We start from the raw sequence: 70,023 nt of genomic DNA, 5'->3' as shown, positions 1-70,023 counted from the left end.
TTTAATTTGGTGGTTGGGGCCTAATACCTCTGTTTGCCGAACCCTGGTGTTGTCCTCAACTGAATAAATCTGAGCTTCAACCTTCTGGCTCTCATTAAGTGTTTTTTTTTTTTAAATTTGGTGGTTGGGGCCTAATACCTCTGTTTGCCGCTCCCTGGTGTTGTCCTCAACTGTATAAATCTGAGCTTCAACCTTCTGGCTCTCATTAAGTGTTTTTTTTTTTTTAAATTTGGTGGTTGGGGCCTAATACCTCTGTTTGCCGTTCCCTGGTGTTGTCCTCAACTGAATAAAGCTGAGCTTCAGTCTTTAGGCTTTCGGCCTATAGTATCAGATATTAAACTGCATTTGGCCTTCAACTTTGGTTACGGCCTACTAACAGTGTCTGCCGCTCACTGGTGTTGTCCTAAACTGTATAAAGCTGAGCTTCAGCCTTCTGGCTCTCATTAAGTGCTTTTTTTAAAAAATTTGGTGGTTGGGGCCTAATACCTCTGTTTTCCGCTCCCTGGTATTGTCCTCAACTGAATAAAGCTGAGCTTCAGCCTTCTGGCTCTCATTAAGTGCTTTTTTTAAAAAAATTGGTGGTTGGGGCCTAATACCTCTGTTTGCCGATCCCTGGTGTTGTCCTCAACTGAATAAAGCTGAGCTTCAGCCTTCTGGCACTCATTAAGTGCTTTTTTAAAAAAAATTGGTGGTTGGGGCCTAATACCTCTGTTTGCCGATCCCTGGTGTTGTCCTCAACTGAATAAATCTGAGCTTCAACCTTTTGGCTCTCATTCAGTGTTTTTTTAAAAAAAATTGGTGGTTGGGGCCTAATACCGCTGTTTGCCGTTCCCTGGTATTGTCCTCAACTGAATAAAGCTGAGCTTCAGTCTTTAGGCTTTCGGCCTATAGTATCAGATATTAAACTGCATTTGGCCTTCAACTTTGGTTACGGCCTACTAACAGTGTCTGACGCTCCCTGGTGTTGACCTCAACTGTATAAAGCTGAGCTTCAACCTTCTGGCTCTCATTAAGTGTTTTTTTTTTTAAATTTGGTGGTTGGGGCCTAATACCTCTGTTTTCCGCTCCCTGGTGTTGTCCTCAACTGAATAAATCTGAGCTTCAACCTTCTGGCTCTCATTAAGTGTTTTTTTTTTTAAATTTGGTGGTTGGGGCCTAATACCTCTGTTTTCCGCTCCATGGTATTGTCCTCAACTGAATAAAGCTGAGCTTCAGCCTTCTGGCTCTCATTAAGTGCTTTTTTAAAAAAAATTGGTGGTTGGGGCCTAATACCTCTGTTTGCCGCTCCCTGGTGTTGTCCTCAACTGAATAAATCTGAGCTTCAACCTTCTGGCTCTCATTAAGTGCTTTTTTAAAGAAAATTGGTGGTTGGGGCCTAATACCTCTGTTTGCCGCTCCCTGGTGTTGTCCTCAACTAAATAAAGCTGAGCTTCAACCTTCTGGCTCTCATTAAGTGCTTTTTTAAAAAAATTTGGTGGTTGGGGCCTAATACCTCTGTTTTCCGCTCCCTGGTATTGTCCTCAACTGAATAAAGCTGAGCTTCAGCCTTCTGGCTCTCGTTAAGTGCTTTTTTAAAAAAAAATTGATGGTTGGGGCCTAATACCTCTGTTTGCCGATCCCTGGTGTTGTCCTCAACTGAATAAATCTGAGCTTCAACCTTCTGGCTCTCATTAAGTGTTTTTTTTTTTTTAATTTGGTAATTGGGGCCTAATACCTCTGTTTGCCGCTCCCTGGTGTTGTCCTCAACTGAATAAAGCTGAGCTTCAGTCTTTAGGCTTTCGGCCTATAGTATCAGATATTAAACTGCATTTGGCCTTCAACTTTGGTTACGGCCTACTAACAGTGTCTACCGCTCCCTGGTGTTGACCTCAACTGTATAAAGCTGAGCTTCAGCCTTCTGGCTCTCATTAAGTGCTTTTTTTTAAAAAAATTGGTGGTTGGGGCCTAATACCTCTGTTTGCCGATCCCTGGTGTTGTCCTCAACTGAATAAATGTGAGCTTCAACCTTCTGGCTCTCATTAAGTGTTTTTTTTTTTTAAATTTGGTGGTTGGGGCCTAATACCTCTGTTTGCCGATCTCTGGTGTTGTCCTTAACTGAATAAATCTGAGCTTCAACCTTCTGGCTCTCATTAAGTGTTTTTTTTTTTTTAATTTGGTGGTTGGGGCCTAATACCTCTGTTTGCCGCTCCCTGGTGTTGTCCTCAACTGTATGAATCTGAGCTTCAACCTTCTGGCTCTCATTAAGTGCTTTTTTTAAAAAAATTGGTGGTTGGGGCCTAATACCTCTGTTTGCCGTTCCCTGGTGTTGTCCTCAACTGAATAAAGCTGAGCTTCAGTCTTTAGGCTTTCGGCCTATAGTATCAGATATTAAACTGCATTTGGCCTTCAACTTTGGTTAAGGCCTACTAACAGTGTCTGCCGCTCCCTGGTGTTGTCCTCAACTGTATAAAGCTGAGCTTCAGCCTTCTGGCTCTCATTAAGTGCTTTTTTAAAAAAAAATTGGTGGTTGGGGCCTAATACCTCTGTTTGCCGCTCCCTGGTGTTGTCCTCAACTGAATAAATCTGACCTTCAACCTTCAGGCTCTCATTAAGTGCTTTTTTTTAAAAAAATTGGTGGTTGGGGCCTAATACCTCTGTTTGACGCTCCCTGGTGTTGTCCTCAACTGAATAAATCTGAGCTTCAACCTTCTGGCTCTCATTAAGTGTTTTTTTTTTTTTAAATTTGGTGGTTGGGGCCTAATACCTCTGTTTGCCGCTCCCTGGTGTTGTCCTCAACTGAATAAATCTGACCTTCAACCTTCAGGCTCTCATTAAGCGCTTTTTTTAAAAAAAATTGGTGGTTGGGGCCTAATACCTCTGTTTGCCGCTCCCTGGTGTTGTCTTCAACTGAATAAATCTGAGCTTCAACCTTCCGGCTCTCATTAAGTGCTTTTTTTTAAAAAAATTGGTGGTTGGGGCCTAATACCTCTGTTTGCCGTTCCCTGGTGTTGTCCTCAACTGAATAAAGCTGAGCTTCAGTCTTTAGGCTTTCGGCCTATAGTATCAGATATTAAACTGCATTTGGCCTTCAACTTTGGTTACGGCCTACTAACAGTGTCTGCTGCTCCCTGGTGTTGTCCTCAACTGTATAAAGCTGAGCTTCAGCCTTCTGGCTCTCATTAAGTGCTTTTTTAAAAAAAAATTGGTGGTTGGGGCCTAATACCTCTGTTTGCCGATCCCTGGTGTTGTCCTCAACTGAATAAATCTGAGCTTCAACCTTCTGGCTCTTATTAAGTGTTTTTTTTTTTAAATTTGGTGGTTGGGGCCTAATACCTCTGTTTGCCGCTCCCTGGTGTTGTCCTCAACTGAATAAATCTGAGCTTCAACCTTCCGGCTCTCATTAAGTGCTTTTTTTTTTTAATTTGGTGGTTGGGGCCTAATACCTCTGTTTGCCACTCCCTGGTGTTGTCCTCAACTGAATAAATCTGAGCTTCAACCTTCTGGCTCTCATTAAGTGCTCTTTTTAAAAAAATTGGTGGTTGGGGCCTAATACATCTGTTTTGCGCTCCCTGGTATTGTCCTCAACTGAATAAATCTGAGCTTCAACCTTCTGGCTCTCATTAAGTGTTTTTTTTTTAATTTGGTGGTTGGGGCCTAATACCTCTGTTTGCCGCTCCCTGGTGTTGTCCTCAACTGAATAAATCTGAGCTTCAACCTTCTGGCTCTCATTAAGTGCTTTTTTTAAGAAAATTGGTGGTTGGGGCCTAATACCTCTGTTTGCCGCTCCCTGGTGTTGTCCTCAACTGAATAAATCTGAGCTTCAACCTTCTGGCTCTCATTAAGTGCTTTTTTTAAAAAATTTGGTGGTTGGGGCCTAATACCTCTGTTTTCCGCTCCCTGGTATGGTCCTCAACTGAATAAAGCTGAGCTTCAGCCTTCTGGCTCTCATTAAGTGCTTTTTTAAAAAAAATTGGTGGTTGGGGCCTAATACCTCTGTTTGCCGATCCCTGGTGTTGTCCTCAACTGAATAAAGCTGAGCTTCAGCCTTCTGGCTCTCATTAAGTGCTTTTTTAAAAAAAATTGGTGGTTGGGGCCTAATACCTCTGTTTGCCGATCCCTGGTGTTGTCCTCAACTGAATAAATCTGAGCTTCAACCTTCTGGCTCTCATTAAGTGTTTTTTTTTTTTAAATTTGGTGGTTGGGGCCTAATACCTCTGTTTGCCGATCCCTGGTGTTGTCCTCAACTGAATAAATCTGAGCTTCAACCTTCTGGCTCTCATTAAGTGTTTTTTTTTTTTATTTGGTGGTTGGGGCCTAATACCTCTGTTTGCCGCTCCCTGGTGTTGTCCTCAACTGAATAAAGCTGAGCTTCAACCTTCTGGCTCTCATTAAGTGCTTTTTTTAAAAAAATTGGTGGTTGGGGCCTAATACCTCTGTTTGCCGCTCCCTGGTGTTGTCCTCAACTGAATAAATCTGAGCTTCAACCTTCTGGCTCTTATTAAGTGCTTTTTTAAAAAAATTTGGTGGTTGGGGCCTAATACCTCTGTTTTCCGCTCCCTGGTATGGTCCTCAACTGAATAAAGCTGAGCTTCAGCCTTCTGGCTCTCATTAAAGGGAACCTGTCACCCCCAAAATGGCTGGTGAGGTAAGCTCACCGGCATCAGGGGCTTATCTACAGCATTCTGTAATGCTGTAGATAAGCCCCCAATGTTACCTGAAAGAGGAGAAAAAGACGTTAGATTATACTCACCCAGGGGCGGTCCCGCTCTGGTCCGCGTCCGATGGGTGTCTCCGGTCCGCTCCGGCGCCTCCCATCTTCATTCCATGGCGTCCTCTTCGGGTCTTTACGCCGCGGCTCCGGCGCAGGCGTACTTTGTCTGCCCTGTTGAGGGCAGAGCAAAGTACTGCAGTGCGCAGGCGCCGGAAAGGTCAGAGAGGCCTGGCGCCTGCGCAATGCAGTACTTTGCTCTGCCCTCAATAGGGCAGACAAAGTACGCCTGCGCCGGAGCCGCGGCGCGAAGACCCGAAGAGGACGTCATGGAACGAAGATGGGAGGCGCCGGAGCGGACCGGAGACACCCATCGGACGCGGACCAGAGCGGGACCCCCCCGGGTGAGTATAATCTAACGTCTTTTTCTCCTCTTTCAGGTAACATCGGCGGCTTATCTACAGCATTACAGAATGCTGTAGATAAGCCCCTGATGCCGGTGAGCTTACCTCACCAGCCATTTTGGGGGTGACAGGTGCCCTTTAAGTGCTTTTTTAAAAAAAATTGGTGGTTGGGGCCTAATACCTCTGTTTGCCGATCCCTGGTGTTGTCCTCAACTGAATAAAGCTGAGCTTCAGCCTTCTGGCTCTCATTAAGTGCTTTTTAAAAAAAAATTGGTGGTTGGGGCCTAATACCTCTGTTTGCCGATCCCTGGTGTTGTCCTCAACTGAATAAATCTGAGCTTCAACCTTCTGGCTCTCATTAAGTGTTTTTTTTTTTTAAATTTGGTGGTTGGGGCCTAATACCTCTGTTTGCCGCTCCCTGGTGTTGTCCTCAACTGAATAAATCTGAGCTTCAACCTTCTGGCTCTCATTAAGTGCTTTTTTTAAAAAAAATTGGTGGTTGGGGCCTAATACCTCTGTTTGCCGTTCCCTGGTGTTGTCCTCAACTGAATAAAGCTGAGCTTCAGTCTTTAGGCTTTCGGCCTATAGTATCAGATATTAAACTGCATTTGGCCTTCAACTTTGGTTACGGCCTACTAACAGTGTCTGCCTCTCCCTGGTGTTGACCTCAACTGTATAAAGCTGAGCTTCAACCTTCTGGCTCTCATTAAGTGCTTTTTTTAAAAAAATTGGTGGTTGGGGCCTAATACCTCTGTTTGCCGATCCCTGGTGTTGTCCTCAACTGAATAAATCTGAGCTTCAACCTTCTGGCTCTTATTAAGTGTTTTTTTTTTTTAAATTTGGTGGTTGGGGCCTAATACCTCTGTTTGCCGCTCCCTGGTGTTGTCCTCAACTGAATAAATCTGAGCTTCAACCTTCCGGCTCTCATTAAGTGCTTTTTTTTTTAATTTGGTGGTTGGGGCCTAATACCTCTGTTTGCCACTCCCTGGTGTTGTCCTCAACTGAATAAATCTGAGCTTCAACCTTCTGGCTCTCATTAAGTGCTCTTTTTAAAAAAATTGGTGGTTGGGGCCTAATACATCTGTTTTGCGCTCCCTGGTATTGTCCTCAACTGAATAAATCTGAGCTTCAACCTTCTGGCTCTCATTAAGTGTTTTTTTTTTTAATTTGGTGGTTGGGGCCTAATACCTCTGTTTGCCGCTCCCTGGTGTTGTCCTCAACTGAATAAATCTGAGCTTCAACCTTCTGGCTCTCATTAAGTGCTTTTTTTAAGAAAATTGGTGGTTGGGGCCTAATACCTCTGTTTGCCGCTCCCTGGTGTTGTCCTCAACTGAATAAAGCTGAGCTTCAACCTTCTGGCTCTCATTAAGTGCTTTTTTTAAAAAATTTGGTGGTTGGGGCCTAATACCTCTGTTTTCCACTCCCTGGTATGGTCCTCAACTGAATAAAGCTGAGCTTCAGCCTTCTGGCTCTCATTAAGTGCTTTTTTAAAAGAAAATTGGTGGTTGGGGCCTAATACCTCTGTTTGCCGATCCCTGGTGTTGTCCTCAACTGAATAAAGCTGAGCTTCAGCCTTCTGGCTCTCATTAAGTGCTTTTTTAAAAAAAATTGGTGGTTGGGGCCTAATACCTCTGTTTGCCGATCCCTGGTGTTGTCCTCAACTGAATAAATCTGAGCTTCAACCTTCTGGCTCTCATTAAGTGTTTTTTTTTTTAAAATTTGGTGGTTGGGGCCTAATACCTCTGTTTGCCGATCCCTGGTGTTGTCCTCAACTGAATAAATCTGAGCTTCAACCTTCTGGCTCTCATTAAGTGTTTTTTTTTTTAATTTGGTGGTTGGGGCCTAATACCTCTGTTTGCCGCTCCCTGGTGTTGTCCTCAACTGAATAAAGCTGAGCTTCAACCTTCTGGCTCTCATTAAGTGCTTTTTTAAAAAAAATTGGTGGTTGGGGCCTAATACCTCTGTTTGCCGCTCCCTGGTGTTGTCCTCAACTGAATAAATCTGAGCTTCAACCTTCTGGCTCTCATTAAGTGCTTTTTTAAAAAAATTTGGTGGTTGGGGCCTAATACCTCTGTTTTCCGCTCCCTGGTATGGTCCTCAACTGAATAAAGCTGAGCTTCAGCCTTCTGGCTCTCATTAAAGGGAACCTGTCACCCCCAAAATGGCTGGTGAGGTAAGCTCACCGGCATCAGGGGCTTATCTACAGCATTCTGTAATGCTGTAGATAAGCCCCCAATGTTACCTGAAAGAGGAGAAAAAGACGTTAGATTATACTCACCCAGGGGCGGTCCCGCTCTGGTCCGCGTCCGATGGGTGTCTCCAGTCCGCTCCGGCGCCTCCCATCTTCATTCCATGGCGTCCTCTTCGGGTCTTTACGCCGCGGCTCCGGCGCAGGCGTACTTTGTCTGCCCTGTTGAGGGCAGAGCAAAGTACTGCAGTGCGCAGGCGCCGGAAAGGTCAGAGAGGCCCGGCGCCTGCGCAATGCAGTACTTTGCTCTGCCCTCAATAGGGCAGACAAAGTACGCCTGCGCCGGAGCCGCGGCGCGAAGACCCGAAGAGGACGTCATGGAACGAAGATGGGAGGCGCCGGAGCGGACCGGAGACACCCATCGGACGCGGACCAGAGCGGGACCCCCCCGGGTGAGTATAATCTAACGTCTTTTTCTCCTCTTTCAGGTAACATCGGCGGCTTTTCTACAGCATTACAGAATGCTGTAGATAAGCCCCTGATGCCGGTGAGCTTACCTCACCAGCCATTTTGGGGGTGACAGGTGCCCTTTAAGTGCTTTTTTAAAAAAAATTGGTGGTTGGGGCCTAATACCTCTGTTTGCCGATCCCTGGTGTTGTCCTCAACTGAATAAAGCTGAGCTTCAGCCTTCTGGCTCTCATTAAGTGCTTTTTTTAAAAAAATTGGTGGTTGGGGCCTAATACCTCTGTTTGCCGATCCCTGGTGTTGTCCTCAACTGAATAAATCTGAGCTTCAACCTTCTGGCTCTCATTAAGTGGTTTTTTTTTTTAAATTTGGGGGTTGGGGCCTAATACCTCTGTTTGCCGCTCCCTGGTGTTGTCCTCAACTGAATAAATCTGAGCTTCAACCTTCTGGCTCTCATTAAGTGCTTTTTTTTAAAAAAAATTGGTGGTTGGGGCCTAATACCTCTGTTTGCCGTTCCCTGGTGTTGTCCTCAACTGAATAAAGCTGAGCTTCAGTCTTTAGGCTTTCGGCCTATAGTATCAGATATTAAACTGCAATTGGCCTTCAACTTTGGTTACGGCCTACTAACAGTGTCTGCCTCTCCCTGGTGTTGACCTCAACTGTATAAAGCTGAGCTTCAACCTTCTGGCTCTCATTAAGTGCTTTTTTAAAAAAAATTGGTGGTTGGGGCCTAATACCTCTGTTTGCCGCTCCCTGGTGTTGTCCTCAACTGAATAAATCTGAGCTTCAACCTTCTGGCTCTCATTAAGTGTTTTTTTTATTTTTATTTGGTGGTTGGGGCCTAATACCACTGTTTTCCGCTCCCTGGTATTGTCCTCAACTGAATAAAGCTGAGCTTCAGCCCTCTGGCTCTCATTAAGTGCTTTTTATAAAAAAATTGGTAATTGGGGCCTAATACCTCTGTTTGCCGATCCCTGGTGTTGTCCTCAACTGAATAAATCTGAGCTTCAACCTTCTGTCTCTCATAAAGTTTTTTTTTTTTTTAAATTTGGTGGTTGGGGCCTAATACCTCTGTTTGCCGCTCCCTGGTGTTGTCCTCAACTGAATAAATCTGAGCTTCAACCTTCTGGCTCTCATTAAGTGTTTTTTTTTTTTAATTTGGTGGTTAGGGCCTAATACCTCTGTTTGCCACTCCCTGGTGTTGTCCTCAACTGAATAAATCTGAGCTTCAACCTTCTGGCTCTCATTAAGTGCTTTTTAAAAAAAAATTGGTGGTTGGGGCCTAATACCGCTGTTTGCCGTTCCCTGGTATTGTCCTCAACTGAACAAAGCTGAGCTTCAACCTTCTGGCTCTCATTAAGTGTTTTTTTTTTTTTTAATTTGGTGGTTGGGGCCTAATACCTCTGTTTGCCGCTCCCTGGTGTTGTCTTCAACTGAATAAATCTGAGCTTCAACCTTCTGGCTCTCATTAAGTGCTTTTTTTAAGAAAATTGGTGGTTGGGGCCTAATACCTCTGTTTGCCGCTCCCTGGTGTTGTCCTCAACTGAATAAAGCTGAGCTTCAACCTTCTGGCTCTCAATAAGTGCTTTTTTAAAAAAAAATTGGTGGTTGGGGCCTAATACCTCTGTTTGCCGCTCCCTGGTGTTGTCCTCAACTGAATAAATCTGAGCTTCAACCTTCTGGCTCTCATTAAGTGCTTTTTTTTTTTAATTTGGTGGTTGGGGCCTAATACCTCTGTTTGCCGCTCCCTGGTGTTGTCTTCAACTGAATAAATCTGAGCTTCAACCTTCTGGCTCTCATTAAGTGCTTTTTTTAAAAAAAATTGGTGGTTGGGGCCTAATACCGCTGTTTGCCGTTCCCTGGTATTGTCCTCAACTGAATAAAGCTGAGCTTCAGTCTTTAGGCTTTCGGCCTATAGTATCAGATATTAAACTGCATTTGGCCTTCAACTTTGGTTACGGCCTACTAACAGTGTCTGCCACTCCCTGGTGTTGTCCTCAACTGTATAAAGCTGAGCTTCAACCTTCTGGCTCTCATTAAGTGCTTTTTTAAAAAAAATTGGTGGTTGGGGCCTAATACCTCTGTTTGCCGCTCCCTGGTGTTGTCCTCAACTGAATAAATCTGAGCTTCAACCTTCCGGCTCTCATTAAGTGCTTTTTTTTTTAATTTGGTGGTTGGGGCCTAATACCTCTGTTTGCCACTCCCTGGTGTTGTCCTCAACTGAATAAATCTGAGCTTCAACCTTCTGGCTCTCATTAAGTGCTTTTTTAAAAAAAATTGGTGGTTGGAGCCTAATACCTCTGTTTGCCGTTCCCTGGTGTTGTCCTCAACTGAATAAAGCTGAGCTTCAGTCTTTAGGCTTTCGGCCTATAGTATCAGATATTAAACTGCATTTGGCCTTCAACTTTAGTTACGGCCTACTAACAGTGTCTGCCGCTCCCTGGTGTTGTCCTCAATTGTATAAAGCTGAGCTTCAGCCTTCTGGCTCTCATTAAATGCTTTTTTAAAAAAAATTGGTGATTGGGGCCTAATACCTCTGTTTGCCGATCCCTGGTTTTGTCCTCAACTGAATAAATCTGAGCTTCAACCTTCTGGCTCTCATTAAGTGCTTTTTTTAAGAAAATTGGTGGTTGGGGCCTAATACCTCTGTTTGCCGCTCCCTGGTGTTGTCCTCAACTGAATAAAGCTGAGCTTCAACCTTCTGGCTCTCAATAAGTGCTTTTTTTTTTAAATTTAATGGTTGGGGCCTAATACCTCTGTTTGCCGCTCCCTGGTGTTGTATTCAACTGAATAAATCTGAGCTTCAACCTTCTGGCTCTCATTAAGTGCTTTTTTTAAGAAAATTGGTGGTTGGGGCCTAATACCTCTGTTTGCCGCTCCCTGGTGTTGTCCTCAACTGAATAAAGCTGAGCTTCAACCTTCTGGCTCTCATTAAGTGCGTTTTTAAAAAAAATTGGTGGTTGGGGCCTAATACCTCTGTTTGCCGCTCCCTGGTGTTGTCCTCAACTGAATAAATCTGAGCTTCAACCTTCTGGCTCTCATTAAGTGCTTTTTTAAAAAAAATTGGTAGTTGGGGCCTAATACCTCTGTTTTCCGCTCCCTGGTATTGTCCTCAACTGAATAAAGCTGAGCTTCAGCCTTCTGGCTCTCATTAAGTGCTTTTTTTAAAAAAATTGGTGGTTGGGGCCTAATACCTCTGTTTGCCGATCCCTGGTGTTGTCCTCAACTGAATAAAGCTGAGCTTCAGCCTTCTGGCTCTCATTAAGTGCTTTTTTAAAAAAAATTGGTGGTTGGGGCCTAATACCTCTGTTTGCCGATCCCTGGTGTTGTCCTCAACTGAATAAATCTGAGCTTCAACCTTCTGGCTCTCATTAAGTGCTTTTTTAAAAAAAATTGGTGGTTGGGGCCTAATACCGCTGTTTGCCGTTCCCTGGTATTGTCCTCAACTGAATAAAGCTGAGCTTCAACCTTCTGGCTCTCATTAAGTGTTTTTTTTTTTAAATTTGGTGGTTGGGGCCTAATACCTCTGTTTGCCGATCCCTGGTGTTGTCCTCAACTGAATAAATCTGAGCTTCAACCTTCTGGCTCTCATTAAGTGTTTTTTTTTTTAAATTTGGTGGTTGGGGCCTAATACCTCTGTTTTCCGCTCCCTGGTATTGTCCTCAACTGAATAAAGCTGAGCTTCAGCCTTCTGGCTCTCAATAAGTGCTTTTTAAAAAAAAATTGGTGGTTGGGGCTTAATACCTCTGTTTGCCGCTCCCTGGTGTTGTCCTCAACTGAATAAATCTGAGCTTCAACCTTCTGGCTCTCATTAAGTGCTTTTTTAAAGAAAATTGGTGGTTGGGGCCTAATACCTCTGTTTGCCGCTCCCTGGTGTTGTCCTCAACTAAATAAAGCTGAGCTTCAACCTTCTGGCTCTCATTAAGTGCTTTTTTAAAAAAATTTGGTGGTTGGGGCCTAATACCTCTGTTTTCCGCTCCCTGGTATTGTCCTCAACTGAATAAATCTGAGCTTCAACCTTCTGGCTCTCATTAAGTGTTTTTTTTTTTTTAATTTGGTGGTTGGGGCCTAATACCTCTGTTTGCCGCTCCCTGGTGTTGTCCTCAACTGTATAAATCTGAGCTTCAACCTTCTGGCTCTCATTAAGTGTTTTTTTTTTTTTTAAATTTGGTGGTTGGGGCCTAATACCTCTGTTTGCCGTTCCCTGGTGTTGTCCTCAACTGAATAAAGCTGAGCTTCAGTCTTTAGGCTTTCGGCCTATAGCATCAGATATTAAACTGCATTTGGCCTTCAACTTTGGTTACGGCCTACTAACAGTGTCTGCCGCTCACTGGTGTTGTCCTCAACTGTATAAAGCTGAGCTTCAGCCTTCTGGCTCTCAGTAAGTGCTTTTTTTTTTTAAATTGGTGGTTGGGGCCTAATACCTCTGTTTGCCGCTCCCTGGTGTTGTCTTCAACTGAATAAATCTGAGCTTCAACCTTCTGGCTCTCATTAAGTGCTTTTTTTTTAAAAATTGGTGGTTGGGGCCTAATACCTCTGTTTGCCGATCCCTGGTGTTGTCCTCAACTGAATAAAGCTGAGCTTCAGCCTTCTGGCTCTCATTAAGTGCTTTTTTAAAAAAAATTGGTGGTTGGGGCCTAATACCTCTGTTTGCCGATCCCTGGTGTTGTCCTCAACTGAATAAATCTGAGCTTCAACCTTCTGGCTCTCATTAAGTGCTTCTTTAAGAAAATTGGTGGTTGGGGCCTAATACCTCTGTTTGCCGCTCCCTGGTGTTGTCCTCAACTGAATAAAGCTGAGCTTCAACCTTCTGGCTCTCATTAAGTGCGTTTTTTAAAAAAATTGGTGGTTGGGGCCTAATACCTCTGTTTGCCGCTCCCTGGTGTTGTCCTCAACTGAATAAATCTGAGCTTCAACCTTCTGGCTCTCATTAAGTGCTTTTTTTAAAAAAAATTTGGTGGTTGGGGCCTAATACCTCTGTTTTCCGCTCCCTGGTATTGTCCTCAACTGAATAAAGCTGAGCTTCAGCCTTCTGGCTCTCATTAAGTGCTTTTTTTTAAAAAATTGGTGGTTGGGGCCTAATACCTCTGTTTGCCGATCCCTGGTGTTGTCCTCAACTGAATAAATCTGAGCTTCAACCTTCTGGCTCTCATTAAGTGCTTTTTTAAAAAAAATTGGTGGTTGGGGCCTAATACCGCTGTTTGCCGTTCCCTGGTATTGTCCTCAACTGAATAAAGCTGAGCTTCAACCTTCTGGCTCTCATTAAGTGTTTTTTTTTTTTAATTTGGTGGTTGGGGCCTAATACCTCTGTTTGCCGATCCCTGGTGTTGTCCTCAACTGAATAAATCTGAGCTTCAACCTTCTGGCTCTCATTAAGTGCTTTTTTAAAAAAAAATTGGTGGTTGGGGCCTAATACCTCTGTTTGCCGTTCCCTGGTGTTGTCCTCAACTGAATAAAGCTCAGCTTCAGTCTTTAGGCTTTCGGCCTATAGTATCAGATATTAAACTGCATTTGGCCTTCAACTTTGGTTACGGCCTACTAACAGTGTCTGACGCTGCCTGGTGTTGACCTCAACTGTATAAAGCTGAGCTTCAACCTTCTGGCTCTCATTAAGTGCTTTTTTTAAAAAATTTGGTGGTTGGGGCCTAATACCTCTGTTTGCCGCTCCCTGGTGTTGTCCTCAACTGAATAAATCTGAGCTTCAACCTTCTGGCTCTCATTAAGTGTTTTTTTTTTTTTAAATTTGGTGGTTGGGGCCTAATACCTCTGTTTGCCGCTCCCTGGTGTTGTCCTCAACTGAATAAATCTGAGCTTCAACCTTCTGGCTCTCATTAAGTGCTTTTTTTAAAAAAAAATTGGTGGTTGGGGCCTAATACCTCTGTTTGCCGTTCCCTGGTGTTGTCCTCAACTGAATAAAGCTGAGCTTCAGTCTTTAGGCTTTCGGCCTATAGTATCAGATATTAAACTGCATTTGGCCTTCAACTTTGGTTACGGCCTACTAACAGTGTCTGACGCTGCCTGGTGTTGACCTCAACTGTATAAAGCTGAGCTTCAACCTTCTGGCTCTCATTAAGTGCTTTTTTTAAAAAATTTGGTGGTTGGGGCCTAATACCTCTGTTTGCCGCTCCCTGGTGTTGTCCTCAACTGAATAAATCTGAGCTTCAACCTTCTGGCTCTCATTAAGTGTTTTTTTTTTTAAATTTGGTTGTTGGGGCCTAATACCTCTGTTTTCCGCTCCCTGGTATTGTCCTCAACTGAATAAAGCTGAGCTTCAGCCTTCTGGCTCTCATTAAGTGCTTTTTAAAAAAAAAATTGGTGGTTGGGGCCTAATACCTCTGTTTGCCGCTCCCTGGTGTTGTCCTCAACTGAATAAATCTGAGCTTCAACCTTCTGGCTCTCATTAAGTGCTTTTTTTTTAAAATTTGGTGGTTGGGGCCTAATACCTCTGTTTGCCGCTCCCTGGTGTTGTCCTCAACTGTATACATCTGAGCTTCAACCTTCTGGCTCTCATTAAGTGCTTTTTTTTAAAAAATTGGTGGTTGGGGCCTAATACCTCTGTTTGCCGTTCCCTGGTGTTGTCCTCAACTGAATAAAGCTGAGCTTCAGTCTTTAGGCTTTCGGCCTATAGTATCAGATATTAAACTGCATTTGGCCTTCAACTTTGGTTACGGCCTACTAACAGTGTCTGCCGCTCCCTGGTGTTGTCCTCAACTGTATAAAGCTGAGCTTCAGCCTTCTGGCTCTCATTAAGTGCTTTTTTAAAAAAAATTGGTGGTTGGGGCCTAATACCACTGTTTGCCGATCCCTGGTGTTGTCCTCAACTGAATAAATCTGAGCTTCAACCTTCTGGCTCTCATTAAGTGTTTTTTTTTTTTAAATTTGGTGGTTGGGGCCTAATACCTCTGTTTGCCGCTCCCTGGTGTTTTCCTCAACTGAATAAATCTGACCTTCAACCTTCCGGCTCTCATTAAGTGCTTTTTGAAAAAAAAATTGGTGGTTGGGGCCTAATACCTCTGTTTTCCGCTCCCTGGTGTTGTCCTCAACTGAATAAATCTGAGCTTCAACCTTCTGGCTCTCATTAAGTGTTTTTTTTTTTTAATTTGGTGGTTGGGGCCTAATACCTCTGTTTGCCACTCCCTGGTGTTGTCCTCAACTGAATAAATCTGAGCTTCGACCTTCTGGCTCTCATTAAGTGTTTTTTTTTTTTAAATTTGGTGGTTGGGGCCTAATACCTCTGTTTGCCGCTCCCTGGTGTTGTCCTCAACTGTATAAATCTGAGCTTCAACCTTCTGGCTCTCATTAAGTGTTTTTTTTTTTTTAAATTTGGTGGTTGGGGCCTAATACCTCTGTTTGCCGTTCCCTGGTGTTGTCCTCAACTGAATAAAGCTGAGTTTCAGTCTTTAGGCTTTCGGCCTATAGTATCAGATATTAAACTGCATTTGGCCTTCAACTTTGGTTACGGCCTACTAACAGTGTCTGCCGCTCACTGGTGTTGTCCTCAACTGAATAAATCTGAGCTTCAACCTTCTGGCTCTCATTAAGTGTTTTTTTTTTTAAATTTGGTGGTTGGGGCCTAATACCTCTGTTTGCCGCTCCCTGGTGTTGTCTTCAACTGAATAAATCTGAGCTTCAACCTTCCGGCTCTCATTAAGTGCTTTTTTAAAAAAAAATTGGTGGTTGGGGCCTAATACCTCTGTTTGCCGTTCCCTGGTGTTGTCCTCAACTGAATAAAGCTGAGCTTCAGTCTTTAGGCTTTCGGCCTATAGTATCAGATATTAAACTGCATTTGGCCTTCAACTTTGGTTACGGCCTACTAACAGTGTCTGCCGCTCCCTGGTGTTGTCCTCAACTGTATAAAGCTGAGCTTCAACCTTCTGGCTCTCATTAAGTGCTTTTTTTAAAAAAATTGGTGGTTGGGGCCTAATACCTCTGTTTGCCGCTCCCTGGTATTGTCCTCAACTGAATAAAGCTGAGCTTCAGCCTTCTGGCTCTCATTAAGTGCTTTTTTTTAAAAAATTGGTGGTTGGGGCCTAATTCCTCTGTTTGCCGATCCCTGGTGTTGTCCTCAACTGAATAAAGCTGAGCTTCAGCCTTCTGGCTCTCATTAAGTGCTTTTTTTTAAAAAAATTGGTGGTTGGGGCCTAATACCTCTGTTTGCCGATCCCTGGTGTTGTCCTCAACTGAATAAATCTGAGCTTCAACCTTCCGGCTCTCATTAAGTGCTTTTTTTTTTTAATTTGGTGGTTGGGGCCTAATACCTCTGTTTGCCACTCCCTGGTGTTGTCCTCAACTGAATAAATCTGAGCTTCAACCTTCTGGCTCTCATTAAGTGCTTTTTTTTTTTAATTTGGTGGTTGGGGCCTAATACCTCTGTTTGCCACTCCCTGGTGTTGTCCTCAACTGAATAAATCTGAGCTTCAACCTTCTGGCTCTCATTAAGTGCTTTTTTAAAACAAATTGGTGGTTGGGGCCTAATACCTCTGTTTGCCGATCCCTGGTGTTGTCCTCAACTGAATAAATCTGAGCTTCAACCTTCTGGCTCTCATTAAGTGCTTTTTTTAAGAAAATTGGTGGTTGGGGCCTAATACCTCTGTTTGCCGCTCACTGGTGTTGTCCTCAACTGAATAAAGCTGAGCTTCAACCTTCTGGCTCTCATTAAGTGCTTTTTTTTTTTTAAATTTGGTGGTTGGGGCCTAATACCTCTGTTTGCCGTTCCCTGGTGTTGTCCTCAACTGAATAAAGCTGAGCTTCAGTCTTTAGGCTTTCGGCCTATAGCATCAGATATTAAACTGCATTTGGCCTTCAACTTTGGTTACGGCCTACTAACAGTGTCTGCCGCTCACTGGTGTTGTCCTCAACTGTATAAAGCTGAGCTTCAGCCTTCTGGCTCTCAGTAAGTGCTTTTTTTTTTTAAATTGGTGGTTGGGGCCTAATACCTCTGTTTGCCGCTCCCTGGTGTTGTCTTCAACTGAATAAATCTGAGCTTCAACCTTCTGGCTCTCATTAAGTGCTTTTTTTTAAAAAATTGGTGGTTGGGGCCTAATACCTCTGTTTGCCGATCCCTGGTGTTGTCCTCAACTGAATAAAGCTGAGCTTCAGCCTTCTGGCTCTCATTAAGTGCTTTTTTAAAAAAAATTGGTGGTTGGGGCCTAATACCTCTGTTTGCCGATCCCTGGTGTTGTCCTCAACTGAATAAATCTGAGCTTCAACCTTCTGGCTCTCATTAAGTGCTTCTTTAAGAAAATTGGTGGTTGGGGCCTAATACCTCTGTTTGCCGCTCCCTGGTGTTGTCCTCAACTGAATAAAGCTGAGCTTCAACCTTCTGGCTCTCATTAAGTGCGTTTTTTAAAAAAATTGGTGGTTGGGGCCTAATACCTCTGTTTGCCGCTCCCTGGTGTTGTCCTCAACTGAATAAATCTGAGCTTCAACCTTCTGGCTCTCATTAAGTGCTTTTTTTTAAAAAAATTTGGTGGTTGGGGCCTAATACCTCTGTTTTCCGCTCCCTGGTATTGTCCTCAACTGAATAAAGCTGAGCTTCAGCCTTCTGGCTCTCATTAAGTGCTTTTTTTAAAAAAAATTGGTGGTTGGGGCCTAATACCTCTGTTTGCCGATCCCTGGTGTTGTCCTCAACTGAATAAATCTGAGCTTCAACCTTCTGGCTCTCATTAAGTGCTTTTTTAAAAAAAATTGGTGGTTGGGGCCTAATACCGCTGTTTGCCGTTCCCTGGTATTGTCCTCAACTGAATAAAGCTGAGCTTCAACCTTCTGGCTCTCATTAAGTGTTTTTTTTTTTTAATTTGGTGGTTGGGGCCTAATACCTCTGTTTGCCGATCCCTGGTGTTGTCCTCAACTGAATAAATCTGAGCTTCAACCTTCTGGCTCTCATTAAGTGCTTTTTTTAAAAAAAATTGGTGGTTGGGGCCTAATACCTCTGTTTGCCGTTCCCTGGTGTTGTCCTCAACTGAATAAAGCTCAGCTTCAGTCTTTAGGCTTTCGGCCTATAGTATCAGATATTAAACTGCATTTGGCCTTCAACTTTGGTTACGGCCTACTAACAGTGTCTGACGCTGCCTGGTGTTGACCTCAACTGTATAAAGCTGAGCTTCAACCTTCTGGCTCTCATTAAGTGCTTTTTTTAAAAAATTTGGTGGTTGGGGCCTAATACCTCTGTTTGCCGCTCCCTGGTGTTGTCCTCAACTGAATAAATCTGAGCTTCAACCTTCTGGCTCTCATTAAGTGTTTTTTTTTTTTTAAATTTGGTGGTTGGGGCCTAATACCTCTGTTTGCCGCTCCCTGGTGTTGTCCTCAACTGAATAAATCTGAGCTTCAACCTTCTGGCTCTCATTAAGTGCTTTTTTTAAAAAAAAATTGGTGGTTGGGGCCTAATACCTCTGTTTGCCGTTCCCTGGTGTTGTCCTCAACTGAATAAAGCTGAGCTTCAGTCTTTAGGCTTTCGGCCTATAGTATCAGATATTAAACTGCATTTGGCCTTCAACTTTGGTTACGGCCTACTAACAGTGTCTGACGCTGCCTGGTGTTGACCTCAACTGTATAAAGCTGAGCTTCAACCTTCTGGCTCTCATTAAGTGCTTTTTTTAAAAAATTTGGTGGTTGGGGCCTAATACCTCTGTTTGCCGCTCCCTGGTGTTGTCCTCAACTGAATAAATCTGAGCTTCAACCTTCTGGCTCTCATTAAGTGTTTTTTTTTTTAAATTTGGTTGTTGGGGCCTAATACCTCTGTTTTCCGCTCCCTGGTATTGTCCTCAACTGAATAAAGCTGAGCTTCAGCCTTCTGGCTCTCATTAAGTGCTTTTTAAAAAAAAATTGGTGGTTGGGGCCTAATACCTCTGTTTGCCGCTCCCTGGTGTTGTCCTCAACTGAATAAATCTGAGCTTCAACCTTCTGGCTCTCATTAAGTGCTTTTTTTTTAAAATTTGGTGGTTGGGGCCTAATACCTCTGTTTGCCGCTCCCTGGTGTTGTCCTCAACTGTATACATCTGAGCTTCAACCTTCTGGCTCTCATTAAGTGCTTTTTTTTAAAAAATTGGTGGTTGGGGCCTAATACCTCTGTTTGCCGTTCCCTGGTGTTGTCCTCAACTGAATAAAGCTGAGCTTCAGTCTTTAGGCTTTCGGCCTATAGTATCAGATATTAAACTGCATTTGGCCTTCAACTTTGGTTACGGCCTACTAACAGTGTCTGCCGCTCCCTGGTGTTGTCCTCAACTGTATAAAGCTGAGGTTCAGCCTTCTGGCTCTCATTAAGTGCTTTTTTAAAAAAAATTGGTGGTTGGGGCCTAATACCACTGTTTGCCGATCCCTGGTGTTGTCCTCAACTGAATAAATCTGAGCTTCAACCTTCTGGCTCTCATTAAGTGTTTTTTTTTTTTTAATTTGGTGGTTGGGGCCTAATACCTCTGTTTGCCGCTCCCTGGTGTTTTCCTCAACTGAATAAATCTGACCTTCAACCTTCCGGCTCTCATTAAGTGCTTTTTGAAAAAAAAATTGGTGGTTGGGGCCTAATACCTCTGTTTTCCGCTCCCTGGTGTTGTCCTCAACTGAATAAATCTGAGCTTCAACCTTCTGGCTCTCATTAAGTGTTTTTTTTTTTTAATTTGGTGGTTGGGGCCTAATACCTCTGTTTGCCACTCCCTGGTGTTGTCCTCAACTGAATAAATCTGAGCTTCGACCTTCTGGCTCTCATTAAGTGTTTTTTTTTTTTAAATTTGGTGGTTGGGGCCTAATACCTCTGTTTGCCGCTCCCTGGTGTTGTCCTCAACTGTATAAATCTGAGCTTCAACCTTCTGGCTCTCATTAAGTGTTTTTTTTTTTTAAATTTGGTGGTTGGGGCCTAATACCTCTGTTTGCCGTTCCCTGGTGTTGTCCTCAACTGAATAAAGCTGAGTTTCAGTCTTTAGGCTTTCGGCCTATAGTATCAGATATTAAACTGCATTTGGCCTTCAACTTTGGTTACGGCCTACTAACAGTGTCTGCCGCTCACTGGTGTTGTCCTCAACTGAATAAATCTGAGCTTCAACCTTCTGGCTCTCATTAAGTGTTTTTTTTTTTTAAATTTGGTGGTTGGGGCCTAATACCTCTGTTTGCCGCTCCCTGGTGTTGTCTTCAACTGAATAAATCTGAGCTTCAACCTTCCGGCTCTCATTAAGTGCTTTTTTAAAAAAAAATTGGTGGTTGGGGCCTAATACCTCTGTTTGCCGTTCCCTGGTGTTGTCCTCAACTGAATAAAGCTGAGCTTCAGTCTTTAGGCTTTCGGCCTATAGTATCAGATATTAAACTGCATTTGGCCTTCAACTTTGGTTACGGCCTACTAACAGTGTCTGCCGCTCCCTGGTGTTGTCCTCAACTGTATAAAGCTGAGCTTCAACCTTCTGGCTCTCATTAAGTGCTTTTTTTAAAAAAATTGGTGGTTGGGGCCTAATACCTCTGTTTGCCGCTCCCTGGTATTGTCCTCAACTGAATAAAGCTGAGCTTCAGCCTTCTGGCTCTCATTAAGTGCTTTTTTTTAAAAAATTGGTGGTTGGGGCCTAATTCCTCTGTTTGCCGATCCCTGGTGTTGTCCTCAACTGAATAAAGCTGAGCTTCAGCCTTCTGGCTCTCATTAAGTGCTTTTTTTAAAAAAAATTGGTGGTTGGGGCCTAATACCTCTGTTTGCCGATCCCTGGTGTTGTCCTCAACTGAATAAATCTGAGCTTCAACCTTCCGGCTCTCATTAAGTGCTTTTTTTTTTTAATTTGGTGGTTGGGGCCTAATACCTCTGTTTGCCACTCCCTGGTGTTGTCCTCAACTGAATAAATCTGAGCTTCAACCTTCTGGCTCTCATTAAGTGCTTTTTTTTTTTAATTTGGTGGTTGGGGCCTAATACCTCTGTTTGCCACTCCCTGGTGTTGTCCTCAACTGAATAAATCTGAGCTTCAACCTTCTGGCTCTCATTAAGTGCTTTTTTAAAACAAATTGGTGGTTGGGGCCTAATACCTCTGTTTGCCGATCCCTGGTGTTGTCCTCAACTGAATAAATCTGAGCTTCAACCTTCTGGCTCTCATTAAGTGCTTTTTTTAAGAAAATTGGTGGTTGGGGCCTAATACCTCTGTTTGCCGCTCACTGGTGTTGTCCTCAACTGAATAAAGCTGAGCTTCAACCTTCTGGCTCTCATTAAGTGTTTTTTTTTTTTTAATTTGGTGGTTGGGGCCTAATACCTCTGTTTGCCGCTCCCTGGTGTTTTCCTCAACTGAATAAATCTGACCTTCAACCTTCCGGCTCTCATTAAGTGCTTTTTGAAAAAAAAATTGGTGGTTGGGGCCTAATACCTCTGTTTTCCGCTCCCTGGTGTTGTCCTCAACTGAATAAATCTGAGCTTCAACCTTCTGGCTCTCATTAAGTGTTTTTTTTTTTTAATTTGGTGGTTGGGGCCTAATACCTCTGTTTGCCACTCCCTGGTGTTGTCCTCAACTGAATAAATCTGAGCTTCGACCTTCTGGCTCTCATTAAGTGTTTTTTTTTTTTAAATTTGGTGGTTGGGGCCTAATACCTCTGTTTGCCGCTCCCTGGTGTTGTCCTCAACTGTATAAATCTGAGCTTCAACCTTCTGGCTCTCATTAAGTGTTTTTTTTTTTTAAATTTGGTGGTTGGGGCCTAATACCTCTGTTTGCCGTTCCCTGGTGTTGTCCTCAACTGAATAAAGCTGAGTTTCAGTCTTTAGGCTTTCGGCCTATAGTATCAGATATTAAACTGCATTTGGCCTTCAACTTTGGTTACGGCCTACTAACAGTGTCTGCCGCTCACTGGTGTTGTCCTCAACTGAATAAATCTGAGCTTCAACCTTCTGGCTCTCATTAAGTGTTTTTTTTTTTTAAATTTGGTGGTTGGGGCCTAATACCTCTGTTTGCCGCTCCCTGGTGTTGTCTTCAACTGAATAAATCTGAGCTTCAACCTTCCGGCTCTCATTAAGTGCTTTTTTAAAAAAAAATTGGTGGTTGGGGCCTAATACCTCTGTTTGCCGTTCCCTGGTGTTGTCCTCAACTGAATAAAGCTGAGCTTCAGTCTTTAGGCTTTCGGCCTATAGTATCAGATATTAAACTGCATTTGGCCTTCAACTTTGGTTACGGCCTACTAACAGTGTCTGCCGCTCCCTGGTGTTGTCCTCAACTGTATAAAGCTGAGCTTCAACCTTCTGGCTCTCATTAAGTGCTTTTTTTAAAAAAATTGGTGGTTGGGGCCTAATACCTCTGTTTGCCGCTCCCTGGTATTGTCCTCAACTGAATAAAGCTGAGCTTCAGCCTTCTGGCTCTCATTAAGTGCTTTTTTTTAAAAAATTGGTGGTTGGGGCCTAATTCCTCTGTTTGCCGATCCCTGGTGTTGTCCTCAACTGAATAAAGCTGAGCTTCAGCCTTCTGGCTCTCATTAAGTGCTTTTTTTAAAAAAAATTGGTGGTTGGGGCCTAATACCTCTGTTTGCCGATCCCTGGTGTTGTCCTCAACTGAATAAATCTGAGCTTCAACCTTCCGGCTCTCATTAAGTGCTTTTTTTTTTTAATTTGGTGGTTGGGGCCTAATACCTCTGTTTGCCACTCCCTGGTGTTGTCCTCAACTGAATAAATCTGAGCTTCAACCTTCTGGCTCTCATTAAGTGCTTTTTTTTTTTAATTTGGTGGTTGGGGCCTAATACCTCTGTTTGCCACTCCCTGGTGTTGTCCTCAACTGAATAAATCTGAGCTTCAACCTTCTGGCTCTCATTAAGTGCTTTTTTAAAACAAATTGGTGGTTGGGGCCTAATACCTCTGTTTGCCGATCCCTGGTGTTGTCCTCAACTGAATAAATCTGAGCTTCAACCTTCTGGCTCTCATTAAGTGCTTTTTTTAAGAAAATTGGTGGTTGGGGCCTAATACCTCTGTTTGCCGCTCACTGGTGTTGTCCTCAACTGAATAAAGCTGAGCTTCAACCTTCTGGCTCTCATTAAGTGCTTTTTTTTTTTTAAATTTGGTGGTTGGGGCCTAATACCTCTGTTTGCCGCTCCCTGGTGTTGTCCTCACCTGAATAAATCTGAGCTTCAACCTTCTGGCTCTCATTAAGTGTTTTTTTTTTTTAAATTTGGTGGTTGGGGCCTAATACCTCTGTTTGCCGCTCCCTGGTGTTGTCCTCAACTGAATAAATCTGAGCTTCAACCTTCTGGCTCTCATTAAGTGCTTTTTTTAAGAAAATTGTTGGTTGGGGCCTAATACCTCTGTTTGCCGCTCCCTGGTGTTGTCCTCAACTGAATAAAGCTGAGCTTCAACCTTCTGGCTCTCATTAAGTGCGTTTTTAAAATAAATTGGTGGTTGGGGCCTAATACCTCTGTTTGCCGCTCCCTGGTGTTGTCCTCAACTGAATAAATCTGAGCTTCAACCTTCTGGCTCTCATTAAGTGCTTTTTTAAAAAAATTTGGTGGTTGGGGCCTAATACCTCTGTTTTCCACTCCCTGGTATTGTCCTCAACTCAATAAAGCTGAGCTTCAGCCTTCTGGCTCTCATTAAGTGCTTTTTTTTAAAAAATTGGTGGTTGGGGCCTAATACCTCTGTTTGCCGATCCCTGGTGTTGTCCTCAACTGAATAAAGCTGAGCTTCAGCCTTCTGGCTCTCATTAAGTGCTTTTGTTTTTTTTTTAATTTGGTGGTTGGGGCCTAATACCTCTGTTTGCCGATCCCTGGTGTTGTCCTCAACTGAATAAATCTGAGCTTCAACCTTCTGGCTCTCATTAAGTGTTTTTTTTTTTTAAATTTGGTGGTTGGGGCCTAATACCTCTGTTTGCCGCTCCCTGGTGTTGTCCTCAACTGTATAAATCTGAGCTTCAACCTTCTGGCTCTCATTAAGTGTTTTTTTTTTTTTTAATTTGGTGGTTGGGGCCTAATACCTCTGTTTGCCGTTCCCTGGTGTTGTCCTCAACTGAATAAAGCTGAGCTTCAGTCTTTAGGCTTTCGGCCTATAGTATCAGATATTAAACTGCATTTGGCCTTCAACTTTGGTTACGGCCTACTAACAGTGTCTGCCGCTCACTGGTGTTGTCCTCAACTGTATAAAGCTGAGCTTCAGCCTTCTGGCTCTCATTAAGTGCTTTTTTTTTAAATTTGGTGGTTGTGGCCTAATACCTCTGTTTGCCGCTCCCTGGTGTTGTCCTCAACTGAATAAATCTGAGCTTCAACCTTCTGGCTCTCATTAAGTGTTTTTTTTTTTTAAATTTGGTGGTTGGGGCCTAATACCTCTGTTTGCCACTCCTTGGTGTTGTCCTCAACTGAATAAATCTGAGCTTCAACCTTCTGGCTCTCATTAAGTGCTTTTTTAAAAAAAATTGGTGGTTGGGGCCTAATACCTCTGTTTGCCGATCCCTGGTGTTGTCCTCAACTGAATAAATCTGAGCTTCAACCTTCTGGCTCTCATTAAGTGCTTTTTTTAAGAAAATTGGTGGTTGGGGCCTAATACCTCTGTTTGCCGCTCCCTGGTGTTGTCCTCAACTGAATAAAGCTGAGCTTCAACCTTCTGGCTCTCATTAAGTGCGTTTTTAAAAAAAATTGGTGGTTGGGGCCTAATACCTCTGTTTGCCGCTCCCTGGTGTTGTCCTCAACTGAATAAATCTGAGCTTCAACCTTCTGGCTCTCATTAAGTGCTTTTTTTAAAAAATTTGGTGGTTGGGGCCTAATACCTCTGTTTTCCACTCCCAGGTATTGTCCTCAACTGAATAAAGCTGAGCTTCAGCCTTCTGGCTCTCATTAAGTGCTTTTTTTAAAAAAATTGGTGGTTGGGGCCTAATACCTCTGTTTTCCACTCCCTGGTATTGTCCTCAACTGAATAAAGCTGAGCTTCAGCCTTCTGGCTCTCATTAAGTGCTTTTTTTAAAAAAATTGGTGGTTGGGGCCTAATACCTCTGTTTGCCGATCCCTGGTGTTGTCCTCAACTGAATAAAGCTGAGCTTCAACCTTCTGGCTCTCATTAAGTGTTCTTGTTTTTTTTTTAATTTGGTGGTTGGGGCCTAATACCTCTGTTTGCCGATCCCTGGTGTTGTCCTCAACTGAATAAATCTGAGCTTCAACCTTCTGGCTCTCATTAAGTGTTTTTTTTTTTTTAAATTTGGTGGTTGGGGCCTAATACCTCTGTTTGCCGCTCCCTGGTGTTGTCCTCAACTGTATAAATCTGAGCTTCAACCTTCTGGCTCTCATTAAGTGTTTTTTTTTTTTTTAAATTTGGTGGTTGGGGCCTAATACCTCTGTTTGCCGTTCCCTGGTGTTGTCCTCAACTGAATAAAGCTGAGCTTCAGTCTTTAGGCTTTCGGCCTATAGTATCAGATATTAAACTGCATTTGGCCTTCAACTTTGGTTACGGCCTACTAACAGTGTCTGCCGCTCACTGGTGTTGTCCTCAACTGTATAAAGCTGAGCTTCAACCTTCTGGCTCTCATTAAGTGCTTTTTTTAAAAAAATTGGTGGTTGGGGCCTAATACCTCTGTTTGCCGCTCCCTGGTATTGTCCTCAACTGAATAAAGCTGAGCTTCAGCCTTCTGGCTCTCATTAAGTGCTTTTTTTTAAAAAATTGGTGGTTGGGGCCTAATTCCTCTGTTTGCCGATCCCTGGTGTTGTCCTCAACTGAATAAAGCTGAGCTTCAGCCTTCTGGCTCTCATTAAGTGCTTTTTTTAAAAAAAATTGGTGGTTGGGGCCTAATACCTCTGTTTGCCGATCCCTGGTGTTGTCCTCAACTGAATAAATCTGAGCTTCAACCTTCCGGCTCTCATTAAGTGCTTTTTTTTTTTAATTTGGTGGTTGGGGCCTAATACCTCTGTTTGCCACTCCCTGGTGTTGTCCTCAACTGAATAAATCTGAGCTTCAACCTTCTGGCTCTCATTAAGTGCTTTTTTTTTTTAATTTGGTGGTTGGGGCCTAATACCTCTGTTTGCCACTCCCTGGTGTTGTCCTCAACTGAATAAATCTGAGCTTCAACCTTCTGGCTCTCATTAAGTGCTTTTTTAAAACAAATTGGTGGTTGGGGCCTAATACCTCTGTTTGCCGATCCCTGGTGTTGTCCTCAACTGAATAAATCTGAGCTTCAACCTTCTGGCTCTCATTAAGTGCTTTTTTTAAGAAAATTGGTGGTTGGGGCCTAATACCTCTGTTTGCCGCTCACTGGTGTTGTCCTCAACTGAATAAAGCTGAGCTTCAACCTTCTGGCTCTCATTAAGTGCTTTTTTTTTTTTAAATTTGGTGGTTGGGGCCTAATACCTCTGTTTGCCGCTCCCTGGTGTTGTCCTCACCTGAATAAATCTGAGCTTCAACCTTCTGGCTCTCATTAAGTGTTTTTTTTTTTTAAATTTGGTGGTTGGGGCCTAATACCTCTGTTTGCCGCTCCCTGGTGTTGTCCTCAACTGAATAAATCTGAGCTTCAACCTTCTGGCTCTCATTAAGTGCTTTTTTTAAGAAAATTGTTGGTTGGGGCCTAATACCTCTGTTTGCCGCTCCCTGGTGTTGTCCTCAACTGAATAAAGCTGAGCTTCAACCTTCTGGCTCTCATTAAGTGCATTTTTAAAATAAATTGGTGGTTGGGGCCTAATACCTCTGTTTGCCGCTCCCTGGTGTTGTCCTCAACTGAATAAATCTGAGCTTCAACCTTCTGGCTCTCATTAAGTGCTTTTTTAAAAAAATTTGGTGGTTGGGGCCTAATACCTCTGTTTTCCACTCCCTGGTATTGTCCTCAACTCAATAAAGCTGAGCTTCAGCCTTCTGGCTCTCATTAAGTGCTTTTTTTTAAAAAATTGGTGGTTGGGGCCTAATACCTCTGTTTGCCGATCCCTGGTGTTGTCCTCAACTGAATAAAGCTGAGCTTCAGCCTTCTGGCTCTCATTAAGTGCTTTTGTTTTTTTTTTAATTTGGTGGTTGGGGCCTAATACCTCTGTTTGCCGATCCCTGGTGTTGTCCTCAACTGAATAAATCTGAGCTTCAACCTTCTGGCTCTCATTAAGTGTTTTTTTTTTTTAAATTTGGTGGTTGGGGCCTAATACCTCTGTTTGCCGCTCCCTGGTGTTGTCCTCAACTGTATAAATCTGAGCTTCAACCTTCTGGCTCTCATTAAGTGTTTTTTTTTTTTTTAATTTGGTGGTTGGGGCCTAATACCTCTGTTTGCCGTTCCCTGGTGTTGTCCTCAACTGAATAAAGCTGAGCTTCAGTCTTTAGGCTTTCGGCCTATAGTATCAGATATTAAACTGCATTTGGCCTTCAACTTTGGTTACGGCCTACTAACAGTGTCTGCCGCTCACTGGTGTTGTCCTCAACTGTATAAAGCTGAGCTTCAGCCTTCTGGCTCTCATTAAGTGCTTTTTTTTTAAATTTGGTGGTTGTGGCCTAATACCTCTGTTTGCCGCTCCCTGGTGTTGTCCTCAACTGAATAAATCTGAGCTTCAACCTTCTGGCTCTCATTAAGTGTTTTTTTTTTTTAAATTTGGTGGTTGGGGCCTAATACCTCTGTTTGCCACTCCTTGGTGTTGTCCTCAACTGAATAAATCTGAGCTTCAACCTTCTGGCTCTCATTAAGTGCTTTTTTAAAAAAAATTGGTGGTTGGGGCCTAATACCTCTGTTTGCCGATCCCTGGTGTTGTCCTCAACTGAATAAATCTGAGCTTCAACCTTCTGGCTCTCATTAAGTGCTTTTTTTAAGAAAATTGGTGGTTGGGGCCTAATACCTCTGTTTGCCGCTCCCTGGTGTTGTCCTCAACTGAATAAAGCTGAGCTTCAACCTTCTGGCTCTCATTAAGTGCGTTTTTAAAAAAAATTGGTGGTTGGGGCCTAATACCTCTGTTTGCCGCTCCCTGGTGTTGTCCTCAACTGAATAAATCTGAGCTTCAACCTTCTGGCTCTCATTAAGTGCTTTTTTTAAAAAATTTGGTGGTTGGGGCCTAATACCTCTGTTTTCCACTCCCAGGTATTGTCCTCAACTGAATAAAGCTGAGCTTCAGCCTTCTGGCTCTCATTAAGTGCTTTTTTTAAAAAAATTGGTGGTTGGGGCCTAATACCTCTGTTTTCCACTCCCTGGTATTGTCCTCAACTGAATAAAGCTGAGCTTCAGCCTTCTGGCTCTCATTAAGTGCTTTTTTTAAAAAAATTGGTGGTTGGGGCCTAATACCTCTGTTTGCCGATCCCTGGTGTTGTCCTCAACTGAATAAAGCTGAGCTTCAACCTTCTGGCTCTCATTAAGTGTTCTTGTTTTTTTTTTAATTTGGTGGTTGGGGCCTAATACCTCTGTTTGCCGATCCCTGGTGTTGTCCTCAACTGAATAAATCTGAGCTTCAACCTTCTGGCTCTCATTAAGTGTTTTTTTTTTTTTAAATTTGGTGGTTGGGGCCTAATACCTCTGTTTGCCGCTCCCTGGTGTTGTCCTCAACTGTATAAATCTGAGCTTCAACCTTCTGGCTCTCATTAAGTGTTTTTTTTTTTTTTAAATTTGGTGGTTGGGGCCTAATACCTCTGTTTGCCGTTCCCTGGTGTTGTCCTCAACTGAATAAAGCTGAGCTTCAGTCTTTAGGCTTTCGGCCTATAGTATCAGATATTAAACTGCATTTGGCCTTCAACTTTGGTTACGGCCTACTAACAGTGTCTGCCGCTCACTGGTGTTGTCCTCAACTGTATAAAGCTGAGCTTCAGCCTTCTGGCTCTCATTAAGTGCTTTTTTTAAAAAATTTGGTGGTTGGGGCCTAATACCTCTGTTTTCTGCTCCCTGGTATTGTCCTCAACTGAATAAAGCTGAGCTTCAGCCTTCTGGCTCTCATTAAGTGCTTTTTTTAAAAAAATTGGTGGTTGGGGCCTAATACCTCTGTTTGCCGATCCCTGGTGTTGTCCTCAACTGAATAAAGCTGAGCTTCAGCCTTCTGGCACTCATTAAGTGCTTTTTTAAAAAAAATTGGTGGTTGGGGCCTAATACCTCTGTTTGCCGATCCCTGGTGTTGTCCTCAACTGAATAAATCTGAGCTTCAACCTTTTGGCTCTCATTCAGTGTTTTTTTTAAAAAAATTGGTGGTTGGGGCCTAATACCTCTGTTTGCCGCTCCCTGGTGTTGTCCTCAACTGAATAAATCTGAGCTTCAACCTTCTGGCTCTCATTAAGTGCTTTTTTTAAAAAATTTGGTGGTTGGGGCCTAATACCTCTGTTTTCCACTCCCAGGTATTGTCCTCAACTGAATAAAGCTGAGCTTCAGCCTTCTGGCTCTCATTAAGTGCTTTTTTTAAAAAAATTGGTGGTTGGGGCCTAATACCTCTGTTTTCCACTCCCTGGTATTGTCCTCAACTGAATAAAGCTGAGCTTCAGCCTTCTGGCTCTCATTAAGTGCTTTTTTTTAAAAAATTGGTGGTTGGGGCCTAATACCTCTGTTTGCCGATCCCTGGTGTTGTCCTCAACTGAATAAAGCTGAGCTTCAACCTTCTGGCTCTCATTAAGTGTTCTTGTTTTTTTTTTAATTTGGTGGTTGGGGCCTAATACCTCTGTTTGCCGATCCCTGGTGTTGTCCTCAACTGAATAAATCTGAGCTTCAACCTTCTGGCTCTCATTAAGTGTTTTTTTTTTTTAAATTTGGTGGTTGGGGCCTAATACCTCTGTTTGCCGCTCCCTGGTGTTGTCCTCAACTGTATAAATCTGAGCTTCAACCTTCTGGCTCTCATTAAGTGTTTTTTTTTTTTTTAAATTTGGTGGTTGGGGCCTAATACCTCTGTTTGCCGTTCCCTGGTGTTGTCCTCAACTGAATAAAGCTGAGCTTCAGTCTTTAGGCTTTCGGCCTATAGTATCAGATATTAAACTGCATTTGGCCTTCAACTTTGGTTACGGCCTACTAACAGTGTCTGCCGCTCACTGGTGTTGTCCTCAACTGTATAAAGCTGAGCTTCAGCCTTCTGGCTCTCATTAAGTGCTTTTTTTTTTTAATTTGGTGGTTGGGGCCTAATACCTCTGTTTGCCGCTCCCTGGTGTTGTCTTCAACTGAATAAATCTGAGCTTCAACCTTCTGGCTCTCATTAAGTGCTTTTTTTAAAAAAAATTGGTGGTTGGGGCCTAATACCGCTGTTTGCCGTTCCCTGGTATTGTCCTCAACTGAATAAAGCTGAGCTTCAGTCTTTAGGCTTTCGGCCTATAGTATCAGATATTAAACTGCATTTGGCCTTCAACTTTGGTTACGGCCTACTAACAGTGTCTGCCACTCCCTGGTGTTGTCCTCAACTGTATAAAGCTGAGCTTCAACCTTCTGGCTCTCATTAAGTGCTTTTTTAAAAAAAATTGGTGGTTGGGGCCTAATACCTCTGTTTGCCGCTCCCTGGTGTTGTCCTCAACTGAATAAATCTGAGCTTCAACCTTCCGGCTCTCATTAAGTGCTTTTTTTTTTAATTTGGTGGTTGGGGCCTAATACCTCTGTTTGCCACTCCCTGGTGTTGTCCTCAACTGAATAAATCTGAGCTTCAACCTTCTGGCTCTCATTAAGTGCTTTTTTAAAAAAAATTGGTGGTTGGAGCCTAATACCTCTGTTTGCCGTTCCCTGGTGTTGTCCTCAACTGAATAAAGCTGAGCTTCAGTCTTTAGGCTTTCGGCCTATAGTATCAGATATTAAACTGCATTTGGCCTTCAACTTTAGTTACGGCCTACTAACAGTGTCTGCCGCTCCCTGGTGTTGTCCTCAATTGTATAAAGCTGAGCTTCAGCCTTCTGGCTCTCATTAAATGCTTTTTTAAAAAAAATTGGTGATTGGGGCCTAATACCTCTGTTTGCCGATCCCTGGTTTTGTCCTCAACTGAATAAATCTGAGCTTCAACCTTCTGGCTCTCATTAAGTGCTTTTTTTAAGAAAATTGGTGGTTGGGGCCTAATACCTCTGTTTGCCGCTCCCTGGTGTTGTCCTCAACTGAATAAAGCTGAGCTTCAACCTTCTGGCTCTCAATAAGTGCTTTTTTTTTTAAATTTAATGGTTGGGGCCTAATACCTCTGTTTGCCGCTCCCTGGTGTTGTATTCAACTGAATAAATCTGAGCTTCAACCTTCTGGCTCTCATTAAGTGCTTTTTTTAAGAAAATTGGTGGTTGGGGCCTAATACCTCTGTTTGCCGCTCCCTGGTGTTGTCCTCAACTGAATAAAGCTGAGCTTCAACCTTCTGGCTCTCATTAAGTGCGTTTTTAAAAAAAATTGGTGGTTGGGGCCTAATACCTCTGTTTGCCGCTCCCTGGTGTTGTCCTCAACTGAATAAATCTGAGCTTCAACCTTCTGGCTCTCATTAAGTGCTTTTTTAAAAAAAATTGGTAGTTGGGGCCTAATACCTCTGTTTTCCGCTCCCTGGTATTGTCCTCAACTGAATAAAGCTGAGCTTCAGCCTTCTGGCTCTCATTAAGTGCTTTTTTTAAAAAAATTGGTGGTTGGGGCCTAATACCTCTGTTTGCCGATCCCTGGTGTTGTCCTCAACTGAATAAGGCTGGGGTCACACATGGCGTAAGAAAATACGCCACGTATTATACGTCCGTACTACGGCCGTAATACGGAGAAATGTCCCCAAAATATTGATCCGTAGTCAGGGTGTTTCAGCGTATTTTGCGCATGGCATCCTCCGTATGTAATCCGTATGGCATCCGTACTGCGAGATTTTCGCGCAGGCTTGCAAAACCGACATCTAATGGATTTATGTGCTCAAATGTTCGGGAAAACATATATACAGTATATATATATATATATGTCATTGAGACACATATATATATATATTCTGTATTTAGATTTCATTCAGCGCGATATCTGTGAACAGCCGGTAATTCAATTGCCGGCTTCTCATTTCTCCTGCACAAACCCGACAGGATATGAGACATGGTTTACATACAGTAAACAATCTCATATCCCCATTTTTTTTGCATATTCCACACTACTAATGTTAGTAGTGTGTATGTGCAAAATTTCAGCGCTGTAGCTGCTGAAATAAAGGGTTAAATGGCGGAAAAAATTGGCGTGGGCTCCCGCGCAATTTTCTCCGCCAGAATGGTAAAGCCAGTGACTGAGGGCAGATATTAATAGCCAGGAGAGGGTCCTTGGTTATTGGCCCCCCCGTGGCTAAAAACATCTGCCCCCAGCCACCCCAGAAAAGGCACATCTGGAAGATGCGCCAATTCTGGCACTTGGCCACTCTCTTCCCACTCCCTGTAGCGGTGGGATATGGGGTAATGAAGGGTTAATGCCACCTTGCTATTGGAAGGTGACATTAAGCCAGATTAATAAAGGAGAGGCGTCAATTATGACACCTATCCATTATTAATCCAATTGTAGGAAAGGGTTAAAAAACACACACACACACATGATTTAAAAGTATTTTAATGAAAAAAACACAGCGGTTGTTGTAATAATTTATTGTACTCTCAGTCCATCAGGAACACCCTCGCTTGGAAAAATAATAAACGCACAAGATACATACCTTCTGCTGTCAGATCAGGTCCCACGAAGTAATCCATCTGAAGGGGTTAACTAATATTACAGGCAGAGCTGCGATAATCCACTCGCTCTGCCTGTAATCCCCGGGTGCTGAAAGGAAAGCAGTGATCTATACTTACATTCAGTCGCGGTGATGCGCCCCTGCTGGATGTTCTCATGAACTGCAGCCTGGGAACTTTTTCCCACGCTACAGGTCATATGAGGACATCCACCAGGGGGCGCATCACCGCGACTGAAGGTAACTATAGGTCATTGACCTACATTTCATTCATTCGCGGTGATGCGCCCCCTGGTGGATGTCCTCATATGACCTGTAGCGTGGGAAAAAGTTCCCAGGCTGCAGTTCATGAGAACATCCAGCAGGGGCGCATCACCGCGACTGAATGTAAGTATAGATCACTGCTTTCCTTTCAGCACCCGGGGATTACAGGCAGAGCGAGTGGATTATCGCAGCTCTGCCTGTAATATTAGTTAACCCCTTCAGATGGATTACTTCGTGGGACCTGATCTGACAGCAGAAGGTATGTATCTTGTGCGTTTATTATTTTTCCAAGCGAGGGTGTTCCTGATGGACTGAGAGTACAATAAATTATTACAACAACCGCTGTGTTTTTTTCATTAAAATACTTTTAAATCATGTGTGTGTGTGTTTTTTAACCCTTTCCTACAATTGGATTAATAATGGATAGGTGTCATAATTGACGCCTCTCCATTATTAATCTGGCTTAATGTCACCTTCCAATAGCAAGGTGGCATTAACCCTTCATTACCCCATATCCCACCGCTACAGGGAGTGGGAAGAGAGTGGCCAAGTGCCAGAATTGGCGCATCTTCCAGATGTGCCTTTTCTGGGGTGGCTGGGGGCAGATGTTTTTAGTCACGGGGGGGCCAATAACCATGGACCCTCTCCTGGCTATTAATATCTGCCCTCAGTCACTGGCTTTACCATTCTGGCGGAGAAAATTGCGCGGGAGCCCACGCCAATTTTTTCCGCCATTTAACCCTTTATTTCAGCAGCTACAGCGCTGAAATTTTGCACATACACACTACTAACATTAGTAATGTGGAATATGCAAAAAAAAGGGGATATGAGATGGTTTACTGTATGTAAACCATGTCTCATATCCTGTCGGGTTTGTGCAGGAGAAATTAAAAGCCGGCAATTGAATTACCGACTTTTCACTAACACCGCTGCGTATTTCTCGCAAGTCACACTGCTGGTCAGTGTGGAATCCGTATTTTTCACGCCCCCATAGACTTTCATTGGCGATTTTTTTGCGCAGTACGCTGACAAACGCAGCATGCTGCGATTTTGTACGGCCGTAGAAAGCCGTATAATACTGAACCGTAATATACGGCTAATAGGAGCAGCCCCATTGAGAATAATTGTGCCGTATGTAATGCGAGTTTTACGGACGTAGTTTCTGCGCTCTTACGTCCGTAAAACTCGCCAGTGTGACGCCGGCCTAAAGCTGAGCTTCAGCCTTCTGGCTCTCATTAAGTGCTTTTTTAAAAAAAATTGGTGGTTGGGGCCTAATACCTCTGTTTGCCGATCCCTGGTGTTGTCCTCAACTGAATAAATCTGAGCTTCAACCTTCTGGCTCTCATTAAGTGCTTTTTTAAAAAAAATTGGTGGTTGGGGCCTAATACCGCTGTTTGCCGTTCCCTGGTATTGTCCTCAACTGAATAAAGCTGAGCTTCAACCTTCTGGCTCTCATTAAGTGTTTTTTTTTTTTAAATTTGGTGGTTGGGGCCTAATACCTCTGTTTGCCGATCCCTGGTGTTGTCCTCAACTGAATAAATCTGAGCTTCAACCTTCTGGCTCTCATTAAGTGTTTTTTTTTTTAAATTTGGTGGTTGGGGCCTAATACCTCTGTTTTCCGCTCCCTGGTATTGTCCTCAACTGAATAAAGCTGAGCTTCAGCCTTCTGGCTCTCAATAAGTGCTTTTTAAAAAAAAATTGGTGGTTGGGGCTTAATACCTCTGTTTGCCGCTCCCTGGTGTTGTCCTCAACTGAATAAATCTGAGCTTCAACCTTCTGGCTCTCATTAAGTGCTTTTTTAAAGAAAATTGGTGGTTGGGGCCTAATACCTCTGTTTGCCGCTCCCTGGTGTTGTCCTCAACTAAATAAAGCTGAGCTTCAACCTTCTGGCTCTCATTAAGTGCTTTTTTAAAAAAATTTGGTGGTTGGGGCCTAATACCTCTGTTTTCCGCTCCCTGGTATTGTCCTCAACTGAATAAATCTGAGCTTCAACCTTCTGGCTCTCATTAAGTGTTTTTTTTTTTTTAATTTGGTGGTTGGGGCCTAATACCTCTGTTTGCCGCTCCCTGGTGTTGTCCTCAACTGTATAAATCTGAGCTTCAACCTTCTGGCTCTCATTAAGTGTTTTTTTTTTTTTTAAATTTGGTGGTTGGGGCCTAATACCTCTGTTTGCCGTTCCCTGGTGTTGTCCTCAACTGAATAAAGCTGAGCTTCAGTCTTTAGGCTTTCGGCCTATAGCATCAGATATTAAACTGCATTTGGCCTTCAACTTTGGTTACGGCCTACTAACAGTGTCTGCCGCTCACTGGTGTTGTCCTCAACTGTATAAAGCTGAGCTTCAGCCTTCTGGCTCTCAGTAAGTGCTTTTTTTTTTTAAATTGGTGGTTGGGGCCTAATACCTCTGTTTGCCGCTCCCTGGTGTTGTCTTCAACTGAATAAATCTGAGCTTCAACCTTCTGGCTCTCATTAAGTGCTTTTTTTTAAAAAATTGGTGGTTGGGGCCTAATACCTCTGTTTGCCGATCCCTGGTGTTGTCCTCAACTGAATAAAGCTGAGCTTCAGCCTTCTGGCTCTCATTAAGTGCTTTTTTAAAAAAAATTGGTGGTTGGGGCCTAATACCTCTGTTTGCCGATCCCTGGTGTTGTCCTCAACTGAATAAATCTGAGCTTCAACCTTCTGGCTCTCATTAAGTGCTTCTTTAAGAAAATTGGTGGTTGGGGCCTAATACCTCTGTTTGCCGCTCCCTGGTGTTGTCCTCAACTGAATAAAGCTGAGCTTCAACCTTCTGGCTCTCATTAAGTGCGTTTTTTAAAAAAATTGGTGGTTGGGGCCTAATACCTCTGTTTGCCGCTCCCTGGTGTTGTCCTCAACTGAATAAATCTGAGCTTCAACCTTCTGGCTCTCATTAAGTGCTTTTTTTAAAAAAAATTTGGTGGTTGGGGCCTAATACCTCTGTTTTCCGCTCCCTGGTATTGTCCTCAACTGAATAAAGCTGAGCTTCAGCCTTCTGGCTCTCATTAAGTGCTTTTTTTAAAAAAATTGGTGGTTGGGGCCTAATACCTCTGTTTGCCGATCCCTGGTGTTGTCCTCAACTGAATAAATCTGAGCTTCAACCTTCTGGCTCTCATTAAGTGCTTTTTTAAAAAAAATTGGTGGTTGGGGCCTAATACCGCTGTTTGCCGTTCCCTGGTATTGTCCTCAACTGAATAAAGCTGAGCTTCAACCTTCTGGCTCTCATTAAGTGTTTTTTTTTTTTAATTTGGTGGTTGGGGCCTAATACCTCTGTTTGCCGATCCCTGGTGTTGTCCTCAACTGAATAAATCTGAGCTTCAACCTTCTGGCTCTCATTAAGTGCTTTTTTAAAAAAAAATTGGTGGTTGGGGCCTAATACCTCTGTTTGCCGTTCCCTGGTGTTGTCCTCAACTGAATAAAGCTCAGCTTCAGTCTTTAGGCTTTCGGCCTATAGTATCAGATATTAAACTGCATTTGGCCTTCAACTTTGGTTACGGCCTACTAACAGTGTCTGACGCTGCCTGGTGTTGACCTCAACTGTATAAAGCTGAGCTTCAACCTTCTGGCTCTCATTAAGTGCTTTTTTTAAAAAATTTGGTGGTTGGGGCCTAATACCTCTGTTTGCCGCTCCCTGGTGTTGTCCTCAACTGAATAAATCTGAGCTTCAACCTTCTGGCTCTCATTAAGTGTTTTTTTTTTTTTAAATTTGGTGGTTGGGGCCTAATACCTCTGTTTGCCGCTCCCTGGTGTTGTCCTCAACTGAATAAATCTGAGCTTCAACCTTCTGGCTCTCATTAAGTGCTTTTTTTAAAAAAAAATTGGTGGTTGGGGCCTAATACCTCTGTTTGCCGTTCCCTGGTGTTGTCCTCAACTGAATAAAGCTGAGCTTCAGTCTTTAGGCTTTCGGCCTATAGTATCAGATATTAAACTGCATTTGGCCTTCAACTTTGGTTACGGCCTACTAACAGTGTCTGACGCTGCCTGGTGTTGACCTCAACTGTATAAAGCTGAGCTTCAACCTTCTGGCTCTCATTAAGTGCTTTTTTTAAAAAATTTGGTGGTTGGGGCCTAATACCTCTGTTTGCCGCTCCCTGGTGTTGTCCTCAACTGAATAAATCTGAGCTTCAACCTTCTGGCTCTCATTAAGTGTTTTTTTTTTTAAATTTGGTTGTTGGGGCCTAATACCTCTGTTTTCCGCTCCCTGGTATTGTCCTCAACTGAATAAAGCTGAGCTTCAGCCTTCTGGCTCTCATTAAGTGCTTTTTAAAAAAAAATTGGTGGTTGGGGCCTAATACCTCTGTTTGCCGCTCCCTGGTGTTGTCCTCAACTGAATAAATCTGAGCTTCAACCTTCTGGCTCTCATTAAGTGCTTTTTTTTTAAAATTTGGTGGTTGGGGCCTAATACCTCTGTTTGCCGCTCCCTGGTGTTGTCCTCAACTGAATAAATCTGAGCTTCAACCTTCTGGCTCTCATTAAGTGCTTTTTTTAAAAAAAAATTGGTGGTTGGGGCCTAATACCTCTGTTTGCCGTTCCCTGGTGTTGTCCTCAACTGAATAAAGCTGAGCTTCAGTCTTTAGGCTTTCGGCCTATAGTATCAGATATTAAACTGCATTTGGCCTTCAACTTTGGTTACGGCCTACTAACAGTGTCTGACGCTGCCTGGTGTTGACCTCAACTGTATAAAGCTGAGCTTCAACCTTCTGGCTCTCATTAAGTGCTTTTTTTAAAAAATTTGGTGGTTGGGGCCTAATACCTCTGTTTGCCGCTCCCTGGTGTTGTCCTCAACTGAATAAATCTGAGCTTCAACCTTCTGGCTCTCATTAAGTGTTTTTTTTTTTAAATTTGGTTGTTGGGGCCTAATACCTCTGTTTTCCGCTCCCTGGTATTGTCCTCAACTGAATAAAGCTGAGCTTCAGCCTTCTGGCTCTCATTAAGTGCTTTTTAAAAAAAAATTGGTGGTTGGGGCCTAATACCTCTGTTTGCCGCTCCCTGGTGTTGTCCTCAACTGAATAAATCTGAGCTTCAACCTTCTGGCTCTCATTAAGTGCTTTTTTTTTAAAATTTGGTGGTTGGGGCCTAATACCTCTGTTTGCCGCTCCCTGGTGTTGTCCTCAACTGTATACATCTGAGCTTCAACCTTCTGGCTCTCATTAAGTGCTTTTTTTTAAAAAATTGGTGGTTGGGGCCTAATACCTCTGTTTGCCGTTCCCTGGTGTTGTCCTCAACTGAATAAAGCTGAGCTTCAGTCTTTAGGCTTTCGGCCTATAGTATCAGATATTAAACTGCATTTGGCCTTCAACTTTGGTTACGGCCTACTAACAGTGTCTGCCGCTCCCTGGTGTTGTCCTCAACTGTATAAAGCTGAGCTTCAGCCTTCTGGCTCTCATTAAGTGCTTTTTTAAAAAAAATTGGTGGTTGGGGCCTAATACCACTGTTTGCCGATCCCTGGTGTTGTCCTCAACTGAATAAATCTGAGCTTCAACCTTCTGGCTCTCATTAAGTGTTTTTTTTTTTTAAATTTGGTGGTTGGGGCCTAATACCTCTGTTTGCCGCTCCCTGGTGTTTTCCTCAACTGAATAAATCTGACCTTCAACCTTCCGGCTCTCATTAAGTGCTTTTTGAAAAAAAAATTGGTGGTTGGGGCCTAATACCTCTGTTTTCCGCTCCCTGGTGTTGTCCTCAACTGAATAAATCTGAGCTTCAACCTTCTGGCTCTCATTAAGTGTTTTTTTTTTTTAATTTGGTGGTTGGGGCCTAATACCTCTGTTTGCCACTCCCTGGTGTTGTCCTCAACTGAATAAATCTGAGCTTCGACCTTCTGGCTCTCATTAAGTGTTTTTTTTTTTTAAATTTGGTGGTTGGGGCCTAATACCTCTGTTTGCCGCTCCCTGGTGTTGTCCTCAACTGTATAAATCTGAGCTTCAACCTTCTGGCTCTCATTAAGTGTTTTTTTTTTTTAAATTTGGTGGTTGGGGCCTAATACCTCTGTTTGCCGTTCCCTGGTGTTGTCCTCAACTGAATAAAGCTGAGTTTCAGTCTTTAGGCTTTCGGCCTATAGTATCAGATATTAAACTGCATTTGGCCTTCAACTTTGGTTACGGCCTACTAACAGTGTCTGCCGCTCACTGGTGTTGTCCTCAACTGAATAAATCTGAGCTTCAACCTTCTGGCTCTCATTAAGTGTTTTTTTTTTTTAAATTTGGTGGTTGGGGCCTAATACCTCTGTTTGCCGCTCCCTGGTGTTGTCTTCAACTGAATAAATCTGAGCTTCAACCTTCCGGCTCTCATTAAGTGCTTTTTTAAAAAAAAATTGGTGGTTGGGGCCTAATACCTCTGTTTGCCGATCCCTGGTGTTGTCCTCAACTGAATAAAGCTGAGCTTCAGCCTTCTGGCTCTCATTAAGTGCTTTTTTTAAAAAAAATTGGTGGTTGGGGCCTAATACCTCTGTTTGCCGATCCCTGGTGTTGTCCTCAACTGAATAAATCTGAGCTTCAACCTTCCGGCTCTCATTAAGTGCTTTTTTTTTTTAATTTGGTGGTTGGGGCCTAATACCTCTGTTTGCCACTCCCTGGTGTTGTCCTCAACTGAATAAATCTGAGCTTCAACCTTCTGGCTCTCATTAAGTGCTTTTTTTTTTTAATTTGGTGGTTGGGGCCTAATACCTCTGTTTGCCACTCCCTGGTGTTGTCCTCAACTGAATAAATCTGAGCTTCAACCTTCTGGCTCTCATTAAGTGCTTTTTTAAAACAAATTGGTGGTTGGGGCCTAATACCTCTGTTTGCCGATCCCTGGTGTTGTCCTCAACTGAATAAATCTGAGCTTCAACCTTCTGGCTCTCATTAAGTGCTTTTTTTAAGAAAATTGGTGGTTGGGGCCTAATACCTCTGTTTGCCGCTCACTGGTGTTGTCCTCAACTGAATAAAGCTGAGCTTCAACCTTCTGGCTCTCATTAAGTGCTTTTTTTTTTTTAAATTTGGTGGTTGGGGCCTAATACCTCTGTTTGCCGCTCCCTGGTGTTGTCCTCACCTGAATAAATCTGAGCTTCAACCTTCTGGCTCTCATTAAGTGTTTTTTTTTTTTAAATTTGGTGGTTGGGGCCTAATACCTCTGTTTGCCGCTCCCTGGTGTTGTCCTCAAGTGAATAAATCTGAGCTTCAACCTTCTGGCTCTCATTAAGTGCTTTTTTTAAGAAAATTGTTGGTTGGGGCCTAATACCTCTGTTTGCCGCTCCCTGGTGTTGTCCTCAACTGAATAAAGCTGAGCTTCAACCTTCTGGCTCTCATTAAGTGCGTTTTTAAAATAAATTGGTGGTTGGGGCCTAATACCTCTGTTTGCCGCTCCCTGGTGTTGTCCTCAACTGAATAAATCTGAGCTTCAACCTTCTGGCTCTCATTAAGTGCTTTTTTAAAAAAAATTTGGTGGTTGGGGCCTAATACCTCTGTTTTCCACTCCCTGGTATTGTCCTCAACTCAATAAAGCTGAGCTTCAGCCTTCTGGCTCTCATTAAGTGCTTTTTTTTAAAAAATTGGTGGTTGGGGCCTAATACCTCTGTTTGCCGATCCCTGGTGTTGTCCTCAACTGAATAAAGCTGAGCTTCAGCCTTCTGGCTCTCATTAAGTGCTTTTGTTTTTTTTTTAATTTGGTGGTTGGGGCCTAATACCTCTGTTTGCCGATCCCTGGTGTTGTCCTCAACTGAATAAATCTGAGCTTCAACCTTCTGGCTCTCATTAAGTGTTTTTTTTTTTTAAATTTGGTGGTTGGGGCCTAATACCTCTGTTTGCCGCTCCCTGGTGTTGTCCTCAACTGTATAAATCTGAGCTTCAACCTTCTGGCTCTCATTAAGTGTTTTTTTTTTTTTTAATTTGGTGGTTGGGGCCTAATACCTCTGTTTGCCGTTCCCTGGTGTTGTCCTCAACTGAATAAAGCTGAGCTTCAGTCTTTAGGCTTTCGGCCTATAGTATCAGATATTAAACTGCATTTGGCCTTCAACTTTGGTTACGGCCTACTAACAGTGTCTGCCGCTCACTGGTGTTGTCCTCAACTGTATAAAGCTGAGCTTCAGCCTTCTGGCTCTCATTAAGTGCTTTTTTTTTAAATTTGGTGGTTGTGGCCTAATACCTCTGTTTGCCGCTCCCTGGTGTTGTCCTCAACTGAATAAATCTGAGCTTCAACCTTCTGGCTCTCATTAAGTGTTTTTTTTTTTTAAATTTGGTGGTTGGGGCCTAATACCTCTGTTTGCCACTCCTTGGTGTTGTCCTCAACTGAATAAATCTGAGCTTCAACCTTCTGGCTCTCATTAAGTGCTTTTTTAAAAAAAATTGGTGGTTGGGGCCTAATACCTCTGTTTGCCGATCCCTGGTGTTGTCCTCAACTGAATAAATCTGAGCTTCAACCTTCTGGCTCTCATTAAGTGCTTTTTTTAAGAAAATTGGTGGTTGGGGCCTAATACCTCTGTTTGCCGCTCCCTGGTGTTGTCCTCAACTGAATAAAGCTGAGCTTCAACCTTCTGGCTCTCATTAAGTGCGTTTTTAAAAAAAATTGGTGGTTGGGGCCTAATACCTCTGTTTGCCGCTCCCTGGTGTTGTCCTCAACTGAATAAATCTGAGCTTCAACCTTCTGGCTCTCATTAAGTGCTTTTTTTTAAAAAATTTGGTGGTTGGGGCCTAATACCTCTGTTTTCCACTCCCAGGTATTGTCCTCAACTGAATAAAGCTGAGCTTCAGCCTTCTGGCTCTCATTAAGTGCTTTTTTTAAAAAAATTGGTGGTTGGGGCCTAATACCTCTGTTTTCCACTCCCTGGTATTGTCCTCAACTGAATAAAGCTGAGCTTCAGCCTTCTGGCTCTCATTAAGTGCTTTTTTTAAAAAAATTGGTGGTTGGGGCCTAATACCTCTGTTTGCCGATCCCTGGTGTTGTCCTCAACTGAATAAAGCTGAGCTTCAACCTTCTGGCTCTCATTAAGTGTTCTTGTTTTTTTTTTAATTTGGTGGTTGGGGCCTAATACCTCTGTTTGCCGATCCCTGGTGTTGTCCTCAACTGAATAAATCTGAGCTTCAACCTTCTGGCTCTCATTAAGTGTTTTTTTTTTTTTAAATTTGGTGGTTGGGGCCTAATACCTCTGTTTGCCGCTCCCTGGTGTTGTCCTCAACTGTATAAATCTGAGCTTCAACCTTCTGGCTCTCATTAAGTGTTTTTTTTTTTTTTAAATTTGGTGGTTGGGGCCTAATACCTCTGTTTGCCGTTCCCTGGTGTTGTCCTCAACTGAATAAAGCTGAGCTTCAGTCTTTAGGCTTTCGGCCTATAGTATCAGATATTAAACTGCATTTGGCCTTCAACTTTGGTTACGGCCTACTAACAGTGTCTGCCGCTCACTGGTGTTGTCCTCAACTGTATAAAGCTGAGCTTCAGCCTTCTGGCTCTCATTAAGTGCTTTTTTTAAAAAATTTGGTGGTTGGGGCCTAATACCTCTGTTTTCTGCTCCCTGGTATTGTCCTCAACTGAATAAAGCTGAGCTTCAGCCTTCTGGCTCTCATTAAGTGCTTTTTTTAAAAAAATTGGTGGTTGGGGCCTAATACCTCTGTTTGCCGATCCCTGGTGTTGTCCTCAACTGAATAAAGCTGAGCTTCAGCCTTCTGGCACTCATTAAGTGCTTTTTTAAAAAAAATTGGTGGTTGGGGCCTAATACCTCTGTTTGCCGATCCCTGGTGTTGTCCTCAACTGAATAAATCTGAGCTTCAACCTTTTGGCTCTCATTCAGTGTTTTTTTTAAAAAAATTGGTGGTTGGGGCCTAATACCTCTGTTTGCCGCTCCCTGGTGTTGTCCTCAACTGAATAAATCTGAGCTTCAACCTTCTGGCTCTCATTAAGTGCTTTTTTTAAAAAATTTGGTGGTTGGGGCCTAATACCTCTGTTTTCCACTCCCAGGTATTGTCCTCAACTGAATAAAGCTGAGCTTCAGCCTTCTGGCTCTCATTAAGTGCTTTTTTTAAAAAAATTGGTGGTTGGGGCCTAATACCTCTGTTTTCCACTCCCTGGTATTGTCCTCAACTGAATAAAGCTGAGCTTCAGCCTTCTGGCTCTCATTAAGTGCTTTTTTTTAAAAAATTGGTGGTTGGGGCCTAATACCTCTGTTTGCCGATCCCTGGTGTTGTCCTCAACTGAATAAAGCTGAGCTTCAACCTTCTGGCTCTCATTAAGTGTTCTTGTTTTTTTTTTAATTTGGTGGTTGGGGCCTAATACCTCTGTTTGCCGATCCCTGGTGTTGTCCTCAACTGAATAAATCTGAGCTTCAACCTTCTGGCTCTCATTAAGTGTTTTTTTTTTTTAAATTTGGTGGTTGGGGCCTAATACCTCTGTTTGCCGCTCCCTGGTGTTGTCCTCAACTGTATAAATCTGAGCTTCAACCTTCTGGCTCTCATTAAGTGTTTTTTTTTTTTTTAAATTTGGTGGTTGGGGCCTAATACCTCTGTTTGCCGTTCCCTGGTGTTGTCCTCAACTGAATAAAGCTGAGCTTCAGTCTTTAGGCTTTCGGCCTATAGTATCAGATATTAAACTGCATTTGGCCTTCAACTTTGGTTACGGCCTACTAACAGTGTCTGCCGCTCACTGGTGTTGTCCTCAACTGTATAAAGCTGAGCTTCAGCCTTCTGGCTCTCATTAAGTGCTTTTTTTTAAAAATTTGGTGGTTGGGGCCTAATACCTCTGTTTTCTGCTCCCTGGTATTGTCCTCAACTGAATAAAGCTGAGCTTCAGCCTTCTGGCTCTCATTAAGTGCTTTTTTTAAAAAAATTGGTGGTTGGGGCCTAATACCTCTGTTTGCCGATCCCTGGTGTTGTCCTCAACTGAATAAAGCTGAGCTTCAGCCTTCTGGCACTCATTAAGTGCTTTTTTAAAAAAAATTGGTGGTTGGGGCCTAATACCTCTGTTTGCCGATCCCTGGTGTTGTCCTCAACTGAATAAATCTGAGCTTCAACCTTTTGGCTCTCATTCAGTGTTTTTTTAAAAAAAATTGGTGGTTGGGGCCTAATACCGCTGTTTGCCGTTCCCTGGTATTGTCCTCAACTGAATAAAGCTGAGCTTCAGTCTTTAGGCTTTCGGCCTATAGTATCAGATATTAAACTGCATTTGGCCTTCAACTTTGGTTACGGCCTACTAACAGTGTCTGACGCTCCCTGGTGTTGACCTCAACTGTATAAAGCTGAGCTTCAACCTTCTGGCTCTCATTAAGTGCTTTTTTTAAAAAATTTGGTGGTTGGGGCCTAATACCTCTGTTTGCCGCTCCCTGGTGTTGTCCTCAACTGAATAAATCTGAGCTTCAACCTTCTGGCTCTCATTAAGTGTTTTTTTTTTTTTAATTTGGTGGTTGGGGCCTAATACCTCTGTTTGCCACTCCCTGGTGTTGTCCTCAACTGAATAAATCTGAGCTTCAACCTTCTGGCTCTCATTAAGTGCTTTTTTAAAAAAAATTGGTGGTTGGGGCCTAATACCTCTGTTTGCCGATCCCTGGTGTTGTCCTCAACTGAATAAATCTGAGCTTCAACCTTCTGGCTCTCATTAAGTGCTTTTTTTAAGAAAATTGGTGGTTGGGGCCTAATACCTCTGTTTGCCGCTCCCTGGTGTTGTCCTCAACTGAATAAAGCTGAGCTTCAACCTTCTGGCTCTCATTAAGTGCGTTTTTAAAAAAAATTGGTGGTTGGGGCCTAATACCTCTGTTTGCCGCTCCCTGGTGTTGTCCTCAACTGAATAAATCTGAGCTTCAACCTTCTGGCTCTCATTAAGTGCTTTTTTTAAAAAATTTGGTGGTTGGGGCCTAATACCTCTGTTTTCCACTCCCAGGTATTGTCCTCAACTGAATAAAGCTGAGCTTCAGCCTTCTGGCTCTCATTAAGTGCTTTTTTTTAAAAAATTGGTGGTTGGGGCCTAATACCTCTGTTTTCCACTCCCTGGTATTGTCCTCAACTGAATAAAGCTGAGCTTCAGCCTTCTGGCTCTCATTAAGTGCTTTTTTTAAAAAAATTGGTGGTTGGGGCCTAATACCTCTGTTTGCCGATCCCTGGTGTTGTCCTCAACTGAATAAAGCTGAGCTTCAACCTTCTGGCTCTCATTAAGTGTTCTTGTTTTTTTTTTAATTTGGTGGTTGGGGCCTAATACCTCTGTTTGCCGATCCCTGGTGTTGTCCTCAACTGAATAAATCTGAGCTTCAACCTTCTGGCTCTCATTAAGTGTTTTTTTTTTTTAAATTTGGTGGTTGGGGCCTAATACCTCTGTTTGCCGCTCCCTGGTGTTGTCCTCAACTGTATAAATCTGAGCTTCAACCTTCTGGCTCTCATTAAGTGTTTTTTTTTTTTTAAATTTGGTGGTTGGGGCCTAATACCTCTGTTTGCCGTTCCCTGGTGTTGTCCTCAACTGAATAAAGCTGAGCTTCAGTCTTTAGGCTTTCGGCCTATAGTATCAGATATTAAACTGCATTTGGCCTTCAACTTTGGTTACGGCCTACTAACAGTGTCTGCCGCTCACTGGTGTTGTCCTCAACTGTATAAAGCTGAGCTTCAGCCTTCTGGCTCTCATTAAGTGCTTTTTTTAAAAAATTTGGTGGTTGGGGCCTAATACCTCTGTTTTCCGCTCCCTGGTATTGTCCTCAACTGAATAAAGCTGAGCTTCAGCCTTCTGGCTCTCATTAAGTGCTTTTTTTAAAAAAATTGGTGGTTGGGGCCTAATACCTCTGTTTGCCGATCCCTGGTGTTGTCCTCAACTGAATAAAGCTGAGCTTCAGCCTTCTGGCACTCATTAAGTGCTTTTTTAAAAAAAATTGGTGGTTGGGGCCTAATACCTCTGTTTGCCGATCCCTGGTGTTGTCCTCAACTGAATAAATCTGAGCTTCAACCTTTTGGCTCTCATTCAGTGTTTTTTTAAAAAAAATTGGTGGTTGGGGCCTAATACCGCTGTTTGCCGTTCCCTGGTATTGTCCTCAACTGAATAAAGCTGAGCTTCAGTCTTTAGGCTTTCGGCCTATAGTATCAGATATTAAACTGCATTTGGCCTTCAACTTTGGTTACGGCCTACTAACAGTGTCTGACGCTCCCTGGTGTTGACCTCAACTGTATAAAGCTGAGCTTCAACCTTCTGGCTCTCATTAAGTGCTTTTTTTAAAAAATTTGGTGGTTGGGGCCTAATACCTCTGTTTGCCGCTCCCTGGTGTTGTCCTCAACTGAATAAATCTGAGCTTCAACCTTCTGGCTCTCATTAAGTGTTTTTTTTTTTAAATTTGGTGGTTGGGGCCTAATACCTCTGTTTTCCGCTCCATGGTATTGTCCTCAACTGAATAAAGCTGAGCTTCAGCCTTCTGGCTCTCATTAAGTGCTTTTTTAAAAAAAATTGGTGGTTGGGGCCTAATACCTCTGTTTGCCGCTCCCTGGTGTTGTCCTCAACTGAATAAATCTGAGCTTCAACCTTCTGGCTCTCATTAAGTGCTTTTTTAAAGAAAATTGGTGGTTGGGGCCTAATACCTCTGTTTGCCGCTCCCTGGTGTTGTCCTCAACTAAATAAAGCTGAGCTTCAACCTTCTGGCTCTCATTAAGTGCTTTTTTAAAAAAATTTGGTGGTTGGGGCCTAATACCTCTGTTTTCCGCTCCCTGGTATTGTCCTCAACTGAATAAAGCTGAGCTTCAGCCTTCTGGCTCTCGTTAAGTGCTTTTTTTAAAAAAAATTGATGGTTGGGGCCTAATACCTCTGTTTGCCGATCCCTGGTGTTGTCCTCAACTGAATAAATCTGAGCTTCAACCTTCCGGCTCTCATTAAGTGCTTTTTAAAAAAAAAATTGGTGGTTGGGGCCTAATACCTCTGTTTGCCGTTCCCTGGTGTTGTCCTCAACTGAATAAAGCTGAGCTTCAGTCTTTAGGCTTTCGGCCTATAGTATCAGATATTAAACTGCATTTGGCCTTCAACTTTGGTTACGGCCTACTAACAGTGTCTGCCGCTCCCTGGTGTTGTCCTCAACTGTATAAAGCTGAGCTTCAACCTTCTGGCTCTCATTAAGTGCTTTTTTTAAAAAAAATGGTGGTTGGGGCCTAATACCTCTGTTTGCCGCTCCCTGGTATTGTCCTCAACTGAATAAAGCTGAGCTTCAGCCTTCTGGCTCTCATTAAGTGCTTTTTTTTAAAAAATTGGTGGTTGGGGCCTAATACCTCTGTTTGCCGATCCCTGGTGTTGTCCTCAACTGAATAAAGCTGAGCTTCAGCCTTCTGGCTCTCATTAAGTGCTTTTTTTAAAAAAAATTGGTGGTTGGGGCCTAATACCTCTGTTTGCCGATCCCTGGTGTTGTCCTCAACTGAATAAATCTGAGCTTCAACCTTCCGGCTCTCATTAAGTGCTTTTTTTTTTTAATTTGGTGGTTGGGGCCTAATACCTCTGTTTGCCACTCCCTGGTGTTGTCCTCAACTGAATAAATCTGAGCTTCAACCTTCTGGCTCTCATTAAGTGCTTTTTTTTTTTAATTTGGTGGTTGGGGCCTAATACCTCTGTTTGCCACTCCCTGGTGTTGTCCTCAACTGAATAAATCTGAGCTTCAACCTTCTGGCTCTCATTAAGTGCTTTTTTAAAACAAATTGGTGGTTGGGGCCTAATACCTCTGTTTGCCGATCCCTGGTGTTGTCCTCAACTGAATAAATCTGAGCTTCAACCTTCTGGCTCTCATTAAGTGCTTTTTTTAAGAAAATTGGTGGTTGGGGCCTAATACCTCTGTTTGCCGCTCACTGGTGTTGTCCTCAACTGAATAAAGCTGAGCTTCAACCTTCTGGCTCTCATTAAGTGCTTTTTTTTTTTTAAATTTGGTGGTTGGGGCCTAATACCTCTGTTTGCCGCTCCCTGGTGTTGTCCTCACCTGAATAAATCTGAGCTTCAACCTTCTGGCTCTCATTAAGTGTTTTTTTTTTTTAAATTTGGTGGTTGGGGCCTAATACCTCTGTTTGCCGCTCCCTGGTGTTGTCCTCAACTGAATAAATCTGAGCTTCAACCTTCTGGCTCTCATTAAGTGCTTTTTTAAAGAAAATTGTTGGTTGGGGCCTAATACCTCTGTTTGCCGCTCCCTGGTGTTGTCCTCAACTGAATAAAGCTGAGCTTCAACCTTCTGGCTCTCATTAAGTGCGTTTTTAAAATAAATTGGTGGTTGGGGCCTAATACCTCTGTTTGCCGCTCCCTGGTGTTGTCCTCAACTGAATAAATCTGAGCTTCAACCTTCTGGCTCTCATTAAGTGCTTTTTTTAAAAAATTTGGTGGTTGGGGCCTAATACCTCTGTTTTCCACTCCCTGGTATTGTCCTCAACTGAATAAAGCTGAGCTTCAGCCTTCTGGCTCTCATTAAGTGCTTTTTTTTAAAAAATTGGTGGTTGGGGCCTAATACCTCTGTTTGCCGATCCCTGGTGTTGTCCTCAACTGAATAAAGCTGAGCTTCAGCCTTCTGGCTCTCATTAAGTGCTTTTGTTTTTTTTTTAATTTGGTGGTTGGGGCCTAATACCTCTGTTTGCCGATCCCTGGTGTTGTCCTCAACTGAATAAATCTGAGCTTCAACCTTCTGGCTCTCATTAAGTGTTTTTTTTTTTTTAAATTTGGTGGTTGGGGCCTAATACCTCTGTTTGCCGCTCCCTGGTGTTGTCCTCAACTGTATAAATCTGAGCTTCAACCTTCTGGCTCTCATTAAGTGTTTTTTTTTTTTTTAATTTGGTGGTTGGGGCCTAATACCTCTGTTTGCCGTTCCCTGGTGTTGTCCTCAACTGAATAAAGCTGAGCTTCAGTCTTTAGGCTTTCGGCCTATAGTATCAGATATTAAACTGCATTTGGCCTTCAACTTTGGTTACGGCCTACTAACAGTGTCTGCCGCTCACTGGTGTTGTCCTCAACTGTATAAAGCTGAGCTTCAGCCTTCTGGCTCTCATTAAGTGCTTTTTTTTTAAATTTGGTGGTTGTGGCCTAATACCTCTGTTTGCCGCTCCCTGGTGTTGTCCTCAACTGAATAAATCTGAGCTTCAACCTTCTGGCTCTCATTAAGTGTTTTTTTTTTTTAAATTTGGTGGTTGGGGCCTAATACCTCTGTTTGCCACTCCTTGGTGTTGTCCTCAACTGAATAAATCTGAGCTTCAACCTTCTGGCTCTCATTAAGTGCTTTTTTAAAAAAAATTGGTGGTTGGGGCCTCATACCTCTGTTTGCCGATCCCTGGTGTTGTCCTCAACTGAATAAATCTGAGCTTCAACCTTCTGGCTCTCATTAAGTGCTTTTTTTAAGAAAATTGGTGGTTGGGGCCTAATACCTCTGTTTGCCGCTCCCTGGTGTTGTCCTCAACTGAATAAAGCTGAGCTTCAACCTTCTGGCTCTCATTAAGTGCGTTTTTAAAAAAAAATTGGTGGTTGGGGCCTAATACCTCTGTTTGCCGCTCCCTGGTGTTGTCCTCAACTGAATAAATCTGAGCTTCAACCTTCTGGCTCTCATTAAGTGCTTTTTTTAAAAAATTTGGTGGTTGGGGCCTAATACCTCTGTTTTCCACTCCCAGGTATTGTCCTCAACTGAATAAAGCTGAGCTTCAGCCTTCTGGCTCTCATTAAGTGCTTTTTTAAAAAAAATTGGTGGTTGGGGCCTAATACCTCTGTTTTCCACTCCCTGGTATTGTCCTCAACTGAATAAAGCTGAGCTTCAGCCTTCTGGCTCTCATTAAGTGCTTTTTTTAAAAAAATTGGTGGTTGGGGCCTAATACCTCTGTTTGCCGATCCCTGGTGTTGTCCTCAACTGAATAAAGCTGAGCTTCAACCTTCTGGCTCTCATTAAGTGTTCTTGTTTTTTTTTTAATTTGGTGGTTGGGGCCTAATACCTCTGTTTGCCGATCCCTGGTGTTGTCCTCAACTGAATAAATCTGAGCTTCAACCTTCTGGCTCTCATTAAGTGTTTTTTTTTTTTAAATTTGGTGGTTGGGGCCTAATACCTCTGTTTGCCGCTCCCTGGTGTTGTCCTCAACTGTATAAATCTGAGCTTCAACCTTCTGGCTCTCATTAAGTGTTTTTTTTTTTTTAAATTTGGTGGTTGGGGCCTAATACCTCTGTTTGCCGTTCCCTGGTGTTGTCCTCAACTGAATAAAGCTGAGCTTCAGTCTTTAGGCTTTCGGCCTATAGTATCAGATATTAAACTGCATTTGGCCTTCAACTTTGGTTACGGCCTACTAACAGTGTCTGCCGCTCACTGGTGTTGTCCTCAACTGTATAAAGCTGAGCTTCAGCCTTCTGGCTCTCATTAAGTGCTTTTTTTAAAAAATTTGGTGGTTGGGGCCTAATACCTCTGTTTTCCGCTCCCTGGTATTGTCCTCAACTGAATAAAGCTGAGCTTCAGCCTTCTGGCTCTCATTAAGTGCTTTTTTTAAAAAAATTGGTGGTTGGGGCCTAATACCTCTGTTTGCCGATCCCTGGTGTTGTCCTCAACTGAATAAAGCTGAGCTTCAGCCTTCTGGCACTCATTAAGTGCTTTTTTAAAAAAAATTGGTGGTTGGGGCCTAATACCTCTGTTTGCCGATCCCTGGTGTTGTCCTCAACTGAATAAATCTGAGCTTCAACCTTTTGGCTCTCATTCAGTGTTTTTTTAAAAAAAATTGGTGGTTGGGGCCTAATACCGCTGTTTGCCGTTCCCTGGTATTGTCCTCAACTGAATAAAGCTGAGCTTCAGTCTTTAGGCTTTCGGCCTATAGTATCAGATATTAAACTGCATTTGGCCTTCAACTTTGGTTACGGCCTACTAACAGTGTCTGACGCTCCCTGGTGTTGACCTCAACTGTATAAAGCTGAGCTTCAACCTTCTGGCTCTCATTAAGTGCTTTTTTTAAAAAATTTGGTGGTTGGGGCCTAATACCTCTGTTTGCCGCTCCCTGGTGTTGTCCTCAACTGAATAAATCTGAGCTTCAACCTTCTGGCTCTCATTAAGTGTTTTTTTTTTTTAATTTGGTGGTTGGGGCCTAATACCTCTGTTTGCCACTCCCTGGTGTTGTCCTCAACTGAATAAATCTGAGCTTCAACCTTCTGGCTCTCATTAAGTGCTTTTTTAAAAAAAATTGGTGGTTGGGGCCTAATACCTCTGTTTGCCGATCCCTGGTGTTGTCCTCAACTGAATAAATCTGAGCTTCAACCTTCTGGCTCTCATTAAGTGCTTTTTTTAAGAAAATTGGTGGTTGGGGCCTAATACCTCTGTTTGCCGCTCCCTGGTGTTGTCCTCAACTGAATAAAGCTGAGCTTCAACCTTCTGGCTCTCATTAAGTGCGTTTTTAAAAAAAATTGGTGGTTGGGGCCTAATACCTCTGTTTGCCGCTCCCTGGTGTTGTCCTCAACTGAATAAATCTGAGCTTCAACCTTCTGGCTCTCATTAAGTGCTTTTTTTAAAAAATTTGGTGGTTGGGGCCTAATACCTCTGTTTTCCACTCCCAGGTATTGTCCTCAACTGAATAAAGCTGAGCTTCAGCCTTCTGGCTCTCATTAAGTGCTTTTTTTAAAAAAATTGGTGGTTGGGGCCTAATACCTCTGTTTTCCACTCCCTGGTATTGTCCTCAACTGAATAAAGCTGAGCTTCAGCCTTCTGGCTCTCATTAAGTGCTTTTTTTTAAAAAATTGGTGGTTGGGGCCTAATACCTCTGTTTGCCGATCCCTGGTGTTGTCCTCAACTGAATAAAGCTGAGCTTCAACCTTCTGGCTCTCATTAAGTGTTCTTGTTTTTTTTTTAATTTGGTGGTTGGGGCCTAATACCTCTGTTTGCCGAACCCTGGTGTTGTCCTCAACTGAATAAATCTGAGCTTCAACCTTCTGGCTCTCATTAAGTGTTTTTTTTTTTTAAATTTGGTGGTTGGGGCCTAATACCTCTGTTTGCCGCTCCCTGGTGTTGTCCTCAACTGTATAAATCTGAGCTTCAACCTTCTGGCTCTCATTAAGTGTTTTTTTTTTTTTAAATTTGGTGGTTGGGGCCTAATACCTCTGTTTGCCGTTCCCTGGTGTTGTCCTCAACTGAATAAAGCTGAGCTTCAGTCTTTAGGCTTTCGGCCTATAGTATCAGATATTAAACTGCATTTGGCCTTCAACTTTGGTTACGGCCTACTAACAGTGTCTGCCGCTCACTGGTGTTGTCCTAAACTGTATAAAGCTGAGCTTCAGCCTTCTGGCTCTCATTAAGTGCTTTTTTTTAAAAATTTGGTGGTTGGGGCCTAATACCTCTGTTTTCCGCTCCCTGGTATTGTCCTCAACTGAATAAAGCTGAGCTTCAGCCTTCTGGCTCTCATTAAGTGCTTTTTTTAAAAAAATTGGTGGTTGGGGCCTAATACCTCTGTTTGCCGATCCCTGGTGTTGTCCTCAACTGAATAAAGCTGAGCTTCAGCCTTCTGGCACTCATTAAGTGCTTTTTTAAAAAAAATTGGTGGTTGGGGCCTAATACCTCTGTTTGCCGATCCCTGGTGTTGTCCTCAACTGAATAAATCTGAGCTTCAACCTTTTGGCTCTCATTCAGTGTTTTTTTAAAAAAAATTGGTGGTTGGGGCCTAATACCGCTGTTTGCCGTTCCCTGGTATTGTCCTCAACTGAATAAAGCTGAGCTTCAGTCTTTAGGCTTTCGGCCTATAGTATCAGATATTAAACTGCATTTGGCCTTCAACTTTGGTTACGGCCTACTAACAGTGTCTGACGCTCCCTGGTGTTGACCTCAACTGTATAAAGCTGAGCTTCAACCTTCTGGCTCTCATTAAGTGTTTTTTTTTTTAAATTTGGTGGTTGGGGCCTAATACCTCTGTTTTCCGCTCCCTGGTGTTGTCCTCAACTGAATAAATCTGAGCTTCAACCTTCTGGCTCTCATTAAGTGTTTTTTTTTTTAAATTTGGTGGTTGGGGCCTAATACCTCTGTTTTCCGCTCCATGGTATTGTCCTCAACTGAATAAAGCTGAGCTTCAGCCTTCTGGCTCTCATTAAGTGCTTTTTTAAAAAAAATTGGTGGTTGGGGCCTAATACCTCTGTTTGCCGCTCCCTGGTGTTGTCCTCAACTGAATAAATCTGAGCTTCAACCTTCTGGCTCTCATTAAGTGCTTTTTTAAAGAAAATTGGTGGTTGGGGCCTAATACCTCTGTTTGCCGCTCCCTGGTGTTGTCCTCAACTAAATAAAGCTGAGCTTCAACCTTCTGGCTCTCATTAAGTGCTTTTTTAAAAAAATTTGGTGGTTGGGGCCTAATACCTCTGTTTTCCGCTCCCTGGTATTGTCCTCAACTGAATAAAGCTGAGCTTCAGCCTTCTGGCTCTCGTTAAGTGCTTTTTTAAAAAAAAATTGATGGTTGGGGCCTAATACCTCTGTTTGCCGATCCCTGGTGTTGTCCTCAACTGAATAAATCTGAGCTTCAACCTTCTGGCTCTCATTAAGTGTTTTTTTTTTTTTAATTTGGTAATTGGGGCCTAATACCTCTGTTTGCCGCTCCCTGGTGTTGTCCTCAACTGAATAAAGCTGAGCTTCAGTCTTTAGGCTTTCGGCCTATAGTATCAGATATTAAACTGCATTTGGCCTTCAACTTTGGTTACGGCCTACTAACAGTGTCTACCGCTCCCTGGTGTTGACCTCAACTGTATAAAGCTGAGCTTCAGCCTTCTGGCTCTCATTAAGTGCTTTTTTTAAAAAAAATTGGTGGTTGGGGCCTAATACCTCTGTTTGCCGATCCCTGGTGTTGTCCTCAACTGAATAAATGTGAGCTTCAACCTTCTGGCTCTCATTAAGTGTTTTTTTTTTTTAAATTTGGTGGTTGGGGCCTAATACCTCTGTTTGCCGATCTCTGGTGTTGTCCTTAACTGAATAAATCTGAGCTTCAACCTTCTGGCTCTCATTAAGTGTTTTTTTTTTTTTAATTTGGTGGTTGGGGCCTAATACCTCTGTTTGCCGCTCCCTGGTGTTGTCCTCAACTGTATGAATCTGAGCTTCAACCTTCTGGCTCTCATTAAGTGCTTTTTTTAAAAAAATTGGTGGTTGGGGCCTAATACCTCTGTTTGCCGTTCCCTGGTGTTGTCCTCAACTGAATAAAGCTGAGCTTCAGTCTTTAGGCTTTCGGCCTATAGTATCAGATATTAAACTGCATTTGGCCTTCAACTTTGGTTAAGGCCTACTAACAGTGTCTGCCGCTCCCTGGTGTTGTCCTCAACTGTATAAAGCTGAGCTTCAGCCTTCTGGCTCTCATTAAGTGCTTTTTTAAAAAAAAATTGGTGGTTGGGGCCTAATACCTCTGTTTGCCGCTCCCTGGTGTTGTCCTCAACTGAATAAATCTGACCTTCAACCTTCAGGCTCTCATTAAGTGCTTTTTTTTAAAAAAATTGGTGGTTGGGGCCTAATACCTCTGTTTGACGCTCCCTGGTGTTGTCCTCAACTGAATAAATCTGAGCTTCAACCTTCTGGCTCTCATTAAGTGTTTTTTTTTTTTTAAATTTGGTGGTTGGGGCCTAATACCTCTGTTTGCCGCTCCCTGGTGTTGTCCTCAACTGAATAAATCTGACCTTCAACCTTCAGGCTCTCATTAAGCGCTTTTTTTAAAAAAAATTGGTGGTTGGGGCCTAATACCTCTGTTTGCCGCTCCCTGGTGTTGTCTTCAACTGAATAAATCTGAGCTTCAACCTTCCGGCTCTCATTAAGTGCTTTTTTTAAAAAAAATTGGTGGTTGGGGCCTAATACCTCTGTTTGCCGTTCCCTGGTGTTGTCCTCAACTGAATAAAGCTGAGCTTCAGTCTTTAGGCTTTCGGCCTATAGTATCAGATATTAAACTGCATTTGGCCTTCAACTTTGGTTACGGCCTACTAACAGTGTCTGCTGCTCCCTGGTGTTGTCCTCAACTGTATAAAGCTGAGCTTCAGCCTTCTGGCTCTCATTAAGTGCTTTTTTAAAAAAAAATTGGTGGTTGGGGCCTAATACCTCTGTTTGCCGATCCCTGGTGTTGTCCTCAACTGAATAAATCTGAGCTTCAACCTTCTGGCTCTTATTAAGTGTTTTTTTTTTTAAATTTGGTGGTTGGGGCCTAATACCTCTGTTTGCCGCTCCCTGGTGTTGTCCTCAACTGAATAAATCTGAGCTTCAACCTTCCGGCTCTCATTAAGTGCTTTTTTTTTTTAATTTGGTGGTTGGGGCCTAATACCTCTGTTTGCCACTCCCTGGTGTTGTCCTCAACTGAATAAATCTGAGCTTCAACCTTCTGGCTCTCATTAAGTGCTCTTTTTAAAAAAATTGGTGGTTGGGGCCTAATACATCTGTTTTGCGCTCCCTGGTATTGTCCTCAACTGAATAAATCTGAGCTTCAACCTTCTGGCTCTCATTAAGTGTTTTTTTTTTTATTTGGTGGTTGGGGCCTAATACCTCTGTTTGCCGCTCCCTGGTGTTGTCCTCAACTGAATAAATCTGAGCTTCAACCTTCTGGCTCTCATTAAGTGCTTTTTTTAAGAAAATTGGTGGTTGGGGCCTAATACCTCTGTTTGCCGCTCCCTGGTGTTGTCCTCAACTGAATAAATCTGAGCTTCAACCTTCTGGCTCTCATTAAGTGCTTTTTTTAAAAAATTTGGTGGTTGGGGCCTAATACCTCTGTTTTCCGCTCCCTGGTATGGTCCTCAACTGAATAAAGCTGAGCTTCAGCCTTCTGGCTCTCATTAAGTGCTTTTTTAAAAAAAATTGGTGGTTGGGGCCTAATACCTCTGTTTGCCGATCCCTGGTGTTGTCCTCAACTGAATAAAGCTGAGCTTCAGCCTTCTGGCTCTCATTAAGTGCTTTTTTAAAAAAAATTGGTGGTTGGGGCCTAATACCTCTGTTTGCCGATCCCTGGTGTTGTCCTCAACTGAATAAATCTGAGCTTCAACCTTCTGGCTCTCATTAAGTGTTTTTTTTTTTTAAATTTGGTGGTTGGGGCCTAATACCTCTGTTTGCCGATCCCTGGTGTTGTCCTCAACTGAATAAATCTGAGCTTCAACCTTCTGGCTCTCATTAAGTGTTTTTTTTTTTTATTTGGTGGTTGGGGCCTAATACCTCTGTTTGCCGCTCCCTGGTGTTGTCCTCAACTGAATAAAGCTGAGCTTCAACCTTCTGGCTCTCATTAAGTGCTTTTTTTAAAAAAATTGGTGGTTGGGGCCTAATACCTCTGTTTGCCGCTCCCTGGTGTTGTCCTCAACTGAATAAATCTGAGCTTCAACCTTCTGGCTCTTATTAAGTGCTTTTTTAAAAAAATTTGGTGGTTGGGGCCTAATACCTCTGTTTTCCGCTCCCTGGTATGGTCCTCAACTGAATAAAGCTGAGCTTCAGCCTTCTGGCTCTCATTAAAGGGAACCTGTCACCCCCAAAATGGCTGGTGAGGTAAGCTCACCGGCATCAGGGGCTTATCTACAGCATTCTGTAATGCTGTAGATAAGCCCCCAATGTTACCTGAAAGAGGAGAAAAAGACGTTAGATTATACTCACCCAGGGGCGGTCCCGCTCTGGTCCGCGTCCGATGGGTGTCTCCGGTCCGCTCCGGCGCCTCCCATCTTCATTCCATGGCGTCCTCTTCGGGTCTTTACGCCGCGGCTCCGGCGCAGGCGTACTTTGTCTGCCCTGTTGAGGGCAGAGCAAAGTACTGCAGTGCGCAGGCGCCGGAAAGGTCAGAGAGGCCTGGCGCCTGCGCAATGCAGTACTTTGCTCTGCCCTCAATAGGGCAGACAAAGTACGCCTGCGCCGGAGCCGCGGCGCGAAGACCCGAAGAGGACGTCATGGAACGAAGATGGGAGGCGCCGGAGCGGACCGGAGACACCCATCGGACGCGGACCAGAGCGGGACCCCCCCGGGTGAGTATAATCTAACGTCTTTTTCTCCTCTTTCAGGTAACATCGGCGGCTTATCTACAGCATTACAGAATGCTGTAGATAAGCCCCTGATGCCGGTGAGCTTACCTCACCAGCCATTTTGGGGGTGACAGGTGCCCTTTAAGTGCTTTTTTAAAAAAAATTGGTGGTTGGGGCCTAATACCTCTGTTTGCCGATCCCTGGTGTTGTCCTCAACTGAATAAAGCTGAGCTTCAGCCTTCTGGCTCTCATTAAGTGCTTTTTAAAAAAAAATTGGTGGTTGGGGCCTAATACCTCTGTTTGCCGATCCCTGGTGTTGTCCTCAACTGAATAAATCTGAGCTTCAACCTTCTGGCTCTCATTAAGTGTTTTTTTTTTTTAAATTTGGTGGTTGGGGCCTAATACCTCTGTTTGCCGCTCCCTGGTGTTGTCCTCAACTGAATAAATCTGAGCTTCAACCTTCTGGCTCTCATTAAGTGCTTTTTTTAAAAAAAATTGGTGGTTGGGGCCTAATACCTCTGTTTGCCGTTCCCTGGTGTTGTCCTCAACTGAATAAAGCTGAGCTTCAGTCTTTAGGCTTTCGGCCTATAGTATCAGATATTAAACTGCATTTGGCCTTCAACTTTGGTTACGGCCTACTAACAGTGTCTGCCTCTCCCTGGTGTTGACCTCAACTGTATAAAGCTGAGCTTCAACCTTCTGGCTCTCATTAAGTGCTTTTTTTAAAAAAATTGGTGGTTGGGGCCTAATACCTCTGTTTGCCGATCCCTGGTGTTGTCCTCAACTGAATAAATCTGAGCTTCAACCTTCTGGCTCTTATTAAGTGTTTTTTTTTTTTAAATTTGGTGGTTGGGGCCTAATACCTCTGTTTGCCGCTCCCTGGTGTTGTCCTCAACTGAATAAATCTGAGCTTCAACCTTCCGGCTCTCATTAAGTGCTTTTTTTTTTAATTTGGTGGTTGGGGCCTAATACCTCTGTTTGCCACTCCCTGGTGTTGTCCTCAACTGAATAAATCTGAGCTTCAACCTTCTGGCTCTCATTAAGTGCTCTTTTTAAAAAAATTGGTGGTTGGGGCCTAATACATCTGTTTTGCGCTCCCTGGTATTGTCCTCAACTGAATAAATCTGAGCTTCAACCTTCTGGCTCTCATTAAGTGTTTTTTTTTTTAATTTGGTGGTTGGGGCCTAATACCTCTGTTTGCCGCTCCCTGGTGTTGTCCTCAACTGAATAAATCTGAGCTTCAACCTTCTGGCTCTCATTAAGTGCTTTTTTTAAGAAAATTGGTGGTTGGGGCCTAATACCTCTGTTTGCCGCTCCCTGGTGTTGTCCTCAACTGAATAAAGCTGAGCTTCAACCTTCTGGCTCTCATTAAGTGCTTTTTTAAAAAAATTTGGTGGTTGGGGCCTAATACCTCTGTTTTCCACTCCCTGGTATGGTCCTCAACTGAATAAAGCTGAGCTTCAGCCTTCTGGCTCTCATTAAGTGCTTTTTTAAAAGAAAATTGGTGGTTGGGGCCTAATACCTCTGTTTGCCGATCCCTGGTGTTGTCCTCAACTGAATAAAGCTGAGCTTCAGCCTTCTGGCTCTCATTAAGTGCTTTTTTAAAAAAAATTGGTGGTTGGGGCCTAATACCTCTGTTTGCCGATCCCTGGTGTTGTCCTCAACTGAATAAATCTGAGCTTCAACCTTCTGGCTCTCATTAAGTGTTTTTTTTTTTAAAATTTGGTGGTTGGGGCCTAATACCTCTGTTTGCCGATCCCTGGTGTTGTCCTCAACTGAATAAATCTGAGCTTCAACCTTCTGGCTCTCATTAAGTGTTTTTTTTTTTAATTTGGTGGTTGGGGCCTAATACCTCTGTTTGCCGCTCCCTGGTGTTGTCCTCAACTGAATAAAGCTGAGCTTCAACCTTCTGGCTCTCATTAAGTGCTTTTTTAAAAAAAATTGGTGGTTGGGGCCTAATACCTCTGTTTGCCGCTCCCTGGTGTTGTCCTCAACTGAATAAATCTGAGCTTCAACCTTCTGGCTCTCATTAAGTGCTTTTTTAAAAAAATTTGGTGGTTGGGGCCTAATACCTCTGTTTTCCGCTCCCTGGTATGGTCCTCAACTGAATAAAGCTGAGCTTCAGCCTTCTGGCTCTCATTAAAGGGAACCTGTCACCCCCAAAATGGCTGGTGAGGTAAGCTCACCGGCATCAGGGGCTTATCTACAGCATTCTGTAATGCTGTAGATAAGCCCCCAATGTTACCTGAAAGAGGAGAAAAAGACGTTAGATTATACTCACCCAGGGGCGGTCCCGCTCTGGTCCGCGTCCGATGGGTGTCTCCAGTCCGCTCCGGCGCCTCCCATCTTCATTCCATGGCGTCCTCTTCGGGTCTTTACGCCGCGGCTCCGGCGCAGGCGTACTTTGTCTGCCCTGTTGAGGGCAGAGCAAAGTACTGCAGTGCGCAGGCGCCGGAAAGGTCAGAGAGGCCCGGCGCCTGCGCAATGCAGTACTTTGCTCTGCCCTCAATAGGGCAGACAAAGTACGCCTGCGCCGGAGCCGCGGCGCGAAGACCCGAAGAGGACGTCATGGAACGAAGATGGGAGGCGCCGGAGCGGACCGGAGACACCCATCGGACGCGGACCAGAGCGGGACCCCCCCGGGTGAGTATAATCTAACGTCTTTTTCTCCTCTTTCAGGTAACATCGGCGGCTTTTCTACAGCATTACAGAATGCTGTAGATAAGCCCCTGATGCCGGTGAGCTTACCTCACCAGCCATTTTGGGGGTGACAGGTGCCCTTTAAGTGCTTTTTTAAAAAAAATTGGTGGTTGGGGCCTAATACCTCTGTTTGCCGATCCCTGGTGTTGTCCTCAACTGAATAAAGCTGAGCTTCAACCTTCTGGCTCTCATTAAGTGCTTTTTTAAAAAAAATTGGTGGTTGGGGCCTAATACCTCTGTTTGCCGATCCCTGGTGTTGTCCTCAACTGAATAAATCTGAGCTTCAACCTTCTGGCTCTCATTAAGTGTTTTTTTTTTTTAAATTTGGTGGTTGGGGCCTAATACCTCTGTTTGCCGCTCCCTGGTGTTGTCCTCAACTGAATAAAGCTGAGCTTCAACCTTCTGGCTCTCATTAAGTGCTTTTTTAAAAAAAATTGGTGGTTGGGGCCTAATACCTCTGTTTGCCGCTCCCTGGTGTTGTCCTCAACTGAATAAATCTGAGCTTCAACCTTCTGGCTCTCATTAAGTGCTTTTTTAAAAAAATTTGGTGGTTGGGGCCTAATACCTCTGTTTTCCGCTCCCTGGTATGGTCCTCAACTGAATAAAGCTGAGCTTCAGCCTTCTGGCTCTCATTAAAGGGAACCTGTCACCCCCAAAATGGCTGGTGAGGTAAGCTCACCGGCATCAGGGGCTTATCTACAGCATTCTGTAATGCTGTAGATAAGCCCCCAATGTTACCTGAAAGAGGAGAAAAAGACGTTAGATTATACTCACCCAGGGGCGGTCCCGCTCTGGTCCGCGTCCGATGGGTGTCTCCAGTCCGCTCCGGCGCCTCCCATCTTCATTCCATGGCGTCCTCTTCGGGTCTTTACGCCGCGGCTCCGGCGCAGGCGTACTTTGTCTGCCCTGTTGAGGGCAGAGCAAAGTACTGCAGTGCGCAGGCGCCGGAAAGGTCAGAGAGGCCCGGCGCCTGCGCAATGCAGTACTTTGCTCTGCCCTCAATAGGGCAGACAAAGTACGCCTGCGCCGGAGCCGCGGCGCGAAGACCCGAAGAGGACGTCATGGAACGAAGATGGGAGGCGCCGGAGCGGACCGGAGACACCCATCGGACGCGGACCAGAGCGGGACCCCCCCGGGTGAGTATAATCTAACGTCTTTTTCTCCTCTTTCAGGTAACATCGGCGGCTTTTCTACAGCATTACAGAATGCTGTAGATAAGCCCCTGATGCCGGTGAGCTTACCTCACCAGCCATTTTGGGGGTGACAGGTGCCCTTTAAGTGCTTTTTTAAAAAAAATTGGTGGTTGGGGCCTAATACCTCTGTTTGCCGATCCCTGGTGTTGTCCTCAACTGAATAAAGCTGAGCTTCAGCCTTCTGGCTCTCATTAAGTGCTTTTTTTAAAAAAATTGGTGGTTGGGGCCTAATACCTCTGTTTGCCGATCCCTGGTGTTGTCCTCAACTGAATAAATCTGAGCTTCAACCTTCTGGCTCTCATTAAGTGGTTTTTTTTTTTAAATTTGGGGGTTGGGGCCTAATACCTCTGTTTGCCGCTCCCTGGTGTTGTCCTCAACTGAATAAATCTGAGCTTCAACCTTCTGGCTCTCATTAAGTGCTTTTTTTTAAAAAAAATTGGTGGTTGGGGCCTAATACCTCTGTTTGCCGTTCCCTGGTGTTGTCCTCAACTGAATAAAGCTGAGCTTCAGTCTTTAGGCTTTCGGCCTATAGTATCAGATATTAAACTGCAATTGGCCTTCAACTTTGGTTACGGCCTACTAACAGTGTCTGCCTCTCCCTGGTGTTGACCTCAACTGTATAAAGCTGAGCTTCAACCTTCTGGCTCTCATTAAGTGCTTTTTTAAAAAAAATTGGTGGTTGGGGCCTAATACCTCTGTTTGCCGCTCCCTGGTGTTGTCCTCAACTGAATAAATCTGAGCTTCAACCTTCTGGCTCTCATTAAGTGTTTTTTTTATTTTTATTTGGTGGTTGGGGCCTAATACCACTGTTTTCCGCTCCCTGGTATTGTCCTCAACTGAATAAAGCTGAGCTTCAGCCCTCTGGCTCTCATTAAGTGCTTTTTATAAAAAAATTGGTAATTGGGGCCTAATACCTCTGTTTGCCGATCCCTGGTGTTGTCCTCAACTGAATAAATCTGAGCTTCAACCTTCTGTCTCTCATAAAGTTTTTTTTTTTTTTAAATTTGGTGGTTGGGGCCTAATACCTCTGTTTGCCGCTCCCTGGTGTTGTCCTCAACTGAATAAATCTGAGCTTCAACCTTCTGGCTCTCATTAAGTGTTTTTTTTTTTTAATTTGGTGGTTAGGGCCTAATACCTCTGTTTGCCACTCCCTGGTGTTGTCCTCAACTGAATAAATCTGAGCTTCAACCTTCTGGCTCTCATTAAGTGCTTTTTAAAAAAAAATTGGTGGTTGGGGCCTAATACCGCTGTTTGCCGTTCCCTGGTATTGTCCTCAACTGAACAAAGCTGAGCTTCAACCTTCTGGCTCTCATTAAGTGTTTTTTTTTTTTTTAATTTGGTGGTTGGGGCCTAATACCTCTGTTTGCCGCTCCCTGGTGTTGTCTTCAACTGAATAAATCTGAGCTTCAACCTTCTGGCTCTCATTAAGTGTTTTTTTTTTTTAATTTGGTGGTTGGGGCCTAATACCTCTGTTTGCCACTCCCTGGTGTTGTCCTCAACTGAATAAATCTGAGCTTCAACCTTCTGGCTCTCATTAAGTGCTTTTTTAAAAAAAATTGGTGGTTGGGTCCTAATACCGCTGTTTGCCGTTCCCTGGTATTGTCCTCAACTGAACAAAGCTGAGCTTCAACCTTCTGGCTCTCATTAAGTGCTTTTTTTAAAAAAATTGGTGGTTGGGGCCTAATACCTCTGTTTGCCGTTCCCTGGTGTTGTCCTCAACTGAATAAAGCTGAGCTTCAGTCTTTAGGCTTTCGGCCTATAGTATCAGATATTAAACTGCATTTGGCCTTCAACTTTGGTTACGGCCTACTAACAGTGTCTGCTGCTCCCTGGTGTTGTCCTCAACTGTATAAAGCTGAGCTTCAGCCTTCTGGCTCTCATTAAGTGCTTTTTTTTTAAAAAAATTGGTAGTTGGGGCTTAATACCTCTGTTTGCCGCTCCCTGGTGTTGTCTTCAACTGAATAAATCTGAGCTTCAACCTTCTGGCTCTCATTAAGTGTTTTTTTATTTTTATTTGGTGGTTGGGGCCTAATACCTCTGTTTGCCGATCCCTGGTGTTGTCCTCAACTGAATAAAGCTGAGCTTCAGCCTTCTGGCTCTCATTAAGTGTTTTTTTTTTTTTTTTAAATTGGTGGTTGGGGCCTAATACCTCTGTTTGCCGCTCCCTGGTGTTGTCCTCAACTGAATAAATCTGAGATTCAACCTTCTGGCTCTCATTAAGTGCTTTTTTAAAAAAAATTGGTGGTTGGGGCCTAATTCCTCTGTTTGCCGCTCCCTGGTGTTGTGCTCAACTGAATAAATCTGAGCTTCAACCTTCTGGCTCTCATTAAGTGGTTTTTTTTTTTAAATTTGGTGGTTGGGGCCTAATACCTCTGTTTGCCACTCCCTGGTGTTGTCCTCAACTGAATAAATCTGATCTTCAACCTTCTGGCTCTCATTAAGTGCTTTTTTTAAAAAAATTGGTGGTTGGGGCCTAATACCTCTGTTTGCCGTTCCCTGGTGTTGTCCTCAACTGAATAAAGCTGAGCTTCAGTGGAGCGCCCCCACACCGCCGCAGGGCCGAGGGGTACCCGGAGCCGGGCCTCTAAGTCTCAGTCCTGGGGTTGTCACGGTGGCTAGACCCGGTCCGTGGCCCTGTCTGTCAGTGGGGGACGTCCGATGCAATAAGTGGAGTTAATGGTGGTGTAGCGGTGCAGTGGTGGGGTGCAGGTCGCGGCAAATAACGAGGACACCAGGTTGCAGTCTCTTTACCTCTTTACTGGAGATCTCTGGGTCCTCAGTCCAGAATACGGTTCACCAGGCTGTGCAAGTCCGGCCGGTCCAATGGCACCTCCAGAGTTCTCCTCACAGGTGGAAATCAGTGCCCTCCTTCTAGCGCTGTGTGTTGTAGTCCTTCCCTGCTGTGCTCACGAAAAGTACCCCACAACGGTTGTGTCTGTTTCTTAAGTTCCCTCACAACTCGATTAATTGATGTTCTCCTCGTATTCCATCCCTCCCTGTTATTCAGGTTGGAACGGCACCCGTTTGTCAGGTAGGCCTGGAGTTCTTCCGGGACCCTAGAGACGCCCCTCTCCCGCAATTGCCCCCCAAGACTTCATAGGTGATATGTGTTAGACAGCCCGCCTTAAACTGACTGCCCTGCCGCTGTTTGGAGTATGGCTTGAAGCTGTATGTTATTCCACTCCCTCGGCGTTCCGGCCACCGGTAATGCGCCTCAGTAGGATGTTGCTCCGGTCTTACAGCATGACCCCTACTGGTATTCTCCTTTCGCTTGATCTCGTTTCTCACTCAGCACAATCTATCTCGCTTCTAGTCCTTTCTTAGGGCACCGCCGCTATGCTGAGCAGGCACGGTCCCGTTACGTTCTTTCCGATGCCAAGCCTCTGTCAGGATCCCACCCCTGACAGAGACCCTACTGTCTCTTCCTCCACAACACCCTCTGCCACAAGGTGTTGCTTTGTTCAATCCAGTCAGCTTTCTCCTCTAACTTCCTGCCTGACCCCCAGTTTACCCACTATGGTGGGGAGTGGCCTAATGAATAGCACCCTTAGCTCCCCCCGGAGGCCCAGCTGTGAAACATATTGGTGTCTGTGATACCTGATCAGAGGAACTCCTTCAGTGCCATCGAACGCACCATGGCTCCCCATAGTGGCGGATCCACAGTACTGCAACGACCAGGACTCTGGGGCGCTGCACTCCCCCCTGGTTAAACACAGTACTCCGGGACTGGGAAGAAAACAACAATACAGGTTAGCAAAAAGACATACAATTTTGTTGAGTGCAAAACAATAAGTATACTTGAACAGGCTTCCCTTTATGGGAGGTGAGGACACTTTAACGTTACAAACATAATTAAATATCATAGCAACAGGCTCCAATTAACTCTCATTACCCAACCGGGTATTCTACTAAGTACAAATTTTTGTGAACAATAATTTAACATTGCCTTTAAGGATTCACACCCTAAATCCACTAAAGACCTTCCTATAATCACATTATAAGGTATTCTAACTTTTCATCCGCCTTCTTTGGAATCTGCAGGACCGCCTGTCCTATCGGCGCCAGACCTACTGCCTCTCCTTTCTAATACAGGACCGCCCCGTTCAGCCAGGGCCTACTGCCTTTTCAACTACTATACATAGTATAGAACATAACTTCACTTTCAATTTGAGAACACTGAGCCGGCTCTACTTGGCTCCTATAAGGACTCGCTCCCTAACCCCTACGGGTTCATTCTCTGTCCTTAGTAACGAACTAACTTTCTATGGGGACTCAGGGTTTACCTTCTATCCTCACCTTCGTTATTACTTCCTTTCTTTCAACTATGCAGGACTCTAATTCTTCCCCTACGGGCTCTCTGCATCTTTTCCTTTTAAAGAACATTATCTAGGTTTCACATTTCAAACAGATTAAACACATATAACTTTTTCTTTATGCAAAACAGTTACATTTCTTCCAGAGCATCATCATATTACGGTTCTAAAACAGTATCACTTTCAAGTTTAGGTCAAACATCCCCCTTAAGAGGGGATCAAGTCTTTCTGAGGTAGCTCGTCTTCTCAGCCTACCAGTCCATGCTCAGCAAAGGTTCCAGAACGGTATCTTCGCAAAGAGTCTTTAAGTAAAACCAGGATGGGTTTTAGCAGCAAAACAGCAAGGAAATAAACAGTTAACTATTTACAGTTTCAGGTTTCCGAGGTTTAGTTGGACGGCTTCCAGGGCTGCACCTGGCACTTAACCCTTCTTGGCCTGGGCAAAGTGAGGTCCAGGGTTACACCCAGTGCTGGACAAATGCCGTTAATCCGTCCTTCATGTATGGTTAAATCATGCGCAGCGATGGAGGTCTGCGCAACTTGAGTATGGGCATTTGCTGCAGCAGAGGTAGCGGCCGCTGCAAAATCAGTCACTGGAACGGAGTCAGCAGCTGTGGCACTAGCAGTCACTGGAGGGGTGTCGGTCGTCAGGGCAGGGTCGTCTTTTATACCTGCTTCAGATGCGGTCCCTCCGGTGCCGGTCTGCTCTGCCTCCGCTGGGGTCTGGAACGCTGGTTGCAGGGCCTTGTGCTGCGACATTGTCATCTCTGCTTGCAGCATACCCCTTTCCGGCAGGGCCTTGCTTTCCAGCTTCGGAGCGCTGGGACTTCTTCCCTGCTCCGGACCAGATGAGGCTGCCGACAGATGTCCGGTGAGGCTCCTGATGATGGCCTTCTTCCACCCGGCCTCAGTGCTCAGCTGCGTTCGCCGGGGTCGGTCGCTGAGCTCGTCCACTCCGGCCTGCAGGAATTCAGCATCAGCGGTGGAGGCCTGGTTGCGGTGCCCCTCCGGGTGGCTGGGGGAGTCCTCTGCTCCGACCCAACGCTCCAGCTCCGGGCGGCTCGCCATGGCGTCCTCCATGTCGCTCGCTCCTTCTTCCTGGTCCTTTTCCCGCTCTCTTCTTCATGGGCGGTTTCGTTTTCGTTGTCTCTGCCCACCATTAAGGATCAGGAGGCGGATCTCGGCTGCTGACGGACACGTCCTCAAGGGGCCGAGATATTTAGACTGGGCGGCCATTGTCTTTCGCGCTCTTCAGCTTGTTCACGCCCACTTCCACGCCCTTCTTCTTCTCCTGCGCTCTCCTTAGCGCTGTAATGGCGGCGGTTTTGGCGGGAACTTCTGGCGGCAAGTGGCAACACACAGTCCTTGTAATAAAGCACAGTCCAAGCATGATAAATCACAGTTCCAAGGCACACATGACCTGATTCCTCAGGCTTAAGTAGATCCTGTTCGTGACGCCAAGATTTGGAGCGCCCCCACACCGCCGCAGGGCCGAGGGGTACCCGGAGCCGGGCCTCTAAGTCTCAGTCCTGGGGTTGTCACGGTGGCTAGACCCGGTCCGTGGCCCTGTCTGTCAGTGGGGGACGTCCGATGCAATAAGTGGAGTTAATGGTGGTGTAGCGGTGCAGTGGTGGGGTGCAGGTCGCGGCAAATAACGAGGACACCAGGTTGCAGTCTCTTTACCTCTTTACTGGAGATCTCTGGGTCCTCAGTCCAGAATACGGTTCACCAGGCTGCGCAAGTCCGGCCGGTCCAATGGCACCTCCAGAGTTCTCCTCACAGGTGGAAATCAGTGCCCTCCTTCTAGCGCTGTGTGTTGTAGTCCTTCCCTGCTGTGCTCACGGAAAGTACCCCACAACGGTTGTGTCTGTTTCTTAAGTTCCCTCACAACTCGATTAATTGATGTTCTCCTCGTATTCCATCCCTCCCTGTTATTCAGGTTGGAACGGCACCCGTTTGTCAGGTAGGCCTGGAGTTCTTCCGGGACCCTAGAGACGCCCCTCTCCCGCAATTGCCCCCCAAGACTTCATAGGTGATATGTGTTAGACAGCCCGCCTTAAACTGACTGCCCTGCCGCTGTTTGGAGTATGGCTTGAAGCTGTATGTTATTCCACTCCCTCGGCGTTCCGGCCACCGGTAATGCGCCTCAGTAGGATGTTGCTCCGGTCTTACAGCATGACCCCTACTGGTATTCTCCTTTCGCTTGATCTCGTTTCTCACTCAGCACAATCTATCTCGCTTCTAGTCCTTTCTTAGGGCACCGCCGCTATGCTGAGCAGGCACGGTCCCGTTACGTTCTTTCCGATGCCAAGCCTCTGTCAGGATCCCACCCCTGACAGAGACCCTACTGTCTCTTCCTCCACAACACCCTCTGCCACAAGGTGTTGCTTCATTCAATCCAGTCAGCTTTCTCCTCTAACTTCCTGCCTGACCCCCAGTTTACCCACTATGGTGGGGAGTGGCCTAATGAATAGCACCCTTAGCTCCCCCCGGAGGCCCAGCTGTGAAACATATTGGTGTCTGTGATACCTGATCAGAGGAACTCCTTCAGTGCCATCGAACGCACCATGGCTCCCCATAGTGGCGGATCCACAGTACTGCAACGACCAGGACTCTGGGGTGCTGCATCAGTCTTTAGGCTTTCGGCCTATAGTATCAGATATTAAACTGCATTTGGCCTTCAACTTTGGTTACGGCCTACTAACAGTGTCTGCCGCTCCCTGGTGTTGTCCTCAACTGTATAAAGCTGAGCTTCAGCCTTCTGGCTCTCATTAAGTGCTTTTTTTAAAAAAATTGGTGGTTGGGGCCTAATACCTCTGTTTGCCGATCCCTGGTGTTGTCCTCAACTGAATAAATCTGAGCTTCAACCTTCTGGCTCTCATTAAGTGCTCTTTTTAAAAAAATTGGTGGTTGGGGCCTAATACCTCTGTTTGCCGCTCCCTGGTGTTGTACTCAACTGAATAAATCTGAGCTTCAACCTTCTGGCTTTCATTAAGTGCTTTCTTTGAAAAATTTGGTGGTTGGGGCCTAATACCTCTGTTTTCCGCTCCCTGGTATTGTCCTCAACTGAATAAATCTGAGCTTCAACCTTCTGGCTCTCATTAAGTGTTTTTTTTTTTTAAATTTGGTGGTTGGGGCCTAATACCTCTGTTTGCCGCTCCCTGGTGTTGTCCTCAACTGAATAAATCTGAGCTTCAACCTTCTGGCTCTCATTAAGTGCTTTTTTTAAGAAAATTGGTGGTTGGGGCCTAATACCTCTGTTTGCCGCTCCCTGGTGTTGTCCTCAACTGAATAAAGCTGAGCTTCAACCTTCTGGCTCTCATTAAGTGCTTTTTTAAAAAAATTTGGTGGTTGGGGCCTAATACCTCTGTTTTCCGCTCCCTGGTATTGTCCTCAACTGAATAAATCTGAGCTTCAACCTTCTGGCTCTCATTAAGTGTTTTTTTTTTTAAATTTGGTGGTTGGGGCCTAATACCTCTGTTTGCCGCTCCCTGGTGTTGTCCTCAACTGAATAAATCTGAGCTTCAACCTTCTGGCTCTCATTAAGTGCTTTTTTTAAGAAAATTGGTGGTTGGGGCCTAATACCTCTGTTTGCCGCTCCCTGGTGTTGTCCTCAACTGAATAAAGCTGAGCTTCAACCTTCTGGCTCTCATTAAGTGCTTTTTTAAAAAAATTTGGTGGTTGGGGCCTAATACCTCTGTTTTCCGCTCCCTGGTATTGTCCTCAACTGAATAAAGCTGAGCTTCAACCTTCTGGCTCTCATTAAGTGTTTTTTTTTTTTAAATTTGGTGGTTGGGGCCTAATACCTCTGTTTGCGGTTCCCTGGTGTTGTCCTCAACTGAATAAAGCTGAGCTTCAGTCTTTAGGCTTTCGGCCTATAGTATCAGATATTAAACTGCATTTGGCCTTCAACTTTGGTTACGGCCTACTAACAGTGTCTGCCGCTCCCTGGTGTTGTCCTCAACTGTATAAAGCTGAGCTTCAACCTTCTGGCTCTCATTAAGTGTTTTTTTTTTTAAATTTGGTGGTTGGGGCCTAATACCTCTGTTTGCCGCTCCCTGGTGTTGTCCTCAACTGAATAAATCTGAGCTTCAACCTTCTGGCTCTCATTAAGTGCTTTTTTTAAGAAAATTGGTGGTTGGGGCCTAATACCTCTGTTTGCCGCTCCCTGGTGTTGTCCTCAACTGAATAAATCTGAGCTTCAACCTTCTGGCTCTCATTAAGTGCTTTTTTAAAAAAATTTGGTGGTTGGGGCCTAATACCTCTGTTTTCCGCTCCCTGGTATTGTCCTCAACTGAATAAAGCTGAGCTTCAGCCTTCTGGCTCTCATTAAGTGCTTTTTTAAAAAAAATTGGTGGTTGGGGCCTAATACCTCTGTTTGCTGATCCCTGGTGTTGTCCTCAACTGAATAAAGAATAAAGCTGAGCTTCAGCCTTCTGGCTCTCATTAAGTGCTTTTTTTTTTTTTAATTTGGTGGTTGGGGCCTAATACCTCTGTTTGCCGATCCCTGGTGTTGTCCTCAACTGAATAAATCTGAGCTTCAACCTTCTGGCTCTCATTAAGTGTTTTTTTTTTTTTTAATTTGGTGGTTGGGGCCTAATACCTCTGTTTGCCCCTCCCTGGTGTTGTCTTCAACTGAATAAATCTGAGCTTCAACCTTCTGGCTCTCATTAAGTGCTTTTTTTTTTTTTTAAATTTGGTGGTTGGGGCCTAATACCTCTGTTTGCCGATCCCTGGTGTTGTCCTCAACTGAATAAAGCTGAGCTTCAGCCTTCTGGCTCTCATTAAGTGCTTTTTTAAAAAAAATTGGTGGTTGGGGCCTAATACCTCTGTTTGCCGATCCCTGGTGTTGTCCTCAACTGAATAAATCTGAGCTTCAACCTTCTGGCTCTCATTAAGTGTTTTTTTTTTTTTAAATTTGGTGGTTGGGGCCTAATACCTCTGTTTGCCGCTCCCTGGTGTTGTCTTCAACTGAATAAATCTGAGCTTCAACCTTCTGGCTCTCATTAAGTGTTTTTTTTTTTTTTAATTTGGTGGTTGGGGCCTAATACCTCTGTTTGCCACTCCCTGGTGTTGTCCTCAACTGAATAAATCTGAGCTTCAACCTTCTGGCTCTCATTAAGTGCTTTTTTAAAAAAAATTGGTGGTTGGGGCCTAATACCGCTGTTTGCCGTTCCCTGGTATTGTCCTCAACTGAACAAAGCTGAGCTTCAACCTTCTGGCTCTCATTAAGTGTTTTTTTTTTTTAATTTGGTGGTTGGGGCCTAATACCTCTGTTTGCCACTCCCTGGTGTTGTCCTCAACTGAATAAATCTGAGCTTCAACCTTCTGGCTCTCATTAAGTGCTTTTTTTTAAAAAATTGGTGGTTGGGGCCTAATACCGCTGTTTGCCGTTCCCTGGTATTGTCCTCAGCTGAACAAAGCTGAGCTTCAACCTTCTGGCTCTCATTAAGTGTTTTTTTTTTTTTATTTGGTAGTTGGGGCCTAATACCTCTGTTTGCCGATCCCTGGTGTT

This window comes from Ranitomeya variabilis, chromosome 3, assembly GCF_051348905.1.
Source record: "Ranitomeya variabilis isolate aRanVar5 chromosome 3, aRanVar5.hap1, whole genome shotgun sequence".
Classification (NCBI taxonomy): Eukaryota; Metazoa; Chordata; class Amphibia; order Anura; family Dendrobatidae; genus Ranitomeya; species Ranitomeya variabilis.
Note: the sequence above shows the minus strand (reverse complement) of the source record.